This window comes from Mobula birostris, chromosome 13 (assembly GCF_030028105.1).
Source record: "Mobula birostris isolate sMobBir1 chromosome 13, sMobBir1.hap1, whole genome shotgun sequence".
In the NCBI taxonomy this organism is placed as follows: Eukaryota; Metazoa; Chordata; class Chondrichthyes; order Myliobatiformes; family Myliobatidae; genus Mobula; species Mobula birostris.
In genome coordinates this window covers 4,684,734-4,756,822 of record NC_092382.1, presented here as the reverse complement: position 1 = coordinate 4,756,822, position 72,089 = coordinate 4,684,734, and the positions used below count along the sequence as shown (strand labels likewise).

The 72,089-nt window shown below is 45.3% G+C and overlaps 1 protein-coding gene across 1 annotated transcript; it reads right to left on the bottom strand.

Annotated features, from left to right (window-relative positions):
• Positions 1-29,552: 29,552 nt before the first annotated feature.
• Positions 29,553-65,926, bottom strand: LOC140208258 (NACHT, LRR and PYD domains-containing protein 3-like). The gene is made up of 12 exons (XM_072276822.1): positions 65,663-65,926; positions 54,058-54,222; positions 46,254-46,345; positions 44,288-44,454; positions 38,835-39,006; positions 38,672-38,737; positions 32,754-34,509; positions 31,471-31,557; positions 31,148-31,318; positions 30,822-30,992; positions 30,499-30,666; positions 29,553-30,334 (listed from the first exon to the last, which is right to left on the bottom strand). The coding sequence occupies exons 3-12, from the start codon at positions 46,261-46,263 to the stop codon at positions 30,247-30,249; spliced, it is 2,856 nt and encodes a 951-aa protein (XP_072132923.1). The 5' UTR covers positions 46,264-46,345; positions 54,058-54,222; positions 65,663-65,926; the 3' UTR covers positions 29,553-30,246.
• Between the last annotated feature and the right edge of the window lie 6,163 nt (positions 65,927-72,089).

Here is a 72,089-nt window from a genome sequence, read left to right as displayed (position 1 = left end):
TCACACAAGCACACGGGGATGTTTAATTAATTTGTTAACGAAAAATCGTTGCACAAAAAAAAATAGAGAATGTATATGTTCAGTCCAGGAGGAACGTCAGATAGAAGGATACCCGACGGTTTTGATTTTGGATTTACAGTTTAAACTCTACCAACAAGCGTTGAGGACTGAGAAACTGTGAGGTGTTTTTAAATGAGAATGAATTACATAAATCCAGAAGAATAATTCGGTCATTCGGTCAATCGTGTCAACCGATTTATTATCTCTTTCAACGCCGTTTTTTCTGCCTCTCCCCATAACCTGTGACAACCTGATTAACCAAAATACTATAAAGCTCGGCCTTAAATATACCTAATGACTTGACCTGCACAGCAGACTGTGCCAATCGTGTACACAGATTTAACGTTCCCTGGCTTAAGATTTTTTTTTCCTCATCTGTGTTCCACATGGGCGTCCCTCAACTCTGAGACTGTTCTCTCTGGTTCTACACTCCTCACTACAGGAGACGTCCTCGCCATATCCTCTTTATGCAGACCTTTCAACGCTCGACAGGTTGCCTTGAGATCTCCACTCATTGTTCTAAACTGCCGCGAATACAGACTCAGAGCTATCATTTGTTACAGGCTCAAGGAGAACTGTTTTATTTTTGTGAGAATGATGTAACGGTCTTTTGGAGGTCACCTGATGTGATTTTCCCGCCGATATGAGGTCACGTGATGGCATGTGCCCCGTGACTATATAAGGGTCAACTCAGGTGACGTAGTAGGGTTTTTAACTTTGTAGATTTCCAGGTAGAATGTGTTGTGCCTCCGTTTCTGTTGCGTTTTGTTTTTGTAACGCAGTTTCGTTTTTAAAACGGTTGTGCGTTCTGTTGAAAGATTCCATATTATTTGGACTGGACGTTTCTGGCTGGATGTGCCAATTTACTCAATTCCAACAGTTAAAGGGAGAGTGGAGAATTTATCCCAGGATCGAGAGAAGTCGGCATCGTTTGGCAGTTTAATAAAGAATCGACCTTATTGAGCCTTCGTTGGAGGAGTACCTGCATCGAGATATCTCTTGCCAGAAACAACAAGGAGTTCATGCAAAAAGGTGCTTTCTCTCTCTCTCTAAAGGAATTTAGGGTCGGTTGACTTAAACTGTTTATTTTCGGCATCGTGAATCCTGTGGACAGAACCGGCAGTAAAGTTGCGTCTGTGAAGAAATTCTTCTCCAGAGAAGTCTCTCCCAATTGAACGTGTAAATTTGTTGGACTTTCGAAGTTACCGCTTTAAGAGCTATATCTGACTGTATCGCTTTAAGAACTGTTTTCACATTTAACAATTTAAGAACCAGTGGCGAGTTGGGGCACGGCTGCATATCTGTTAACTTCCGGTTAAAGTTTTCCTTTGTTTTTTTTTCCCCCTTATCGTTTATACGTGTTTGATAAATGCTTGGTTGTTTTTATATAACCTGTCTCGATTGATATTCATTGTTGCCGTTTACGGAACACATTTCACAGTCATTGTTCACAACCCACCTCCTTGCGACACATGACACGGCAGAGAGGCCGCAGTTCAATCCCATCACGCGCAACATCCTGGAAAAAAGAATGAAAACCGCGAATGTATAAAGCAGGAATATAGCTTCCGTGACCGGCATGATAATGGCTCGCACTTAATGCAGGAATTTAGAAAATATGTACTTTTAAATTGGCTGAATGTATAAAATGTTAAATCTTCAAAATTGCTTCTAGTGTTCCTCATGTTCGACATCATTACCGTGAAGGGGCCGTGCTGGAAGCGTGCTATTTCCATGGCAATTTATATTTACTATATGAAATTGGAAAGGTGTACTGATGTGATGTCAAAGCAGAGAGAAGTTGGGCCGAAACAAAATTATAACTCATTTATATTGTGGGCTTCCATTAGTGCTGAAACCAGAAAGCTTCCGCCAGACAGAACAAGGACAATAAATTTCCCGGTAACATGCTGGTACAGCGGGCAAACTGGAACATTAATTACAGGGAAAACACGGAACAAGGGGGAAAGGGAATGGGTGTCGGGATCGGCTGCCATTGCATTATCGCTCCAAAGGTGGAGGTAATGCACAATTAGAGAATGGATCGCTGTGTTCTCAGTATTGGATACCCGGGTGAGTTAATGTGCGAGGTAAAATACATTTTACAGAAGGAAAATTACCAAACAATGTAACAGGGAAGGAGATGATTTTACTGAAATAAAGGGAAAGCAGATCTGTTAGAAACACAGGTACTGCTTGAAAACAGAAACGCTTTCAGGGAGTTTAATTTATTAATTTGCTCGCCAAGCAGTTTTTGGTTTATTTCCATAACTGGAAATTTATTCGACGCTTTCATCTGAGCGGAATAGTTTTCTAAAACATTTCAAAACTAAATTAGCGGGGGAGAGCAGAAGAACTTTCAACTGCTCTCTGAATTTTGTCTGGGTCACTCTGTAAATAAATGTATTCGTGCAGCTGCTGAAATTCTGAATCACAGAACCCCAAAACTGTGCCTGAAAAAGCCGAATAGACATTTCCAGGTCCGTGTAGAGGCATCGCTTGAGAATGAAGACCAGAGTGGTTGTCGCCCAACAGAGAAGGAAACTCGCCGACAGGCTGAAGAGCAGAATGATGGATTGTCTCCGACTCTCCATCTCCGGATCTCGCTGTTTCCCGCAATTTCCCAGTCCCTTCAGTCCCCTGCGGACTCTGCTCGCCGCCAGAATCTGTCTGACGGTCAGAGCATTGAGGGTCAAAATGAGGAAGAAAGGAAGTAGCGGATTCAACAGACGGTTCACCTAATAAAACCCCGCAAACGATCCCGTGAGATCAAGTAGGGAGGGGGAGGGATGGAGCCAAGAGCTGGACAGGTGATTGGCAAAAGGGATATGAGAGGATCATGGGACAGGAGGCCCAGGGGGAAGAAAAGGGTGGAGGGTGGGAAAACCCCAGAGGATGGGCAAGGGGTACAGTCAGAGGGACAGAGGGAGAAAAAGGAGATACATGGTAAATGGTAGGGTATTGAAGAATGCAGTGGAACAGAGAGATCTAGGAATAATGGTGCATAGTTCCCTGAAGTTGGAATCTCATGTGGACAGGGTGGTGACGAAAGCTTTTGGTATGCTGGCCTTTATAAATCAGAACATTGAGTACAGGAGTTGGGATGTAATGATGAAATTGTACAGGGCATTGGTCAGGCCAAATTTGTAGTATTGTGTGCAGTTTTGGTCACCGAATTATAGGAAAGATGGCAACAAAATAGAGAGAGTACAGAGAAGGTTTTCTAGAATGTTTCCTAATGTTACATAATGTCAAGGTTTTCATCACCTAAGTTACAGAGAAAGGTTGAACAAGTTGGGCCCTTATTCTTTGGAACGTAAAAGGTTGAGCGGGGACTTGATAGAAGTTTTTAAAATTATGAGGGGGGCAGATAGAGTTGACGTGGATAGGCTTTTTCCATTGAGAGTGGGGGAGGTTCAAACAAGCGGACATGAGTTGAGAGTTAAAGGGCAAAAGTTTAGGGGTAACATGAGGGGGAACTTCTTTACTCAGAGAGTGGTAGCTGTGTGGAACGAGCTTCCAGCAGAAGTGGTTGAGGCAGGTTCAATGTTGTAGTTCAAAGTTAAATTGGATAGATATGTGGACAGGAAAGGATTGGAGGGTTGTGGGCTGAGTGCAGGTAGGTGGGAGCAGGTGAGAGTAGGAGTTCCGTATGGACTAGAAGGGCCGAGGTGGCCTGTTTCCGTGCTGTAATGGTTATATGTTATATATATGGTTACATGATATAAACCCATATTAAAAACCATTATTAGCAGACACACACACACACACTCACACACTCACACTCACACTCTCACACACACACTCACACACACACACACTCACACTCACACTCACACTCACACACACACACTCACACTCACACTCACACACACACACACACACACACACACACACACAGGCGCGTGCGCAGGCAAACGAACGTCGGTACATGTATTAAATTCTTTGTCGATCTCCCAGTTCATGCCCTTCTCTTCCCAGTCGGAACGCGTTGAACACGATGTTTCACGGAGGAGTCAGCATATCGATGAAGGGATTGATGAAACAAAAGCGACATTGAAAGCGCTGCCAGGCCATGTTGTAGAAACAAGAATTATTCACAGCAGAATAAATGAAGAAGAACAGTAAATTGGCAGGAGAGAGTATTAGTCCAGTCTGCCGGAGAGAGGAAAGGACTGAGCATGCAGTCGGTTTCAAGGTGACAATGAAGAAAGGGTTAATATGCAGTTCTACATAAAATGCAGAATTAGTGAGAGAGAACGACAGCAGGGCAGAGACAATCGACAAACCGGAGACATTCAGTCGGAAAATATAAGAGTGTGGGTTTCATTCTCCACCTGCCTGTCGCCGGTAGAGTGTGGAGAGATGGTTCATTCTGTACCCACCGGTCCCCGGTGCAATGTGAGAGTGTGGGGATCATTTTATAGATATCAGTCCCTGGTACAGACTGAGAGTGTGGGGTTCTTTAGTTCTCACTCTCTGGTTCATTGTGAGAGTGTGCATTTCATACTGTACATACCAGTCGCCGTTGCAGTGTGAGAGTGTGGGTTTCATTCTGTATCTGTCAGTCTCTGTTGCAGTGTGAGAGTGTGGGTTTCATTCTGTATCTGTCAGTCTCTGTTACAGTGTGAGAGTGTGGGTTTCATTCTGTATCTGTCAGTCTCTGTTACAGTGTGAGAGTGTGGGTTTCATTCCTTATCTGTCAGTCTCTGCTACAGTGTGAGAGCGTGGGTTTCATTCTGTATCTGTCAGTCTCTGTTACACTGTGAGAGTGTGGGTTTCATTCTGTATCCGTCAGTCTCTGTTACAGTGTGAGGGTGTGGGTTTCATTCTGTATCTGTCAGTCTCTGTTACAGTGTGAGAGTGTGGATTTCATTCTGTATCTGTCAGTCTCTGCTACAGTGTGAGAGTGTGGGTTTCATTCTGTATCTGTCAGTCTCTGCTACAGTGTGAGAGTGTGGGTTTCCTTTTGTATTTGTCTACCTCGGCTCCACCGTTAAGTGCGCCGTCTCTGTCTGTACCTCTGAGAACTGAGTCGGTGTGAGCGAGTGTATTTTTCTCCTTCTTTTCCACTGTTTCTCAAACCTAGTAAATAATCTTAAGCAACACACATCAAAGTTGCTGGCGAAGCAGCAGGCCAGGTATCATCTCTAGGAAGATGTACAGTCGACGTTTCAGGCCGAGACCCTTCGTCAGGACTAACTGAAGGAAGAGTGAGTAAGAGATTTGAAAGTGGGAGGGGGAGGGCGAGATCCAAAATGATAGGAGAAGACAGGAGGGGGAGGGATGGAGCCAAGATCTGGACAGGTGATTGGCAAAGGGGATATGAGAGGATCATGGGACAGGAGGTCCGGGAAGAAAGACAGGGGGAGGGATCCCACAGGATGGGCAAGGGGTATATTCAGAGGGACAGAGGGAGAAAAAGGAGAGTGAGGGAAAGAATGTGTGTATAAAAATAAGTAACAGATGGGGCACGAGAGGGAGGCGGGGCATTAGCGGAAGTTAGAGAAGTCGATGTTCACGCCATCAGGTTGGAGGCTACCCAGACGGAACATAAGGTATTGTTCCTCCAACCCGAGTGCGGCTTCATCTTTACAGTAGAGGAGGCCGTGGATAGACATATTAGAATGGGAATGGGATGCGGAACTAAAATGCGCGGCCACTGGGAGATCCCGCCTTCCCCGGCGGACGGAGCGTAGGTGTTCAGCAAAGCGGTCTCCCAGTCTGCGTCGGTTCTCGCCTATACATACGAGGCCACGTCGGGAGCACCGGACGCAGTATATCACCCCAGCCGACTCACAGGTGAAGTGTCGCCTCACCTGGAAGGACTGTTTGGGGCCCTGAATGGTGGTAAGGGAGGAAGTGTAAGGGCATGTGTAGCACTTGTTCCGCTTACACGGAACAATCTTAAAATAATCTTAAAATAGATTTTGTATTTTCTGTGCTATTTTTGGAGCAAGAGTCTCCTGCAGGTCGGTTTATGTTATAATTGTGAGACGGACAGTGCACCGATGGAATGACGACGGGTGGATCGAGCAGGACATTCAGCGTCTCAGAGTCATATGGCAAACAGGCCATTCGGCCCGACATCATTCTACACGCTATTCGTTACTCTACTACATGGAGCCAATTGAACAGCACGTGATCTGTAACTTCTTGTGGTTTGAAAAAACACCTCCTAAATGTTGAATGAAGATAATCAAATTAAATAAATTCATTAATTAATATAAATAAGTAATTAAATTTATAATTTGATCGAAATAAAACCAACCGAGGCAGAGCGTTTCCTGTTCCAGCATCATTGATATGAATACATTTCATCTCAGCCATTCTAAATTGCTACCTTGACCGTGTACCTGCTCTCTTATGTTTGCCGATTCTGTCATATATTTCTTAATGTGTACTACACTATGAATCTATTCGAGTTATGTCCCACTCATAAATAATATAGCATTCATGTCGAGTTTCTCATGATAACTTCAGTCTTGTGTCTATATTGCTCTGTGCAGCACTGAGAGAGTTTGTGAATGGGAATGCGAGGGAAGGTCAAGTTTCACATCTGGAATAATGCAAGTTCCACGTTGCAGCATCCGGGTGATTGATGACTTCCCGGGAATTTGGCGTCACTGGTTACGTCACAGCTCAGCCGGGAATGTTCCGCTCCTCAGGGACAGGGTGGACGGAAGAGTTTGCCTCTGTGTTGCAAGACACCGTGTACTATATTGCACTCGTCAGTGCTGAAGACCGAGATGAATGGAGGAGAATGGGCAGCTGATGATTAATAGATTGCTATTACACTCTGAGCACATCAGTTGGAGATGTGGGGATCCTGAGAACAGTAGAACACAGGAACAAGCCCTTTGGCTCACTACTTCTGCGTTGAACAAGATACCGAATGAGATTAAATTCTGATGACTGTACATGACCCATCTCCCTTCATTCACTGCATACGCGTGTGCTTTGATTGAATACTTACCGATATGGAAAGCTAGAGGTTATATCTCAAAAGATGGGAAACCAGTACCATCAGCTCCCATGTTGAAGTAAATATTTGAGAAGGGAAGTGGAAACACTTACGGATTAAACAAAAAGGTGAAGCTTCAGTTACAGATCCTCCCGGAAGGGAGCAGGAAGGCTAGCGATTTAGCCAAGCCAGAATCAGGCTGGGTGGTGAAAAAGAATCCAGGTGTAGAGGCAGGGGTGACAGAGAAACCATCAAACTGTAAACATATAGACTTAGTCATGACACAGCAAAAGGATCAGGATTTGACAAAGGTAAAAGGAAGAGAGGAATCTGAAGAGTTTTAGAAATATCGAGGGATACAGGTACGGAATCGGATTGTACTTAATAATGGTAAATTTGTGGTGCCAGAATGGGAAATAAACCAGGTGATGTATTGGCACCATCACATTGTTGGGCATCAAATCAGATAGAGCTATGGAACAGCTGTAGAACGTGTGTTGGTGGCCGAAATTGCGAGGAGATGTACCACATAATTGTAATAATTGTTTGATTTGTGCCCGGTAATAACCCAGGTAAATCGGCTGGAGAAGCAGTTTTAAGGCCCGCCCAGTAGAAGGACCATGTGTTAATTTGTAGGTTTATTTTGTTGGATCTTCACCTCCATCCCCTGGAGGACTGAAATATATCCTCGAGGTAGTGGTTGCGTTCACCAAGTGGATCGATGCTTTCTCAACTAGACAATGAAAACCGCTGGCGTTACAGCCAGGATTTTGTCCGAGAGAGTCGTTACCCCATGGGGATTGCCAAGGACTCTAGAATCAGATCATAGTCCCCGCTACACCGCACAGGTGACACAAAATCTAATGAAACTGTTTGGGGCAAAACAGAGGCTCTTTTTCCCCAATCGACCACAACAGTGCGATTGTTGAACGGATGAACTGGACTTTAAAGACAATGTTGTCTAAAATGACTAAACGGCTCATGGGTCACTGTCTTACCCTCTGTTCTTATGATAGTCCTCAGCACAGAAGCATCCTCTCCTGCATTTACACGTTTTAAATTGACGATCGGGAGAATAAATAAAAGGGTTAGTTTTCCTGCTTGGCTAGATTTATCACAGACCGAGTACAATAGCGTTGGAAAGGACAAATACAAGCAGCAATTAATTGACTCTATTACGGAGGCCCATTATGATGCTCCCCATAATACGTGAAGGAAGAAACAGCAGAGCGAAGCTTGTTTCCAGGTGCGAGCAAAACCGCGGGTGTTGGAAACAGGACAGAAGGTTGTGATGTTACTACATCAGCCGAGCCCCTTTACACCTTCGCGATTTGTCGGGACAGAGCCAGTCCATCAGTATATCGAATCCAGACTTCTCCATATAAGTTGGGTTGGTATCTTATTAAACAACTCAAACCTCTTGGAGATAGTCAATATCCTCCAGTAGCTAAGATCCTGAAAACATGTTGTCAATGAGATGCTCTGTTCCGAGATGAGATGATCCTCTTAGATTTATGTTTCAGGCAATCGATGCTGATGAGGAAGAAGGAGTAGTTGTCCCCACAGTGAGTTGTCCAACTCACTGTGGGGACAACTACTCCTTCTTCCTCATCAGCATCCACTTCCAGTTTGTACCCGGAGGATCAGGACAGTTCACATCTTTGTTCTCGCCCGAGCCAAAGCAGAGACAATGGAAGAGAGAAACAGATGGGAGAACGTGTTTATTTGGTGGTGTTCTGGAAATAAAGTGGCTGATAATTGATCTGACATGAATGGATTTTAACAAGGCGTTAAAGATATCCATGGTAGGACCAATTATAACATCAGAAGGTTTGGTATCCAGGGAAAGTTTGCTGGTGGATTCAGAACTGAAGCTCACAGAAGGCAGAGGATAGTTGTGGACGGAGCGTTTTCTCTCTGGGTGTCGGTGACCAGTGGTGTCCTGCAGAGATCTGCTCTGAGAGCACCAGCTTTTTGAGTTTTTATTTGGATGAGGAGGTGGAAGGGTGGTTTATTGTATTTTCAATGATGTGGAGGTTGGTGGAATTATGGAGAGTATTGAAGTTTGTCACAGATGACAACAGGACAGTGACAGGACGCAGGGCAGCGCTGAGAAGTTACAGATGGAGTTCAACCCGGAAAGGTACGAAATGATTCACTTTGGAAGGATGAATCTGAAGGCAGAGGTGATACTTTCTCGAGTCAACCGAGAGCCACACAACAATACGAGTTGCAGAAGGGAAACTGAGTGATGAGACTTCCTCCGATAAGACGAGGGCCGCTCATCGGTACGAGTATCCCAATAGACACGGAGCGGTGCACTGAAAGAGCAGGAAGAAGTGTGATTGACAGGTGAGCTTGAACCCATCCGCTGTTCTGCACATTCTTATAGTGACGCTCGAAAGGCAATATACCTGACAGTAAATCAGGAGAAAAAAAACTTAACGGCAAGTAACAGAACAGCCTGGGAACCTGCGGATATTTCACAGATTTCACTTGCTACTTTTATTCAAAGAGCGAATGGGTGGAGAAATAGTGGCAGAATTGTGGCAGGTTTGAGAATATGTTTAAAGTTAAATAGACTGCATCGCAGGTCACGGGTATGGGGTGGTCAGATCATTCACCGGTAGAGGTCAGGTTACTGCCGAACGGCCCATGTGCGCTGGAAAACATTGTTCTTCAAACTGCCCACAGCTCTCGCGAATCTCCTGAGGGCACGTTCCCTTTTTGATCACAGGTCTCTGGAATATCGCTGTGGATCTTTTAAACTGTTTGGAGAAATATGTGCAGTGTATTTGATTGTAACACATGTCAGCTGTCACTCTCATTTCCAACTCTCAAACCGCCCGGGATGACGGGACCGAACGAAAGAAAAGAATGAAAGAATGTTCTCCTGTAATAAAGAAGTTTGCTCCATTCCCCCGACGGAACAAACTCCTTAACTCAATTTCAGAAGCGAATGTGCACGGTCAAATATTACAAAAGAAGTCGGCTTCAAGAAGAATGTCTACTTTAAAAGCAGCACACGTATAAAAAATATCCTATTTAAATAGCTGAAGCCAGGTATCATGGAAAATAACATGGAAATCTCACATCATATTTTGTTTTAAAGTACATTGTTGCAATATCCATTCAGGAGTCAAATTCATGACACGGGAACAGTGGGTAAAAATAGTTTTGCATAAGTGTTTATGCAGTTGGTCGTCACTAATGTCCCTGACGTGATAGCCACGCTAATTGCCTCAGTGGAATTGCTCTCACCTCAATAAAAGTCTGCTAAACCGATCCCCAGTCCATCTGAGCAGCTGAAACGCTCCGTACAACTGAACGCTGCTTCTGACGGAATATGGGATATCCGGCGATTTACTACATCGCGGGCATTTTCTATCCCACACTTGTAGCGGTTGGTGTCCCCGGTAAGATGCCGGAGCTGGTTACTTTATGTACGGTGCCGTCGTCTTGCTGTTACTCTGCTGCGGGATCCGCACTGTTACTGAGCACAGATGCTACCGTCGGCTGAAACGTGTTTCCGGAATGGAGGGTTCAGGCATCTGATTGTTTTATTTTCATTTTCGTACTTTAATCGATGTGATTTTTTCTGTCAGTTACGTTGGTGCCGATATTGTCACTGTTTCACAATCTCACCTCGCTGGGCTTTCTGAAGTGATGCTGGTCTCTGCTTTTCTAGGTCCGAGTCTCTATCAGTGTAGACACTTCCTCCTTATAACAACGTGGCAGCTGATATAAATGACTGTCCAGTCCATTTTCGACACGTAGGGCTGCTCTTATATAAGTCAATAAATGATAAATTGTGCTTTGTATGTTTTGATTCCATTTTGTCACCGCTGCAAACAATCCCTTCAACTCAACATCCCTTCAAATGATAGGAGAAGACAGGAGGGGGAGGGATGGAGCCAAGAGCTGGACAGGTGATTGGCAAAGGGGATATGAGAGGATCATGGGGCAGGAGGTCAGGGAAGAAAGACAGGGGGAGGGATCCCACAGGATGGGCAAGGGGTATATTCAGAGGGACAGAGGGAGAAAAAGGAGAGTGAGAGAAAGAATGTGTGCATAAAAATAAGTAACAGATGGGGCACGAGGGGGAGGCGGGGCATTAGCAGAAGTTAGAGAAGTCGATGTTCATGCCATCAGGTTGGAGGCTACCCAGACAGAACATAAGGTGTTGTTCCTCCAACCCGAGTGTGGCTTCATCTTTACAGTAGAGGAGGCCGTGGATAGACATATTAGAATGGGAATGGGATGCAGAACAAAAATGCGCGGCTATTGGGAGATCCCGCCTTCCCCGGCGGACAGAGCGTAGGTGTTCAGCAAAGCGGTCTCCCAGTCTGCGTCGGGTCTCGCCGATACATACGAGGCCACGTCGGGAGCACCGGACGCAGTATATCACCCCAGCCGACTCACAGGTGAAGTGTCGCCTCACCTGGAAGGACTGTTTGGGGCCCTGAATGGTGGTAAGGGAGGAAGTGTAAGGACATGTGTAGCACTTGTTCCGCTTACACGGAACAATCTTAAAATAATCTTAAAATAGATTTTGTATTTTCTGTGCTATTTTTGGAGCAAGAGTCTCCTGCAGGTCGGTCTATGTTATAATTGTGAGGCGGACGGTGCACCGATGGAATGACGACGGGTGGATCGAACAGGACATTCAGCGTCTTAGAGTCATATGGCAAACAGGCCATTCGGCCCGACATCATTCTGCACGCTATTCCTTACTCTACTACATGGAGCCAATTGAACAGCACGTGATCTGTAACTTCTTGTGGTTTGAAAAAACACCTCCTAAATGTTGAATGAAGATAATCAAATTAAATAAATTCATTAATTAATATAAATAAGTAATTAAATTTATAATTTGATCGAAATAAAACCAACCGAGGCAGAGCGTTTCCTGTTCCAGCATCGTTGATATGAATACCTTTCATCTCAGCCATTCTAAATTGCTACCTTGACCGTGTACCTGCTCTCTTATGTTTGCCGATTCTGTCATATATTTCTTAATGTGTACTACACCATGAATCTATTCGAGTTATGTCCCACTCATAAATAATATAGCATTCATGTCGAGTTTCTCATGATAACTTCAGACTTGTGTCTATGTTGCTCTGTGCAGCACTGAGAGAGTTTGTGAATAGGAATGCGAGGGAAGGTCAAGTTTCACATTGGGAATAATGCAAGTTCCACGTTGCAGCATCCGGATGATTGATGACTTCCCGGGAATTTGGCGTCACTGGTTACGTCACAGCTCAGCCGGGAATGTTCCGCTCGTCAGGGACAGGGTGGACGGAAGAGTTTGACTCTGTGTTGCAAGATACCGTGTCCTATATTGCACTCGTCAGTGCTGAAGACCGAGATGAATGGAGGAGAATGGGCAGCTGATGATTAATAGCTTGATATTACACTCTGAACACATCAGTTGGAGATGTGGGGAATCCTGAGAACAGTAGAACCCAGGAACAAGCCCTTTGGCTCACTACTTCTGCGCTGAACAAGATACCGAATGAGATTAAACTCTGATGACGGTACATGACCTATCTCCCTTCATTCACTGCATACGCGTGTGCTTTGATTCAATATTAACCGTTATGGGAAACTAGAGGTTATATCTCAAAAGATGGGCAACCAGTACCATCAGCTCCCATGTTGAAGTAAATATTTGAGAAGGGAAGTGGAAACACTTACGGATTAAACAAAAAGGTGAAGCTTCAGTTACAGATTCTCCCGGAAGAGAGCAAGAAGGCTGGTGTGTTAGCCAAACTAGAATCAGGCTGGGTGGTGAAAAGGAATCCAGGTGTAGAGGCAGGGGTGACAGAGAAACCATCAAACTGTAAACGTATAGACTTAGTCATGACACAGCAAAAGGATCAGGATTTGACAAAGGTAAACGGAAGAGATAAATCTGAAGAGTTTTAGAAATATCGAGGGATACAGGTACGGAATCGGATTGTACTTAATAATGGTAAATTTGTGGTGCCAGAATGGGAAATAAACCAGGTGATGTATTGGCACCATCACATTGGTGGGCATCAAATCAGATAGAGCTGTGGAACAGCTGTAGAACGTGTGTTGGTGGCCGAAATTGCGAGGAGATGTACCACATAATTGTAATAATTGTTTGATTTGTGCCCGGTAATAACCCAGGTAAATCGGCTGGAGAAGCAGTTTTAAGGCCCGCCGAGTAGAAGGACCATGTGTTAATTTGTAGGTTTATTTTGTTGGATCTTCACCTCCATCCCCTGGAGGACTGAAATATATCCTCGAGGTAGTGGATGCGTTCACCAAGTGGATCGATGCTTTCTCAACTAGACAATGAAAACCGCTGGCGTTACAGCCAGGATTTTGTCCGAGAGAGTCGTTACCCCATGGGGATTGCCAAGGACTCTAGAATCAGATCATGGTCCCCGCTACACCGCACAGGTGACACAAAATCTAATGAAACTGTTTGGGGTAAAACAGAGGCTCTTTTTCCCCAATCGACCACAACACTGCGATTGTTGAACGGATGAACTGGACTTTAAAGACAATGTTGTCTAAAATGACTAAACGGCTCATGGGTCACTGTCTTACCCTCTGTTCTTATGATAGTCCTCAGCACAGAAGCATCCTCTCCTGCATTTACACGTTTTAAGTTGACGATCAGGAGAATAAGTAAAAGGGTTAGTTTTCCTGCTTGGCTAGATTTATCACAGACCGAGTACGATAGCATTGGAAAGGACAAATTCAAGCAGCAATTAATTGACTCTATTAAGGAGGCCCATTATAATGCCGCCCATAATACGTGACGGAAGAAACGGCAGAGCAAAGCTTGTTTCGAGGTGCGAACAACACCGCGGGCGTTTGAAATAGGACAGAAGGTTATGATATCACTGCATCAGCCGAGCCTCTTCACACCTTCGCGATTTGTCCGGACAGAGCCGGTCCATCAGTATATCCAATCCAGACTTCTCCGTATAATTTGGGTTGATATCATATTAACCAACTCAAACCCCTTGGAGATAGTCAATGTCCTCTCGTAGCTCAGTTCCAGAAAACATGTTGTCAATGGGATGTTGTGGACCGAGATGAGATGATCCTCTTAGATTTATGTTTCAGGGAATCGACGGTGATGGGGATGAAGGAGCAGTTGTCCCCTCAGTGAGTTGGACAACCACTTCCAGTTTGTACCCGGAGGACAATGATAGTTCACATCTTTGCACTCGCCCAAGACAAGGCGGAGACAATGAAAGAGAGAAACAGATGGGAGAACGTGTTTATTATGTGGTCTTCTGCAAATAAACTGGGGGATAATTGGTCTGTTATAAATGGATTTTAATAAGGCCTTATTTGGGCCTTATTTGGGCCTTATTAGGACCATTCATAACGTCAGAAGGTTTGGTATCCAGGGAAAGCTGGCTGGTTGATTCAGAACTGACGCTCACAGAATGCAGAGGATAGTTGTGGATGAAGCGTTTTCTCTCTGGATGTCGGTGACCAGTGGAGTCCTGCAGGGATCTGTTCTGAGACCCCCGGCTTTTTGTGTATCTATGAATGATTTGGATGAGGAGGTGGGCGGGTGGTTTATTGTATTTGCAATGATGTGGAGGGAGGTTGGTGGAATTATGAAGAGTATAGAAGTTTGTCACAGATTACAACAGGACAGTGACAGGACGCAGAGCAGCGCTGAGAAGTTACAGATGGAGTTCAACCCGGAACGTTGCGAAGTGATTCACTTTGGAAGGATGAATTTGAAGGCAGAGGTGATACTTTCTCGAGACGCCGAGGGCCACACATTAGTACGAGTTCCACAATGGAAACAGAGTGATGAGACTCTCTCCAATAAGGGGAGGGCCGCTCATCGGTACGCATTCGGTACAATAGGCACGGAGCGGCGCACTGCAAGAGCAGAAGGAAGGGTGATTGACAGGTGAGCTTGACCACATCCGCTGTTCTGCACTTTCTTATAGTGACGCTCGAAAGGTAATATACCTGACAGTAAATCAGGAGAAAAAAAAAGAAAACTTAATGGTAAATAGTAGAACAGCCTGGGAACCTGCGGATTGTTCAGAGATTGTACTTGCTATATTTGTTCAAACAGAGAATGGATAGAGAAACAGTGGTAGAATTGTGGCAGGTTTGAGAATATCTTTAAAGTTAAATAGACTGCATCGCACATCGCGGGTGTGGCAGGGTCAAGTCATTGACTGGCAGAGATCAGGTTCCTGCCGAACGGCCCATGTATGCGCTGGAAAACATTGCTCTTCAAACTGTCCACAGCCCTCGCTAACTTCCCGAAGACACGCTCCCTTTTTGATCGCAGGTCTCTGGAATATCGCTGCGGATCTTTTAAATTGTTTGGAGGAGTATAAGTGCAGTGTATTTTATTGTAACACATATCAGCTGTCACTGTGATTTCCATCATTCAAACCGCAGAAATGACTGGAACGAGCGAAAGAAAAGAATGAGCGAATGTTCCCCTGTAATAAATGTGCGTTCTCCATTTCACCTGCCAGAACAAACACCTTCCCTCAATTTCAGAAGCGAATGTGCTTTGTCAAATGTTACAAAATAAATGACTTCATGATAAATGCCTACCTTAAAAGCAACACAGATGTAGAAATACCCCATGTAATTAGCTGAAGCCAGGTCTCATGGAAAGTAACTTTGTAAACCTGCATCATATTTTGTTTTGAAGTAAAGAGTTTGCAATATCCCTTAAAGAATCAAATTCATGACACGGGGACAGGGAGTAAAAATACTTTAGCGTAAGTGTTTGTGCAGTTGGTTGTCACTAATGTCCCTGACGTGATAGCCACGCTAATTGCCTCAGTGGAATTGCTCTCACCTCAGTAAAAGTCTGCTAAACCGATGCCCAGTCCATCTGAGCAGCTGAAACGTTCCGTACAACTGAACGCTGCTTTTGACGGAATATGGGATATCCGGCGATTTACCACATCGCGGCCATTTTCTATCCCACACTTGTAGCGGTTGGTGTTCCCGGTAAGATGCCGGAGCTGGTTACTTTATGTACGGTGCCGTCGTCTTGCTGTTACTCTGCTGCGGGATCCGCACTGTTACTGAGCACAGATGCGACCGTCGGCTGAAACGTGCTTCCCGAATGGAGGATTCAGGCATTTGATTGTTTTATTTTCATTTTCCATACTTCGATCGCAGTGTTTTCTTCCTTTGTCAATTAAGTCGGTGTCGATATTGTCACTGTTTCACAATTTCACAATTTCACCTCGCTGGGTTTTCTGAAGTGATGCTGGTCTCTGGTTTTCTAGGTCCGAGTCTCTATCGGTGCAGACATTTCGACCTTATAACAACGAAGCAGCTTTTTTAAATGACGGTCCAGTCGATGTTCGACACGTAGGTCTGTTCTTCTGTAAGTCAGTAAATGAGAAGTCGTGCTTCATATCTCCTTGACTCCACTTTGACACCGCTCCAAACAATCCCTTCAGCTATTTCACCTCTAATAATGGAAATGGTGTTGTTTACAGGAGCGATCGACTGCTCACCGGTACGTGAGTCGCGGAACTCGGATGCCTCGCTGTAAACTTTAGGAAGGTCGCCAGTCCACCGACACTCACATCCGTCATTGTCCTCCAGCCGGAGTGCAGCGACGGAGACCGTACACACTGGATTCCCGCTTTCTACTTCCAAACAGACCATATCCTGCGTAGCATCGGTAGAATGGGGGCATTCAGGGAACTGACCATATTTCTATTTTGTTTCCAAATTTCTTGCAGTTAACTTAACAGCGATTGTGATCCTTTCTCGGGGAAAATGCGGACTCTCCAAATGCATCACCCGTTACCTGGTTGGAATGGCAACAGCGGATCTGATGGTGGTTATCGTTGTTGCTTTAGTGGAACAGACCAACAATATCTACATTTATTCCAGATCCCTGCTCATCACTCCTGTATGTGCTCTGACACTTGTATTTCGGGTCATAATGACGGACTGTTCTGTTTGGTTCACGGTCAGTTTTACCTTCGATCGCTTCATCGCAATATGTTGCCGAAAGCTGCGGGAGCGATACTGCACCGAGAGAACAGCAACGGTGGTTATCGTGACCGTGGTTATAGTGAGCTGCGGGAGATGTGTCCCGGCTTACTTTGTCATTGAACCTTACGTCATCATTGACAACACGCCGTGGCGGTGCACCGGCACATCTGAATACGCTACTTCACCCGTGTGGAGAGCATACGAATTACTGGACAGTATTTTAAAACCGTTGCTACCAATCGGCTTAATCCTGGTGTTTAACGGGTTAACCGTAAGATATATCGTTGTGGCAAATCGAGTCCGCAGAATGCTTCGGCACAGCAGCGACAATCAGAAAGATGCCGAGGTGGAAAACCGCAGAAAATCGATGATTTTGCTGTTTTCCATATCAGTTAATTTCATATCATTGTCGATGCCCTATGTAGCCCATTCTCTGAAATGGCAACTGCAAAACTATTTTTACCAGGACAGATATTTGAGTTCCCCGGTATACATCCTACAGCAATTTGGGTTAATGTTGGTAATACTCAGCATGTGCACCAATACTTGTATCTATACACTGACACAGAGGAAATTCAGAGAAGAGCTGAGGAATTGAATGACGTATGTGTTTACATTAAATGGCCATCTGTGTAGATAACACCCACCTCCAATGGCAATTCAGCGGAGTTTTCAAATAAAGCCGTTTCACAATGAACAGGGTTGGCAAGCATGTCATACATTTAAACAATCATATGCCTGGACATCAGCAAATTGCAGAAATGGCGGAAGACCGCTAACTTCAAACAAGTATGCTGCAATACAAGTGTTCAATACTGCTGGCGTGATTGTTACAATGTTTGAAATATGTTCCAAACTGTCACAGACACTCAACTGTCACAAAGGCAGGAATGGCTTCAGGACGTTCTCGGTTTTAGATGTTTCAAAATGGACACGGCCGGCTATTTCGTAGGTAAAATATGATGGCAGAATATAGTATTAATTTTAAGACGCTTGGCAGTGTGGAGGATCAGAGCAATCTTGGAGTCCGAGTCCATAGGACGCTCAAAGCAGCTGCGCAGGTTGACTCTGTGGTTAAGAAGGTATACGGTGTATTGGCCTTCATCAATCGTGGAATTGAATTTAGGAGCCGAGGGATAATGTTGCAGCTACGTAGGTCCCTGGTCAGACCCCACTTGGAGTACTGTGCTCAGTTCTGGTCGCATCACTACAGGAAGGATGAGGAAATCATAGAAAGGGTTCAGAGGAGATTTACAAGGATGTTGTCTGGATTAGGGAGCATGCCATTTGAAAAAGGGTTGATTGAACTCGTCCTTTTCTCCTTGGAGTGACGGAGGATGAGAGGTGACCTGATAGAGGTGTATAAGATGATGAGAGGCATTGATCGTTTGGATAGTCAGGGGCTTTTTCACAGAGCAAAAATCTCTGCCGCTAGAGGGCACAGGATTAAGGTGCTTGGGAGTAGGTACAGAGGAGGTAGGGATTTTTTTACGCCGAGAGTGGTGAGTGCGTGGAATGGTCTGCCAGCAGCGGTGGTGGAGGCTGATACGATGGGTCTGTAAAGAGACTTTTGGATAGGTACAGGCAGCTTAGAAAAACAGGGAGCTATGGGTAACCTTAGTAATTTTTAAGGTAGGGACATGTTCGGCACAACTTTGTGGGCCGAGGAGACTGTATTGTGCTGTAGGTTTTCTATGTTTCGAAAAGAGCGCAAAAGGAGTGCGATGGCAAACCGGGGTAGCTATCGCAGCTGCAGAAAGGGAGCGTTAGTAGACTGTGAGATGAACACAGAAACATGAAGGGCGCGATCACCCCATTTGGAGTATCCTGTACAGCCGTCCAACAGGCTAACAAAAGGAAACGCAACGGGAACAGTGAGGAACCGATCGGGAAGCGGAATGTGGACATGTGCCATGTTATTGGCACGGGTAACTGAAACTTCCGTACTACTCTTTGGCACCTGCCCAGAGTAAAATGTTTTAGGTATGACAGAATTCGGCAATTATGTGCAGGAAGGATTCACGTCACTATAAAAAGAAAAACAGACTAGCGAACAGTCCAAACCGGATCTAATATTAGAAAAGAAAACGGGTCAGGTGACAGATCTTTCCGTGGGTCAGCATTTCAGAGCGATAGGGCAGAACTTCCCGACATTTACCTTGCACGGGATGTATTGAATTGGGGGTCTGCGATGATGGTGCGACCTGGCAGGAACTTGGGAACGTACACTGGGAAATGATGCACTCAGGGAAATGAGCAACAAATAAGTGGAGACTGTTTGGGGTTCCGAAGAGGCTTGTCTCATTGACGCAGGGGAAGAATAATAGCGTAAAGTAACTCTGGAAGACAAGAAATTTGGAACACCTCATCAAGAGGGAGAAAGAAAGATACTTACGTTTTGGAAAAAAGGATCAGGTCGGGTCATGGCGAGTCACAATGTAGAGAGGAAAAGAATAACAATCGACTTAGAAGAGTTAGAACGGGACTCGAGAAGTCCTTGGCGAGTTGCACTGTGAAGAACAGGAGGAGACTGGAGAGAGTGTGGGCAGATCAGACGGAAAGGAGGAAGACTTGTGTCTGGAGTCCAAGGAAGCAGTGAAGCTCCTTACTGAACACATTGATGAATGTGAACACAGCGTCAAAAGACAGATACGCCAAACATGCCGAAGCTCAGAAAAATACTGCGCTGGGAACTTGGAATACGTTATGATAGTTGATTCCCCAGTGCCGGAGGGATATAGTCCAGGTAATTTGAGAAAGCGAGCAAAGATGTTGTTGAGCTTTGGAACGGAATGTTTGTATCTTCTCTGGCCACGGAAGGAGAACTAGAAGACTTGGGGGTGGGGGGCAGGGATGTTATTCCTTTGTTGACGAAAGATAATAGGGATACTCCTTGGAATTATAGACCAGCGAGTCTTACATCAGTAGTGGGTAAACTTTTGGAGCGGATTACTGAAGAGAGAATTTACGAGCATTTGCAGAAATGTAGTCTGATTACGGACAGACAACATGGCTTTTGAGGGGCAAATTGCCCTTTATGAGTCGGACTGGATTATTTGAAAAAGTGAAAATAAAACAAACAGAAGAATCTGAACAGTGGATGTGAGTGTATTAATTTTGGTCAGGCATTTGACCTGTTCCCCTAGTGGACTCGTTCAGAAACTCAGGAGGCATGGGATCCAGGGAAACCTGGCTGGTTGACTCACAGAAGGTAGATGATTAGTGTGAACTCTGGCTGGAAGACAGCGGGCAGCCGTGTGCCGCAAGGAGAGTAGAAATTTCGGTACACTTTACTGGAACTCGGTACACTCGGTACTGAAATTTCGGTACACTTTATTGGAACTCTGCAGTTACAGTGCTCCGAGAAATAGGACTGAGGGAAATAACTGATTTAATCTGACCACCCAGCAGCAGCTGGATAATTTACGGAATTAGGGCTGACGATGTAAGCAGATCGCTGAGCTATTGACTGCACTGCCACGTTATCTAAACTGACCTCCCACTTACATGTTATAGGGCCGATGCTGCAATGACTTCAAAGCATCTTTTCCATGGAGCCCTACAACTTAAAACCAGCATTTCAAAGTGTTCAGCAGCAGCTTCTGCTGCTCATTAAAATAACTAGCCTTCCAAAATGCCAATTCTAGTACACACCAATTTATCGTAATGCCAATTGACCTCTGAATCGCGGTTTTATCGTATCGGGTGTAGATACGGTCATATTTCGATCCATCTAACTCTCAATCCACATGGGCGGTGTGAAATACGTGTCTCCCTGTGAAATCAATAATAAATGAACCATACAAAACGATATAAACTGAAAACGCCGCGAGGGCAAAGCCAACATCCGGGCTCAAACTTGTCGCCCTTCCAAACCATCGCAGGCAATTGGAGAATACAGAATAAACAACTTCCAAAGCAACAGGCCTCAGCACGTCTTCTAAAGAGTTTAGGAGAGTGAAATGTGGAGAGCTGAGGCTCACATACACTTAAACTTCAGAGAATTTCGGAAAGATATGCAGCCCGCGAATTTCGCATCAGTTCCTGGAAATCACTTCTCAGAAAGTGACACAATTTTTTGTCACGTGTATGGTGAAAAGGAAAATTAATTTAATCATTCCGCCCCCAACACAAACTAAAGTAACACTCTTCACACATAAAGCTATTCATGGCCGTAATCTCTCTCTCTCTCTTTCAATTGAACTCACTTATGTCCAAACCTCGCGCTATATTTTAAATACGCAATGCATCCATATTTTCAAAATATCGCAGAAAATGACATGCTCTTATGTGTTCAATAGTTAATAAGCATCTGTAATTGCAATCATGCAACATTTAATAAAGCCTTTCGATTCCAAGACAAAGAGACGCAGAAAGTTATGCATCGTCCACTAGTTAATATTCAATACAATTAAAATATGATGTCTTCACAACTCCAATCCTCTAAAGATTGCCATGGTTTCTCACCTCCAGTCTCTGACTGAGGATAGGATTCGGATTAAATGACCCCTTTGTTGTATAGTATCGGAGTTAATGATCCCCATTACCACGGATGAAACAACAGATTTGTTCACTGAACAGGGACAACTGTCACACCTACCTCCAGCCCGGAACTACCGTCTTTACCGCCTTACTGAAGGAGTGAAGGTATATTCCTGTAGTGTGATAGTCCCTTTATCATCTCATACCTGCGCTTCCATCTTCTTATGCTGTAACCATCCATTTCACTCAGACTTCAAGCTTCAGTGTGTGAAGGACAGAGGTTTCGAACAGTATCAAGGACCCTCTAGACTGGTCGGTGCTGTGAGACACTAATGTTCTAACCCAGACATACAGTCAGACAATCACAGTGAACCACTGCACAGAAACAGGGTCTCCAGCCTGCCAGTTCCGTGAAGAATTATTTAAACTGCCTACTGCTATCGACCTGCACCTGGACCGTGGGCATCCATCTCCATCTCATCCGTGTACATATCCAATCATCTCTTAAAGGTTGAAACCGAAATCTCAATTAGCGTTTGCGTTGGCAGCACTGTCTACACTCTGACGACCCTCTGGGTGAAGACGTTTCCCCTCATGTTTCCCTTAAACATTTCACATTTCACCCTTCACCTCTAATCTCTCGCTGTATTCTCGCCCAACATCAGTGGGGAAAGCCTGCTTGCATTTACACTCTCCATACGCCTTGTCATTTGGTATATACAAAATGCCGATGGAACACAGCAGGCCAGGAAACACCTATAGGAAGAGGTACAGTCAACGTTCCGGGCCGAGACCCTTCGTCAGGACTAATTTTTTTTATGTTTGTCATTTGGTATACCTCTGTCAAATCTCCCCTCAGACATCTACTTGTATTTCATCTGCCACTTCATCGCCTGTTCTCCAAATCCCTCCGAGTACTTCTGCAGACACCTGCTTTGCTCTAACCTACCTTCATATCAACTGCAAAGTTGGTCACCAAGCTATCCATTCTTCCATCCAAATCGTTGATTTCAATCCCGACCCCAGCGGACCACCACTATTTACTGACGGCAAACAGATCTGGATCACATTGTTCCGAACGCTGCTTTCCTTTTGACATCCATCTCCCTGCTCCTGAACCTCCTGCACATCATGCTCACGATATTCCTGATGACCTGGACACTCATCCTGTACAAGTTGGCACAGAGATATGGCTACGGGTAAGGCGGAGACCCGTTGAGGATTAAACTGTGAACGGGCATTATATATAGAATAACAGACATCCATGTCTGCGTTTTAAAAAGAAATCTGTTCTCGGGGATCAAGCAGGATGTATCCCTAGAATATCAGACTCAGAAATGTCAGATCATTGGGAATGAGTTTCACCGTGGAGTTCGGACAGGGGAGACCATGTATCGATTCACAGATGCCATGAGAACGAACTACCCGTGAATAGTTTCATCGTGGGCTAGCTTACAGAAAGAATAACAGGTTATCGTCTGGAATCTGATCGAGGCGGCCCACGGGCTGTGGTGAATGGATAATATGCAGAATATCAGATAGCCGAAGTTGAACTGTCGTCCGGAATCCAACAGATATGTTCGAAAGATGACAACATAAATTAACAGGAACTAGGGATTGAGTTACAGGTTGACCTCCGATCGTGCGATTTGCATGACTCATTTATACAATAACAGCTACCATGCAGTGAATTGAAGGGCGAATTTTCGACACAATATAAAGGTTTATACATGTGAAAAGTTTACATTCAAGTTCAGTTTATTGTCATTCAGCGGTAGATATGTATACCACCGAAAGAAACAACTTTCCTCCTGACCAAAGCGCACAGCACAGTGCACGTAATTCACACATATTACACATCAAGTTACCACTAGAGAATTAACAAATAGTAAGGTGCATTTGCAACACAAGTTACAAGAAAAAACAATATAGTATGCGCTACAGGTGCTTCAAGCGTGATGATCTATTGTAACAGTCCTTGGATTGATGCTGCGGTACCTCCTGCCTGGTGGTGCGAGTTTAAAGGACGGTCGACAGGGATCATTTACAGGCCTTGCATACGCAGCTCTCCTCTCAGCTCTCTTGGCAATCCTTGGTACTGGCTTGCGGTCAGATGCTTTGCAATGCCTGTACCAGATGGTGATGCAGCTGGTATGGAGACACGTTATGGTGCTCGTACGAACATTGGTAAGAATGGGGGAAGGTGAGCCTCAGTAGTCTCAGACCCCCGAGGGAAATGGCGTTGCTGCGCTTTCGTGACCAAAGACGTGGTGTTGAGGGACCAGGTGAGATCGTCTGTACGTGTTCACCCAGAAACCCGGTACTCCGAACTCTCTCCACGGCCGAGTCGTGTATGTGCAGTGCGACGCGGTCAGCCTGCATTTTCTTAAAGGCCAGAATCACCTCCTTGGACGTCCACCTTGAGACTCAAGTCTTCCTGTCCATCAGCCGCTCTCCCTCCTCCCTGTACGCCGTGTCGTCGTCGTAGTTGAAGTGGCCAAGTACAGCGAACTAGGTAATTCGGATAGAACTCGATCTTGCAATGCAGTTATGCGCCAGCAACGTGAACATCAGCGAGCTGAGCGCGCAGTCCTGGGGGAGCTGGTACTCAGCGTAATGGTGCTGGAGATGTATCTGCCTACACGGACTGACTGTGGTTCTGATGTCAAGAAGTCAAGGATCCAGTTGCTCAGAGATGTGTCGAGCCACAACATTGACAGATTACCCACGAGCATCCGAGGGAAGATCGTATTGAAGTCCGAGCTGAAGGCGATAAACAGCATCCTGGATGGAATGGAGTGCGGAGACTACGGGAATATCAGTGGACTGTGTTCAGCGACAGGAAAAGTGGGAAGGACCCGTTGTGGTAGGAATTTCTCAGCTGTGCCCGACTTCTGCTGTCAGCCATGGCTTCCGTTTCGCCCTCAAATATTTGTGCTTAATAACCGTGATGTCCTCAATGCACGGCCCTGCGTATACAGTCACAGATCTAACACATCGATTGAAGTTAGTGTGATGCTCATAGATAGTTGCTTCCCAGAACACGTCGCAGCCCTTGTATTCAAGACTACAACAATGCCGAGGTTGCTCCTTCGCGTAGGGTCTCGATTTCCCTTTGAACTGGTTTAACTCGTTTAATCCGCAGTCGGTAGGCAGGAATTAGTATGACAGACACGTAGTCAGAAAATCCGAGGTAAAGCCGGATGGCAGATTTTTCTGGCACCAGGGTTGTTGGTGTAAGTCAGTGCTGATGTGTTCTCACCTCTCGTGGCAATTTCAACAAGCTGACAGAATTTAAACAGGAAAGCCCTTAACTTGGTAAGCACAAAATAATCTGCAGATGCTGGGGTCAAAGCAGCACTCAGAACACGCTGGAGGAACTCAGCAGGTCGGGCACCTGGTTAAAGTCGCTAGCAACATCGGACTGTGTGGTTTACAAATGACTGATGGCGCCTGCGGTCACACACAGGACATCCCCAGCATTAGCATAGGGAGGATGCATATCGCCAGAATCCCAATACCAATGGCATCTGAGGATAATTGGGAGGGAATTAGAGACCTGGGTTGAATTGAAGTGTTCAGGAAATTTACTTGCGGAATAACAGGTATCCGGGAGTTGATTTCCAGGGTGCAATGTACACACGAATGATTTGCGAATCAGTTGTCATCGGATGAGGTTATAAAAAATGTACCTTGTGCATTACAGCAAATTCTAGACGGGCATTCATTGGGTTTTGACTGACTTTTTTATTCGGCGCAGGTTACACTACTCTTCAGAAATAGTGTGCTTCTCAGTACACTGTCGTATACCACAGTAAACACCCTGGAGTTAGTTCTGCCATTCCGTATGTCTTAATGCCGTGGCCTAGGGCGATTTGTGAGATATTTTAATTGTTCGAGCTCTCCCGTGAACAGCGCCCAGCCCAGCGGAAGTGCTCCACCGGGTAACAGCCGGAACCGGAAGTCGGAGCATGATGGAGACGGAAGGAGATAGAAGGAAAACTGAGGGACGAAAGACGGGAGGAGACACCGGATATAAAGTTGAAGAGGTGGACGTAGGATAGAGGATGGAGTCCCAAAAGAGGCATGGAAAGAGCGGTGGAGTTGGTATTTGGAATACCCGGTCCATGAGGACACAAGGTAAGAAGCTGCTAAAACAGATTCCATTTCACTTCCACTCCCCTCTGACCAGCTTTATGCCGTTCTTCGTTCGATCCCTCTCTTTCTATTCTATGGTCTTTCTTACTTTCTCACCTTCTCCTCTGTGTCACGCTGAATCTTCGGACTCAATTGCAGGATCACACGGAGACACGGAAGGGTTAAACAAAACTAAGCATTTTGATAACAAGAGAGACGAAACCAAACAGTAGAACATACAAGGTCCGGGATAACTGGGAATAACTCGGCTTTAACTTCACTGGACAAAGATGAGGATTCCCGAGCCCGGGCAGGTTAGCACGGCTCCCTTAAATACGCTCCAGGTCACCAAGGAATCCGGCCCAGCTAATTAAAATCCCCGACTTCTGAAAAGCTTACAAATTATCATTCTGATAAGAAACACTCGTCCAAGGATACTAAATTGGATACCTGCAAGGTCTCGAGGAGGATTAATGGGAAGTACCCGATGACAATTCAACTTTAATATAAACTAGAGAAGAGCCAACTCTAACACATAAAACTCCGAAGTGTTACAATGCATTTTAGTGATAGTTAATAAAACGAAGGGAATACAAAAAGCAGCAAAAAAGCAGAGCCGGCTGAATACTCCATAGAAGTGCACATCGTCTGACAAAATTCCTTCCCTCCAGGACTAGCTGGTTGAACACGATGGTATTCCGAAATAACGCCACGATCCACAATATCCCTGGAATGAACACAACACTGTTCCTCCTGGCCGTAACCCTTCCAGTCTCAACTATGTTAGATATCCCCTTAATGTCCGTGAAGCAAGCAGTCTATGGAATCTCCGTCTACGATCCTTGGTCGGGCGTGGGAATTGGGCCAAGGGGATAAATGAAAGGTGGGATGAAGTCGCATAGAACGAGGAATTTGTAACCTGCATGTTACCAGGTTAATTTTCCGAAGACTTTGATGGGACCCATAAAGAGAGTAGCTATTTTGCACCATGCTAGTTGGAGTAGAGGATGTTTAGTTTGAAGGCCAGACCCGCTGACTCATATAGAAAGAGGGACCCAGACGTCTCTTCCGGTTGCCGCTGGCTTGTTTCCGGGCGGAACAGAAAACTCTGGAGCGTTTTAGGTCTTATTTGCACTTCTGAACAAATTGTTCTGCTGCCGGAACATTAACCACGACCTCCTGATCAGCGTGGGGTGAAACTCAAATTTGACATTTGAACGGAGTCATACCCAATGACGGAAGGTGAAGGAAATTATGGGAGAACGCGGCTCAGATTAAATGGTCACTACAAGAGGCAGCCAATGGTTCGCTCTGAATGGTTCATTCTCATAGTCTGTCCATAGTCGGAGTATGGGACCCCGATGAAAGGTCGCACCAATCAACTTGGAAACAGCTTGGGAGAACGTGGAGGTGAATGGGCGACCTCTGTTCGAAACAATATCAGTGGAAAACCACATATACGGATTTTGTGCACCCTCTCGTGCTGATGGTAGATTGTTGAGAGTAATGAATCGGTCTGCCATGGAAAACCTATCGAACACAGCTAAAATATTGGCCAAGGAATGTGATGGGGCGGACCACTAACAAAATCTAGAGAAAGATTCAAGATACAAGATTCAAGTACATTTATTGTGATTGCACATTGCACATTTAGATGGAGATGTAATGTAAAGATTTTTATTCCTTATGTATGTGAAGGATCTAAGACATAAAGTTAATTCAATTGAATTCATTTCAATGAATGTATACATTGTACAGCCTTGAGATTTGCTTGCTCACAGGTCGTCACAAAGTAAGAAACTCGAAAGAACCCAATTAAAGACAAATAAAGATCAAAGATAACAATCAAAGGAAAACGCTCAATGTGCAAGAGGAAAACATAAAAATCATACAAACAATTGAAACGAGCAACAGGGTTTCGAACCATTAAGAGCAAGAGGAACGCATGGCCAGTGTAAGACCCCGTTCCAGCTTATTCCTCTTTAAAGGAAGAGGATGGCAACAGTGATAGGAGACTCTACAGTTAGGGGGTCAGACCGGCAATTATGTGGACGCAGGAAAGAAACTCGGATCGTGGTTTGCCTCCCAGAGGCCAGGGTCCGGGATGTTTCTGATTGTGTCCACAATACTCTGAAGTGGGGAGGTGAACAGCCGGAGGCCGTGGTACATATTGGTACCAATGACATAGGTAGGAAAAAGGAGGAGGTCCTGAGCACTGATTACAGGGAGTTAGGAAGGAAGTTGAGAAGTAGGACCTCAAAGGTAGAATTCTCGGGATTACCGTCCGTGCCACACGACAGTGAGTATTAGAATAGAATGAGGTGGAGGATAAATGCGTGGCTGAGGGATTGGGGCAGGGGGCAGGGATTCAGATTTCTGGATCATTGGGACCTCTTCTGGGGCAGGAGTGACCTGTACAAAGGGACGGGTTGCACTTGAATCCCAGAGGGGACCAATATCCTAGCGGCGAGGTTTGCTAAGGGTATTCCGGAGAGCTTAAACTAGAATTTCTGGGGGTGGGAACCGAAATGAAGAGACAGAGGGAGAAGCGGTTGGCTCACAAGTAGAGTAAGATTGTATACAGTGCGAGAAGGAGCGTAGGCAGGTGATAGAGAAGGGACGCGCTCAGACCGATGGTTTTAAATGTGTCTATTTTAATGCAAGGACTATTATGAACAAAGTCATAACGACATCCTCATCTTTGGATCCTGTGCGCTATTACTCCAAGTGTCGTGGAGAGAAGAGGATACAGACACCAGGAAACTTGTGTGGTAATATTCCCGGTGTCGGTACAGAGACCCGACACCGTGCGCGGTAAAACTCTCAGTGTGGAGACAGAGATCGGGAACCGTGTCTGGCAAAATTCCCAGTTTGGGATATGGAGACCGGGAACCGTGTCCTGTATAACTTCCTGTGTGCTATGTGGACACCGGGAACCGGGAGCAATGAATCACCCGGCGTGGGGACAAGAAAACTATAAACCTCTCTCACAGCCCCCCCCCCCCGACCATGCCATGTTCAGGAAGGAGTGTCGAAGGTCCTTCAGTCTGATCGTATCCACTGTCTCCGACTAGAGATAAATCATCGTCAGTGTTACAAAGCCGCCAACATTCACACGACCCTGGACTTTCCGTGTAACAAATAAACCCATCGGCGTTCTCGTCAAATTTCGTAAACCCCGTGACGAGTTCAGTCAAATACAGAATTCCGGCGTTCCCGAGGATTTTCAAGACCCCATTCCGGCTGGAAATGAACTGGAAGGGTCCCATTGGGAGGCAGATGGTGGGAGTGAATGGGAAGGGCTGGGTCCCATTGGGAGTGAATGGGAAGGGGTGGCGTCTATTGCGAGTGCGAATGGTGGGAATGAATAGGAAAAGGTGGCGTTTGGTTGACAGCGAGGTCTGTGTGAGTGAACGGTAAGAGATGGGTCCCGTTAGGAGTGGCGACAGCGAGAGAGGACGGTAAGGGGTGTGGTCTCGTTTTTGCAAAATTATCCTCATCTTCAATTTCATCCTGGGCTACTGCTCCACCGCAGAGAGTGAGATTGGACAGTTCGGAGAGAGCTTCACTCCGTGCCTGACCCCGGGAGTGTGGGATGGACAGTGTGGAGGGATCTTCACTCCGTGTTTAACGTTGGTATCCATCCCTTATCCCTCTCGTACTCGCGACCTCTGTAGATTAACGTTGATATTATCGTCAATTTTAACTGTCTGCGGGGTGGCAAGAGGGGATCAGTTAGCCAGGATGGAGATTAGGTGGAGATGCGATCCTTGCCACCCAGACTCTGGCAGTCCGACCTCCCTCTGCCTGGAGCTGAGATGCTACTGTGTTAGTGTGAGGAGCTCCGACACACTGTTGCAGTGCACAGGGCAGAAACCTCAAATAAAACTCAAGTCCGACACCAAGACAGGAAGTGACAGCGGTTTATTGATTTCATCATGACAAATGTAAATTAAACAATGTGTGAGCTGCTGATGTGCGGGGATAAATAAACTGCTCCCGACTCACTCACAGTCACACACAATTAACTGACCGGCGACAACGAGTGACCGGTTGAATAACCAGTCCCGTTTCTCACTGTCACTCTGCATTGGGGAACCGATGATTATAAAATCACACTTCAGGGCTGTGTCCGGGATCGCTGCAGATCCAGGGTCACTGCCGAGGTATTTGTCAATTTAACATCATTACATCGGCCAGACTGCCGAATGCACCGTCCTCAGCAAAGGGAGCAAAAGGATTCTCTCCCAGGATAATTCCACCTCGGGACACTGGTGTCCCAGTCTGCGCCCCGTCCCCCGGGCTGTTCCTATTTGTGCAATTCTCCGGCGTCTCACGTGGCTGGGGGGGGGGGGAGGTGGGCTTGAACCAGCACATCCGGCGGAAGCTGTGCCGCTGTACAACAGGCAGAAATACATCACTGCGGGAGTGCTTCTGATGTCACAGAGCGTGAGACTGGAGCCAGTTCCGTTAGAACTGTTGGGAATTAAACCTGGCAGTGGACATTAAAGGTAAGGGGAGGGCGGGAGTTAAAGGGGAGGGCGGACAATCGGCCAAAATGATCCCATTCCGCGGGCGGGGATGTTCACACATTCAGATGTTCACACGGTCACTGTCAGTCCGGGTCTGGTTTCCTGCAGAGATCTCAGTTCCTTCCTCCCGGTCTCACTGAACAGATTGTTCACCAGCCTGAAATAGATGGAAGAATAAAATTGAAATAAACAGATTACACAACAGTGTCAGTCGCAGGGGACTGGGGTTAATGTTTCAACAACATTCACAGACAAATACCACCAGAAAACCCGCAGATCCGCTGATATTTTATCACATTGAACATTGACACAAACACTCACTCGATTTGCTCCAGATTCGGGACGGTCAGTATGAGGTGGCGGAGAGCGGGGACAGATCGATCTGTGAGTGAGTTTGGTCCCAGGTCCAGTACTGTCAGTGATGGGTTTGTACTGAGAGCGCAGACGAGATCCTCGACACCAGAATCTGTCAGACCGACGTTGAACAGCCTGGAGATGAGAGAGAGTGAGGGTGAAGGACACAGAGAGACTGGAGACGGTACAAATCCCCAGTGTTTATCAGTAACACAATTACTGATCACATTAATGTTCAGTGTCAGACACCCAGTGACTGTAAACACAATCTCCCACAGTCTGGTACTTACCACAGTTTCTGTATTTTACACTCCGGGTTCCTTAAAGCCGCAGACACCAATTTCACTCCTGAATCTCCCAGTTTATTACCACTCATGTTCAGCTCCGTCAGTGATGGGTTTGTACTGAGAGCGGAGACGAGATCCTCGGCACCAGAATCTGTGAGACCGACATCCCTCAGCCTGGAGATGAGAGAGAGTGAGGGTGAAGGACACAGAGAGACAGGAGACGGTACAAATCCCCAGTGTTTATCAGTAACACAATTACTGATCACATTAATATTCAGTGTCAGACACCCAGTGACTGTAAACACAATCTCCCACAGTCTGGTACTTACACCAGTTTCTGTATTTTACACTCCGGGTTCCTCAGAGCCGCAGACACCAGTTTCACTCCTGAATCTCCCAGTTTATTACCACTCAGGTCCAGCTCCGTCAGTGATGGGTTTGTACTGAGAGCGGAGGCGAGATCCTCGGCACCAGAATCTGTGAGACCGACCTTGAACAGCCTGGAGATGAGAGAGAGTGAGGGTGAAGGACACAGAGACAGGAGACGGTACAAATCCCCAGTGTTCATCATAACACAATTGCTGATCACATTAATGTTCAGTGTCAGACACCCGGTGACTGTAAACACAATCTCCCACAGTCTGGTACTTACCCGAGTTTCTGTATTTTACACTCCGGGTTCCTCAGAGCCGCAGACACCAGTTTCACTCCTGAATTTCCCAGTTTATTCCTCCCAAGTCTAAACACAAACAGACAAATTGATGAACAAAGTGATTCAAACCGCGGGTCTGAGGGAATTTCTCTCTCTCGGATATTTCAGGAAAGACTAAACCCTTCAGTAAATCTCTGATCGGAGTTCCCATCACTGTCAATGTCCCTCATTGCCCAGCTCCAGTGTATTGACCGAATGTCAGTAATTTAGTCTGTCGGTGTGACCCTGTAAACTCCACATATTCTGTCTCATTCCCCGATGGTTAGAAAAGTGTTACTGATGTGAGAGGGTCGGGAGGGGCAGGGATGAAGGATGGGAGAAAGTCCCACAGTGAGGAAGATTTGTAAATGGAAGTCCCACCTGAGGGAAAGGGATAGGAAAACCGAACCTGCAGGAAGAAGTGGGATGAGAGAGGGAGATCCCACATGAGGAAGGGGGAAGGGGAAGAGAGATCGGACAGGAGAAAAGGGGATGGGGAACAGGGATCCACAAGGCGGAAGGGTGATGAAGAGAGAAACCGAAGAAAGGAAGGGTTATAGGGATGAGAGAGCCCGCAGGAGGAATGGGTATGGGGAAGAGATCCCCAAGAAAGGAAGGGGAATGTGGATGAGAGGTCCCACAGGAGGGCCCGAGGGGGAAACGATGATCCTACAAGAGGAGAGGATGCAGCAATAGATTGTACAGGAGGGATGGGTCTGAACCTAGGATCATAATTAGGAGAGGAGATGTGCCCATGCAGTCTGGGTATCTGGGAGTAAACAAAGTCATTCAGGTGGGCTGATGGTGATAGTCACACATGGGGAAGGGCAGGGTAGGACAATCTCACAATGGTATTTCTTTCATTCTCACTGGACAGTCTGCTGACGGTCTCTTATCCCTCACTGGGAAGGGGGTGTGAATCTCTGACCCACCTTTTGCTGTCAATGTTGGTCTGGGTGTCAGTAACAGTGATCAGGAACATTGTCAATGGATGTGTCAGAGGCAGGGAGAAACACAGCCATTCCTGTGATTTACTACCATTAAACCAATGGCCGTTGTTCACTGATCTGATGAAGTTTCCAACATCCCTTCACAAGGAACCGCAGAACCCTCCTGTCCTTGGGGAATTACTGACGATTCCCTGGCATTTATCACAATTCTTCACAGTCTAATTTATCGCAGTTTAACCCAAAACACTTTGCATTGAAACAACACAATGGAACAATTTCACAGTTCAGAGTTACCTCAAATCCTGGCACTTGTGCAGCCCGGGTCCCAGCCGCTGGATTCCTTCACACTGAATGTGGCAGTTCCCCAGGTTGAGGTGTTTTATTGTATCACAGGGTACGATGACATGAGACAGGACCGTGCAGTCAATCGGAGTCAGTGTCATTCCACTGAATGAAAGTGTTTCCACTGATCCCAGTGCGGCCTGAGCCAGTCCACGATTCTGAGACTCAAACAGGTAGTGCAATGTGTTCAGGAGGCTCCTTCTACCAACTCCACTCCATGTGTTTCCACTCTGGCGTGTAACCTCCTCCTTCACCCAGTCAATCACCTGGCAGGTTGTTTGATGAGGAAATGGGCCCAGAAACTCCTCCAGGCCCCTAGCTGTCATTGGGGAGGAGAGACCAGCAATAAAACGGAGAAATATATCAAATCGACCGTCTGTCGTATTGTGGGCTTCAGTGAGGAATTTCAGGATATTCCCGGGATGTAGAGTCAGGAATTGTGCGACTGCAGCTACAAACTCTTGGATGGTGAGGTGTGGGAATGTGTACACCACGCTCCGGGCAGAATCCTCTCTCTCCAAAAGCTCCATCAGGAACCCGGACAGGAACTGGGAAGGCTGCAGATTGTTCTTGATCAAATCTCCATCTGTAAACACAATCTTCCTCTGGGACACTCCTCTGAAGGCCATCTGACCAACCCTGAGTAACACATCACGGGGGTTCTCAATCTCACGGCCGTGGTTTTTCAGGATGTTGTAAATATAGTAGCAATATAGTTGGGTGATGGTCTTGGGAAGTCGCTGCGGGTCCCTGACTCTTTGTGTGAAGAAGGGGCCGAGCGCCAGAGCAAGGATCCAGCAGTAGGAGGGGTTGTAGCTCATGGTGTACAGGATCTCGTTCTCCTCCACGTGTTTGAAAACAGCTGCTGCCACTGTCTGATCTTCAAAATGTCTGATGAAATATTCCTTCCGTTCCTCACCAACAAATCCCAGGATTTCAGCCCGGACATTGATATCCGCCTTTTCCAGTAAATGTAACGCTGTGGGACGTGTGGTCACCAGCACTGAACACCCTGGGAGCAGCTTGCCCTGGATTAAACTGCACACAATGTCAGACACTTCACACCACCACTCAGGATCTGGGCAGTGGTGTTTGGGTTCTGTATCTCTGCGACTGTCAGCAAAATCGATTCTGTGTTTGAATTCATCCAAACCATCGAATATAAACAGCAATCCCTCTGGGTTCTTCCAGACCTCTCTCAGTAAATTCCCAAAGTATGGATACTGATCCAGAATCAGTTCTCTCAGGTTTATCTTACAGTTAATGGAGTTTAAATCCCGGAATTTGAAACTGAAGACAAACTGGAATTGTTGGTAGATTTTCCCTGTGGCCCAGTCATAAACAATCTTTTGTACCATTGTTGTTTTCCCGATTCCCGGGACTCCGGCCACTGCTGCGAACATACCTGTTTTGTTTCCAAAGACAGATTTTTTAAAGTTTTGAACAAAACTCCTCTGGAACAACTGGTCAGTCCGGATGTTCTCCAGCTGTCCGCGGAGATGTTCCTCTCTCCACTCCTCGTGGTCTCTGCCTCTTGCCAGCAGCTCATGTTCCACCAGTCTCCGATCTCGAACAGTAGAAATGACCGTGAGCTCAGCGTATCGATCAACCAGCTGGAAAACCTTCACCTTCTCCCTCATCAGGATCGTGTTCACTCTCAGTGTTTCAGTTTGTGCCCGCAGAGTCTCCTTGTGTTTCTGCTGAACATCTTAGGAGAGATAGAAATAGGTTATCAATGCCTGGTCTGATGAACATGGAGAGTACTACATATATTCTTTAATAAAAAAAAACTTGTTAAAGACATTGTTTGGGTGAAATCCGGAGATCAGAGACAGAGTGTCTGAAAATGAACGATGGCCCAGAAACATTTCTGATCTGATTCGCTGTTAAGGCTCCACTCTGCACTGCAGAGGGTAACACTGGCGGGGGGGGGGGGGGGGGGGTGCAATTTACTTGCTCTACTGACATTTACTTTTCTCACAATGGACCCCATGTTCTTGACACTCCTTTAGGATTAAACTGTCAGCACTAAGCCACAGAAAAGTAACATAATTTCTGTTTCCCTTTCCAGGCTGAGCCAGTAATGATGTAACACGCCCCACACTAGTCTACAGTCTCTTCATCTCTGAGGAGCTGGTACATGAACTCAGGCAATTCCTCAGTGATGCGCGGAACAGCCGGAAGCTGAAGAGAATGGCAGCGGTAATAAGGGAGTCTATAGGTAGGCGATTCTGTGGACACAAAAAAAGGAAACACCGATGGTCTTCGCCTCGCAGGTGCCTTTGTCCGAAATGTTTCTGGACACATCCACAATATCCCGAGAAAGGATGTTGAGCAGCCAGAGGTCGGGGCAAACGTTCGTACCGACGACATAGGAAGAGAAAAGGGAGGAGGTCTGGAAAACAGAACATATGGAGCTAGAAAAAAAAAGCTGAGAAGCAGGACCTCAAAAGTAGTCATCTCAGGACAGCTGCCTGTGCCACCCGACAGTGGCAATAGCAATAGAATGAGGTGGCAGAGAAATTGTGGTTGAGGTTTTGGAGCAGGGGGCAGTGATTCAGATTTCTGGATAATTGGGACCACTTCTGGGGCAGGTAAGACCTGTACAAAAGGGACGTGTTGCACGTGAATCCGATAGGGACCAATATTCTTACGGGCAGATTTACTGGAGCTGTTGGGAGTGTTTTAAGCTAAAATGTCAGGGGGATTGGAACTCGGACAATAGAGCTGTGTGGATGAACCAGCAGGTTTACAAGTAGACGATGGGTGTAACATGAATGTAAGGAAGAACAAGCCAATGACTGGGTTCAGATACAGACAGAGCAAAGTGTTAAATTGTACCACATAGACAAAATTCAAAAGGGCGCAGATGCAGGACTGAACGCATTGTATTTAAATGCGCACAGCGTTCGGAATAAGGTGGACGAACGCTTGGCGCAATTAGAGATTGGTTGGAATGATGTTGCGGGCATCACTGAGTCGTGGCTGAAAGAAGACCACAGTTGGGAGCTTAACGGTACAGGATGTACGTCTTGTCGAAAGGACAGGCAGGAAGGCATAGGCAGTGGTATTGTAGCTGTGTTGGTTCGAGATAGAATCACATCTTTAAAAAAGTGATGGCATAGGGTCAGAGAATGTTGAATCTTTGTGGGTGGACATAAGAATCCGCAACGGTTAAAAAAAAAAGATTTATGGGAATCCTTTATTGCCCTGCAAATAGTAGCGAAGGTGTGGGGTTGAGATTGCAAAGGGAGCTGGAAAAGGCATGTAATAAATGTGATGACGCAATTGTAATGGGGGACTTCAATATGCACGCGGAATAAGAAAATCAAACAAACTTCAGGAGTTGGATCGCAAGAGAGGGATTTTACTGAATACCGATGAGTTAGCGTTTTAGAGCAGTTTGTGCTTAGGAATACTCAGGGAAGGGCTATCTTTGATTGGGTGTTGTGCAATAACCCTGATCCTATGAGGGAGCTTAATGTAAAAGAACCCTTAAGAGGTAGTGATCATCATTTGAATGAATTGATTCTGCAGTTTGAGAGGGAGAAGCATAACTTACAGTATCAGTATCGCAATGGAATAAAGGGAATTACAGAGGCACGAGAGAGAAGCTTACCCAGGTAGATTGGAGAAGGATACCAGTGGAGATGACGGCAGAGCTGAGCTGGCTGATGCTTCCGGGAACAGGTCACAAGTTGCAGGATAGATATGGGCTACAGAGGCAGAGGTTCTCAAGTGGCACGTATAGGCCACCATAGTTGACAAAGGAATTTAAAGACTACATTAAAGCCAAGGAAAGGGCATACAAAACAACAAACGTGAGGGAAAGTTGGATGAATAGAAAACTTTTAAAATCCAACAAAAGGCAACTAAAAAAGCTATAAGAAGGGGAAAGATGAAATATGAGGGCAGAAAAGCCAATAATATAAAGCAGGATAATAAACACTAAACACTTTTTTCAGTTATATAAACAGTAAGAAGGAAGTGAGAGTTGATACTGGAACACTGGAAAATGATGTTGGTGACATAGTAATGGTGGACAAACAAATGGCAGAATAACTTAATGTGTACTTTACATATATCTTCACTGTGCAAGACGCTAGCAGCGTGAAGTGGTCTGCGAGTGACAGGCAGTAGGAGTGAGTGCCATTCTATTACAAATTAAAAAGTTCTCGCATACTGAAAGCTTTTAAGGTGCAAAGTCACCTGTGCCAGATGGACTACATCCCACAGTCATGAGAGAGGATGCTGAAGAGTTGACGGATGCATTGGTCATGAACTTTGAAGAATCACTTGATTCGGGCATGGTCCTGGAGGACTGGAAGATTGCAATTGTACCTCTACTCTTTAAGAAGGGAAGAGGGCAAAAGAAAGAAAATTATAGGCCAGTTAGCCAAACCTCAGTGATTGGGAAAGAGTTGGAGTCTCCTATTAAGGTTGAGATTTCAAGGTACTTGGAGACTAATGACAAAGTAAGTTAGCGTGGGTTTTGTTAGAATTCATTATGGAAGTAACAAGCAGGGTGGACAAAGGAGTCAGTGGATGGCATTTACTTGGATTTTCAGAAGGCATTTGATAGGGTGCCGCACATGAGTCTGCTTAACCAGATAAAAATCTATGGTGTCACAGGAAAGATACTGGCATGTGTCGCGGAATTACTGACAGGCAGCGAGTGGGAATAAAAGGGGCCTTTTCTGGTCGGCTGCCAGTGACTGGTGCTGTTCCACAGGGATCAGTATTGGGACCACTGGCTTTCAGATTGTTTGTCAATGATGTAGACGATGGAATGAAAGTTTGAGGATGATACAGAGATAGGTGCAGGGGTAGGTAGTGCGATTGCAACAGGACTTAGACAAATTGGAAGAATGGGCAAAAAGTGGCAGATGGAATAGAGTGTTGTAAATGTTCGATGATGCATCTAATATAAATGCTGAGCCTTTACAAGACGGTATTCAGGCCGCAGTTGGAGTATTGTCAACAGTTTTGTGCCTCATACCTCTGAAAAGATGTGTTGTCATTAGAGAGGGTCCAGAGGAGATTCAAGAGGATGATTCTGGGAATGAAGGGGTTAACATATGAGGTGTGTTTTGGCAACTTTGGGCCTATACTCACTGGAATTTTGAGGAATACGAGGGAATGTATTTGAAACCTACCAAATGTTGAAAGGACCAGACAGGGTGGATATCCAGAACCAGAGGGCACAGCCTCAAAATTGAGGGGCGATGCTTTAAAACAGGTAAGGAGGATTTCGTTTTAGCTAGAGAGTACTGAATCTGTGGAATGCTCTGTCACAGACTGCAGTGGAGGCCGAGTCCATGGGTATATTTAAGGCAGAAGTTCCAAATCGGTCAGGGCATCAAAGGATATGGCGAGAGGGCAGGTGTATGGGGCTGACTGGGATCTGGGATTAGCCATGATGCAATGGCGGAGCAGACTGATGGGCTGAATGGCCTAATTCTGCTGCTACGTCTTGTGGGCTTTGGAGGAATAACAACAACTCTCGGCTCCGCTTTGGATCGGAGGTATGAGATTTCCCTTGCTGAAGTTGGATGTTCCAATGGGAATGGTTTGCCTTCAGTTTTGTCAGATCCCAGGATATTCGGCCCTACAGAAAGGGGAACGCCGTGGTTTCATCTCTGACTGACTGGAATGTCTGTTTATCAAACTCGTAGAGGCCTCTGGGTGCACAGCCTGAGACCCGGAAGGTGTCGGGTGTTGTGACAAATGAAAATCGCTTTCTGTCCTTCAGCCACAGCAACAAAAACCTGTCTTCCCGACTCTGGCAGTCTCTAAACCGGCCTCTAAATACAGGTATTCAGACTGTCAGAGTGAAATAAAGACTTTGAGATTTCCGTTCCATCTCTTACCCTTCAGATGCACCGGCATTTCAGATAAACCCCGCTCAGTGTCCATGTAGGCGAACTGGCTGTCACCTGTTCAACAGATTAACCTGCATGAAGTCTGTTCTGTGTAATACTGTAAATTCATCAGCATTTACATCTGTGACACACAGTGTATTGTTCACCGTACCACGTTCCCGTATTTCATTCAATATTCTGCTCAGCTTCGGTAAATGGTGGTGTAGTTTCACAAAGGATTCCCACATCACCCTCCGGGCCCCGGAGCCCTTCTCCATCACCAGATCCAGGAGGAGTTTGGAAGCGCCCGCTCGGTTTCCCTTCTCCGCCAGCTCAGTCACGCTCTGTAATGAACAATGGGGAATATATTGAGGAGCGGAGGGATGGGTGCAAATCTACCCTGAACATGGACTGACCCAGTGCATTCTGCTCGCCGCAAATCACTAACAGCCATTGAAGTGTTCATAGTGGGGGAAAGAATTTAAAAGAAGTGAGCGGGGTCAGTCATGTCCTTCTCAACGCCACAGATTGTCGGGAAACATCCGCTTGGCAAGTTTTAAGTGGAGTAGACACAGTGTGAGTGAGCCAGGGATAGAGTGGGGAGTTGAGGCTTTGTGTCAGAGAAGGTTCAGTGAGGCAAGGTGGAGGCTTTAGGTAGATTTTGGATAGTATTTTCCCTTCCTTTTCACGGTTAGAACAGTGAGAATACCAGGCAGGATAGTGGAATGCTCTTCATACTGCGTGTAGCAAGGCAGGGAGACCGCCAGTGTCCCAGATAACTACACCTTCAGGAATTGCATCCAGCTGCAGCTTCTTACAGACTGTGATCAGGAATTGGAACTGGAGCTGGTTGAACCCAGGATCATTCAAGAGGATGAGAGGTTGACTGACAGGCTATACAGGGATGGAGCTATACCTAAGGCGCAGGACACAGGTAACTGAGAGGCAGCCACTGCAGGAAACTCCTCTGTAACAGGTATACAGATTTCTGTTTCGGGGTATGACCTAGCAGAGGAAAGCCACGGTCATTAAGCCTCTGATACCGAGTTTGGTTTTGTGACTCAGAACGAGTGAGAAGCGTGAGCTGAACTAACAGGGGGAATTCCGCGGTTAGGAAAACAGACTGGAGATTCTGTTGACGAGAACAATATTTCTGGATGGTGTGTCAGGGATATCTCGGTTCGAGTCTGAAACTTTCTTAAGGGCAGTGTGAGCAGCCAGAGGTCATGGTCCACGTTGGTACCAATGACAAGAGTAGTAAGTGTGATGAGGTCCTGCAAAGTGAGTTCATGGAGTTAGATGCTAAACTGAAGTGCAGGAACTCCAGGGTTGTGTTCTTAAGATTGCTACCCGTGCCCCATGCTGGGGAGGACTGAAATAGGACGATAATACAGTTTAACGTCTGGCTGATGAGATGGTGCATGACCGAGGGCTTCAGATGTTTGGATGTTTGGGCTCTCTTCCAAGGAAGTTGTGGCCTGGACACCCGTGATCGTTTTACACCCGAACTGGAGGCAGACTGATACCCCTGTGGGAAGGGTTGTTAGCGCTGCATGGAGAGAGGGGAGGTGTCAAACTTGAGTTGCAGGGGGTGAGGAACTAGCATGGATGGTGGAGTGGTTGTGTGGGAAAGATGTTGTTAAGCCAACATACAAAGTCAGGAAACTAAAGGATGAGAATCGTTTTTCCCAAAATACGTATTATTTCAATGCAAGGAGTACTGTATGAAAGACAGATCGGCCTAGCATGTGGATCAGCACATTGAATTACAGCATTGTAACCATTGTTGTGATTTGGTTGGAGGAGGTGCAGGATTAACAGCTCAGCATTCCAGTGTTCCGTTGCATTAGACACGATTCGATAGAGTGGGAGGGATTACAGAGGGACAGGTGGCATAACTAGTCAGAGAAAATGTCACTGCATTGCTCAGACAGGACAAACTGGATAGCTGGTCCAATGAGACTACATAGGTGAAACTACGGATTAAGAAAGGGATGACCATGTTAGTTGGATTATATTATAGAGCACCCAATAATCAATGGGATTTAGAAGAACAAACGTGCAGGGAGTTCACAGAAACAAGAAACATAAGATTCTGATGGTAGACAATTGACTTTCCATTTATTGACTGACTCACTGGGTTAAAGGGCTGGATGGGATAGTGTAGGTCAAATGTGTCCAGGGAAGTTTCTGTAATCGATATATTCAGGTCACAACTGGAGAGAGTGCATTCTGGAATCCCTATTAGGGAACAAAACAGGGCAAGCAATGGAGGAGTGTGCAGGAGAACACTTTGGATCTGGTGATCATAATAACATCAGTTTAACAATCATTATGGAAAAGGATGGGTCTGGTCTTTGGGTTAAGACTTTAAATTGGAGAAAAGCCAATTTTAAAGGTACCAGAAAGGATCTGATGAAAGTGGATTGGGACTGGTTGATTTCTGGTACAGATGTGCTTGGTAAGTGTAGGGCCTCCAAAACCTATATTTTGAGAGTACCGAGTTCAAATACAGAAATGACCACAAATGAAGAGTTTGAATGTTCCCGACAGAATAAAAGACAAGGGTACCTTCGTTTAGGGAATGTTGTTTTCTTCTTTTTTTTTTAAAAAAAGAGATATCAAGGCCCTGAGCATATCACAAGTATAGGCTCAAAGGATCAAATGAGGCATTTGATGAGTACAGGAAATGCAAGAGTTACTACAGGAGGAAATCAAGAGGGCGAAAGTACAGCCTGAGTTTGCTACAGCAGACAAGGGAAAAGAGAACCCCAAATCCTTCATCAAATGTATTTAGAACAAAAATATTCCAACGGTCTAAATTGGTCCTCTTGAAGCTCAGAGTGGGCATTTGTGCTTGAAGCTCAGAGTGGGCATTTGTGCTTGAAGCTCAGAGTGGGCATTTGTGCTTGAAGCTCAGAGAGGGCATTTGTGCTTGAAGCTGAAGTAGATGGGGGAGACTTAAAATGGATTTTTTACAGTTATATTTACTCAGGAGACATACAGCATCTTTAGAGTGAGGCGGAACTGCAGTGAGATCATGGACTCTATACAGAGGAGGAGGTGGTTGCTGTCTTGAGGCAGATTAGGGAGGGTAAATCCCCAGGGTTTTCCTTCATAATTTGTCTGAGGCGAGTGCAGAGCTTGCAGGTGTTCCAGTAAAGATATTTAAAATGTTAGATGCAGAAGTATTGGAGGGTAGATAATGTTGTTCTGCTGTTTGAAAAGGCTGTAGAAATAAGCTGGGGAATTATAGGGTCGTGAGCCTGACAACAGTGGTGGTAAAGTTATTGGTGGGTATTCTAAGGGACTGGGTATGAGTATTTGGATGGACAAGGATTCATCAGGTATAGTCATCACTGATTTGTACCTGGTATATCTTGTCTTACCAATCTTATGGTTTCTCGAGGATGTTACCAGGGGAGCAGTGAAGGCAAGTGAGGGATGTTGTCTACATGGACTTCAGCAGGGCCTTTGACAAGGTCCCTCATGGGAGCCTGGTTAATAAGGTTAAGTCGCTTGGCATTCATGACATGGTAGTAAGTTAGTTTAGATATTGGATTCGTGAGAGAATCTAAAAGAGGCAGTAGAGATTCTCTGACTGGAGGTCTATGACTAGTGGTGTGCTTCATGGATCTGGATGATAATGTGGTAAACTGAGTCAGTAAATCTGTGGATAACATCTAGGTAGTAACGGCGAGGAAGTTTATCAGAGTTTGCAGCGGGACCTGAAACAGCTGGAAGAAGGTGGAGTGGAGATCGGCAGATAGAATTTAATGAAGACAAGTGTGAGGTGTTGCACTATTTGAGGACAAACTAGGATAGCATTAAGACATTGAGTGGTTTGGCAATGAGCGGTGCGGTAAAACCAAGATATCAGGGAATACAGATCCAAAATTGCTTAAAAGTGTTGTCAAAGGTAGATGTCCTGATAAAACGTTTAGGATATGGGCCTTCTTAAATCAAAATATCGAATACAGAAGTTGGGATATTATGTTGAAATTCATGTTGCAGAGGCTAATTGGGAGCAATGTAACCATATAACCAGATGACAATTACAGCACGGAAACAGGCCTTCTCAGCCCTTCTAGTCCGTGACGAAAGCTTAATCTCACCTAGTCCCACCGACCTGCACGCAGCCCACCTACCTCTCGGAAGGATATCAATAAGATTGAACGAGTGCAGAAAAAATTACAAGGTGTTGTCAGGACTTGAGGGCCTGAGGTAGAGGGAAAGTTTGAATAGGTTAGGACTGCCATAGGGTGTAGGAGGACGAGGAGAGATGTGATAGAGGTATAAAAGTTTATAAAAGGTATAGATAGAGTAGATGCAAATAGGCATCTGTTACTGAGGTTGGGTGAGACTGGAATTAGAGGCCATAGATTAAGGATGAAAGATGAAAGGAAATTTGAGGGAGAACTTCTTCACTCAGAGGCTGGTGAGAGTATGGAACGAGCGGCCATCGGAAGTGGTACATGTGCATTCGATTTGATCATTTAAAAACAATTTACTTTAAGTACATGAATGAAAGTGGCATGGATGTCTCTTGTCGGTGTGCAGATCAATGCAACTAGGCATATAATAGGTCAGTGTGGACCTGATGGGCCGAAGAGCCTGTTGCTGTACTGTAGAGTTCGATGACTATGGCTAAGTCAAACTATGACAGAGTCACTGTTGATTTTCCCAGGGGGAATCTCTGGTGACCGCAGCAGGTTCACAATTAACTGCCCGGCTCCATGATGAGTCCAGTGTCAGCCTACAGCTGGGAACGAGCAGTGAGGAGCAGACAGTAATTACAGGACTTTTGTGCGTGTCAGAGAGACCAAAGTCAAATGGTAGTAATACAGAGAGGGAAGGTTGGATTGAAATTGTCAGCTGTCGCATGTGGAATGTTAGCGTTGGGGATAATATGTGGCTCTTCACTAAAATTCAGTCTGGTGAGCAATAGGTGAATGTGTCCCAGTAACAGGAGGACCATTGGAAAGACATTTCTTGGTAATTCTGTGTTATCTGCAGATGCTTGGACGATTTTCAGTGATATTATTTTGCAGTTCCTAGTGCTAACAGGAACTGTGGTAATTACAAACTCAACATGGAACAGTGACAAGGAACAGAAGGTAACTGAACCATGAGGATTGTTGGAATATTTGATCAAATGAAAGAGGGTCAGTAGTTGAAAAGAGAGACGATATTCAGTCCTGCCTGTTCAATTGATGATGGAGTTGAAGGTAGACTCGAGAAATGAGCTGAGAAATAAGTTAATATATATTTGATTTGTGGGAAACCCGGGAGTAATCAAGAGAGTCTGCTGAATGGCCATTAAGGTCGAGCATTGGGAACATGATGTGATGTCAGTGGTTCTCTGTCCACTTGCAATGTCCATCAAGTGTCACGTCACCAAATTCACCTGTCAATCATTGTCTGTATCCTAACCTGTCTAAAAATGAATGTGTTCAGTAATATTAACAGAGGCCTGGGTTGGTTTCTGCAAACAAAAACTCTGTTCTTGATGCTCACCACAAGCATTGCAGGACTTTCATAGCCCAGAGGTAACATTACACTGGTTCTGTCAGTCTGTGATAGATTCAGTAGAATCTAAACTCAGTCTATGTTCCTACCACTTACGTGATACTCTGGCCCGGTGAAGTGATCCTCGCCCATTAACATGAAGCTGACTCCCTCCACACCCTCCTCAATCGCCTGCTCCAGTCGCTCCATGTAGAATCTCGTCAACAGGAACAGTTGGTGATCCTCACAATTTGACAGGAAGGCGGAGATTGCGGAGTTCAGATCTGTAGTCAGTCACAGAGCATAAAATAGTAGAGTGTACCATGTGTATGCGGACACGATGCCAATTTAAACCAATCCCATCTTCAGGAACATGGTCAATATCCCTCCGTTCCCGGCCTACTCATGAGTTCAAACCCTCTCAGATGCTGCTGAGTATCTGTTTCCAGTCCCTCCCTCGGCAGCTCATTCCAGACACCGATTACTCTCTGTGGAAAACATGCATCCTAAATCCCCTTTAAACTTTACCCTCTAACCTTGAACCTATTCACTCCAGTGCTTGATATTTGCACCAAGTCATGGACTATCGAACTTTGCTTTGCCCCTCATAAATTTATGAATTCTCTGAGATAGCGGTCTCAGACTCCGACGCTCCAGAGAAAGGAATCCAAGCTTGATCGACCTCTCCCAGAAGCCAATATTCTGTAATCAGGGTGAAACTCACCTGCACCCTCGCCAGAGCCTCTACATCATTCTCATGATATGGCTACCAGATTTGTGCACAATACTGAGATTGTCTCTTAACCACAGTTCATCCAGTTACAGCACAACTTTAAAAATTACGTACTCACACATCAACTCATCGTTAGCACGCTGCCAATTGTGTTCCCACTTTCAGGGAGCTATGCCCATCCATCACAAGACCCATCCACTCATCAGCCTTCCTAACGGTCCCAGCATTCACTGTGCACATCGCTAGCAAACTTGATCTCCCAAGGTGCAACTCCTCACATTTGCCCGAATTAACTGTACTCGGTGACTTTCTGTTCATATTTCTCATTGGATGCTGAACATTTTGACAACAGTCCCAAATTTACACAACTCCGCCGAGTTGGTTAATCGACGAACCAATCCACCTACGTGATTCTTTCTATTTAATCATTTTGAGTAATACATAGTTTATTATTAAGTTATTTACATCACACATGACACATAGCGAGCCAGTAGCCTTGCGGAGATTACTGGTCACAGACCTTCACCCAGAAGAATGCTCCTCCATTCCTGCTCTATTTGATGTGGCCAAGACAACACTGAAATCAATGTACAAAGTCTCCGCTGAAGATTCCTCAAACCGAAACGTCGATTGTTCCTTTCCCTCGATAGGTGCTGCCTGACCTGTGAGCTCCTCCACCATTTTGTGTGTTGCCCTCACTACTTACCCTCTTGTTTTACTTTAATCCTATTCACCAAGGACATTCAATGCCTCTGTAGCCCACTCAGATTCCCTGTTTAAAATTTCTCTGTCACTGTCTCCCGCACCCAGCCCGTTCTCCCACAATATAACGCTCCTTAACTCGGCCACAGAAAACACACCGAGAACTCCCCTCAGCTCCATTGAGCAACAACCCGGAAATCCGGGGAGAATTCACCACTGGCCTTCCAAACAGAAAACAGCATCTGTTTCTCTCACTGGCTGTTGAAGGCATTTCCCACATCAGGATGTACCAAATACTGATGGAAATTCTGTCTGTTCCCTGGTCAGATACATTGCCCGGTGCTGTATTCCTGTCTGAGTTTCAACCACACCCACCTTATTCAGGAGCTCCTTCCCTTTTCACTCAGGTGAAGATCTGCACGGTGAGCGGAGTGATTCGACCATTCCCGTTGTAGGTCCCTGCGCTGGACCTGCTGCATTGTTCCAGTGCTCAAGGTCGCTTTACCGGTAGGGTCAATGACCCCGTTTAATGGCACGTTTTGCTGTGCCCCTTTAGCGCCCAAGTTTATTCCTCTGAACTATTGATGATTTGACTACACGTGTACAATGATGACAGAGTTTTAATGACAGAGAGCCCAGTGAACATACCTGTGTACATTCTGACTCTGAACGACGTTGGTTGATTGTCGGCTGCTTGTCCGCCGTCTGGGTGGAAGAAAGCACCACCTGCTGGCGATGATCTGAATTACACAAATAAAAGAGTGAGTCAGTTAAGCCTGGTTTATACTCTGCGTCAACGCGTCGCCGTAAGCTCTGCGTCACCGCAAACCCTACGCAAATTTGATAAGGACCCCCACGCGACAGCTTGCATTGCTGCGACGCGCACCTCTCACAAAATTCAATCGCGCGTCGCGGCAACGCAGAACGCAACAACTGTGATCGGTCCGCTTCATTGTATCGCATGTCATTCTACGCTGCAATAGCTTCCCATTGGGCGACTGAAGGGCAGGGAAGGAACTCTGGTTGTAATGCTTTCCATAAAGCCTTACAGACCTCCGAAATTGGACAGGTTGCTCTCTGGGAAGGATGTGATCGGTCGGTGGGAAGCCTTCAAAGAAGAAATTTTGAGAGTGCAGAGTTTGTATGTTCCTGTCAGGATTAAAGGCAAATTGAATAGGAATAAGGAACCTTGGTTCTCAAGGGATATTACAACTCTGATAAAGAAGAAGAGGGAGTTGTATGAAATGTATAGGAAGCAGGGAGTAAATAAGGTGCTTGAGGAGTATAAGAAGTGCAAGAAAATACTTAAGAAGGAAACCAGGAGGGCTAAAAGAAGGCATGAGGTTGCCTTGGCAGTCAAAGTGAAGGATAATCCAAAGAGCTTTTACAGGGTATATTAAGAGCAAAAGGATTGTAAGGTATAAAATTGGTCTTCTTGAAGATCAGAGTGGTCGGCTATGTGCGGAACCAAAGGAAATGGGAAAGATCTTAAATAGATTTTTCTGCATCTGTATTTACTAAGGAAACTGGCATGAAGTCTATGGAATTAAGGGAAACAAGTAGTGAGATCATGGAAACTGTACAGATCGAAAAGGAGGAGGTCCTTGCTGTCTTGAGGAAAATTAAAGTAGATAAATCTCTGGGACCTGACAGGGTGTTCCCTCGGACCTTGAAGGAGACTAGTGTTGAAATTGCAGGGGCCCTGGCAGAAATATTTAAAATGTCAGTGTCTACAGTTGAGATGCCGGAGGATTGGAGAGTGGCTCAGGTTGTTCCGTTGTTTGAAAAAGGATCGAAAAGTAATCCGGGAAATTATAGTCCGGTAAATTTAACGTTGGTAGTAGATAAGTTATTGGAGGGAGTATTAAGAGACAGAATCTACAAGCTTTTGGATAGACAGGGGCTTATTAGGGAGAGTCAACATGGCTTTGTGCATGTTAGGTCATGTTCGACCAATCTATTGGAGTTTTTCGAGGAGGTTACCAGGAAAGTGGATGAAGGGAAGACAGTGGATCTTGTCTACATGGACTTCAGTAAGGCCTTTGACAAGGTCTCGCATGGGAGGTTAGTTAGGAAAATTCAGTTGCTAGGTATACATGGAGAGTTGGTAAATTGGATTAGACATTGGCTCGATGGAAGAAGACAGAGAGTGGTGGTAGAGAATTGCTTCTCAGAGTGGAGGCCTGTGACTAGTGGTGTGCCACAGGGATCAGTGCTGGGTCCATTGTTATTTGTCATCTATATCAATGATCTTGGATGATAATGTGGTAAATTGGATCAGCAAGTTTGCTGATGATACAAAGATTGGAGGTGTAGTAGACAGTGAGGAAGGTTTTCAGAGCCTGCAGAGGGACTTGGACCAGCTGAAAAAATGGGCTGAAAAATGGCAGATGGAGTTTAATACAGACAAGTGTGAGGTATTGCACGTTGGAAGGACAAACCAAGGTAGAACATACAGGGTTAATGGTAAGGCACTGAGGAGTGCAGTGGAACAGAGGGATCTGGGAATACAGATACAAAATTCCCTAAACGTGACATCACAGGTTGATAGGGTCATAAAGAGAGCTTTTGGTACATTGGCCTTTATTAATCATTATTAATCAAAGTACTGAGTATAAGAGCTGGAATGTTATGATGAGGTTGTATAAGGCATTGGTGAGGCCGAATCTGAAGTATTGTGTTCCATTTTGGTCACCTAATTACAGGAAGGATAGTAATAAGGTTGAAAGAGTGCAGAGAAGGTTTACAAGGATGTTGCCGTGACTTGAGAAACTCAGTTACAGAGAAAGGTTGAATAGGTTAGGACTTTATTCCCTGGAGCGTAGAAGAATGAGGGGAGATTTGATAGAGGTACATAAAATTATGATGGGTATAGATAGAGTGAATGCAAGCAGGCTTTTTCCACTGAGGCAAGGGGAGAAAGAAACCAGAGGACATGGGTTAAGGGTGGGGGGTGATAGTTTAAAGGGAACATTAGAGGGGGCTTCTTCACACAGAGAGTGGTGGGAGTATGGAATGAGCTGCCAGACGAGGTGGTAAATGTGGGTTCTTTTTTTAACATTTAAGAATAAATTGGACAGATACATGGATGGGAGGTGTATGGAGGGATATGGTCCGTGTGCGGGTCAGTGGGACTAGGCAGAAAATGGTTTGGCACAGCCAAGAAGGGCCAAAAGGCCTGTTTCTGTGCTGTAGTTTCTATGGTTTCTATGGTTCTAAATTATGGAGGACACATTTCGCACGAAAAAAGACGCTCGCGTCTTGTTTACCCTGACACTACCATGACCATGAAGCCTTGTGTGGGCGGATGAGTGCACATGCGTGACGTGCGGGAATTGCCGAGCTGCACAGATACACCAACGCACAAGTATAAATGCTCAAAATGCGCGTAGACCACTTGCGTAGGTTACAGCGTCCAGTTAATGCAGAAGTATAAACCATGCTTTACTCTGCCCTTCAAATTTAAAACACTTCTGTAAGATTGCTGCTCAGTCTCCTACTTTCCAGGGAGTAAAAACAGAGTGGTCATCCTCTCCCCAGAACTGAGGCCTTCTGGCCCTGACAACAGACTCGCAAATCGTCTCTGCACTCTTTCCACTTTACCCAAGCCTTTTGAAACATATAGCGGCAAGAACTATACTTTGTACCACAAACACAGTCTCACCAACGACTGATACAACGGTCCCATAGTGGTTAACACATGTCTTTACAGTTTGAATGACCCAGTTGCAATTCCCACCGCTGCCTGTAAGAGTTTGCAGGTTCTCACTGTGATCACATGGGTTTCCTCCAGATGATCTCGGGGGACCTAATGGGCAGCGCGGCTCACTGTATCTCAATAAAAAAATAAATAAAATAATTTCCCAAATCCAGCACTCAGTACCCTGACTGTTGAAGGACGACGTGGTAAACACATCTTCACTACCCCATGTTGCCGTATTGAGCGAACAGTGCACCCATACTCCACAATGCCCCCGTTCTGCGACAATCTCAGACCAATATTCAATGCAATATTCAAAATGAAACTGCAGAGCACCAGGAAAACCAAGGTAAAGTAAGGTTTGATGTTGATAGCATCCCTCAAGAATATGCAGTGAAGCTGGTAGAGAGAAGCCAGAAGAGCATTGCAAACAAAAAGAAGACCAGGAAAGCTAAATGGATTTCTGCGAAAGCTGAGCAGCGAAGAGAAGTGAAGGACATTGGAACAAATACCTCCAAATGAACACAACGTTCAAGAAGACAAAGGAGAGATAAGAAAACTTACTTAACAGACTGATGCAAAGAAGATGAAGAAACCAAAGAACTGGAAAAACAAGAGATCTATTCAAGAAGATTAGAGAAATCAAAGGAACATTTCATGCAAAAATAAGTATAGTAAAAGGCAAAGAAGGGGAGGCCCTTACAGAACCAGAAAATGTCAAAAAGAAATGGCAGGAATACACAGAAGAATTGTACAGAAAATATCCCAACAGCGAAGACACCAGCAATGACTCCCTCGACAATCTAGAGCCAGACATTCTGGAAAGTGAAGTCAAATGGGTGATAGAAAACATTGCCAATAAAAAGGCAACAAACATCACAGTTGCTGGTGAACGCAGCAGGCCAGTCAGCATCTCTAGGAAGAGGTACAGCCGAGACCCTTCGTCAGGACCAGCAACTTTGATGTCTGTTGCTTGAATTTCCAGCATCTGCAGAATTCCTCGTATTTACGCCAATAAAAAGGCTGCAGGATGTGACAGGGGTCCAGTTGAATTGTTTAAAACTTTAAAAGATGTTGCTGTAAAAGTGTTGTATGCAATTTGCCAGCAGATCTGATAATCCTAACAATGGCCTTTAGACTGGAAAATAAAAGTTTATATCCCAATTCCCAAGAAGGTCAATGTAAAGGATTGTTCAAATTACCGAGCAATTTCACACGGTGGCAAGGTGACACTAAAGATCACGCAAGCAAGACTACAGCAACGTATGGAACGAGAACAACCAGATGTACAAGTTGGTTTTCGAAAAGGCAGAGGGACCAGAGACAAAATTGCTAACACATGCTGGATAATAGAGAAATCAGGAGAATTCCAGAAAAGTATTTATCTATGTTTTAATGATGAATCTAAAACCTTCAACAGTGTGGACCATAATAAACTATGGCAAATCCTTAAAGAAATGAGGATACCTGGGCATCTGATCTGCCTTATGAGAAACTTGTACGGAGATCAAGAAGCAACAGAACTGACCACGGAACAACAAACTGGTTCAAGATTGGGAAAGGAGTATGACAAGGCTGCATTCTGTCACCCTACTTATTTGATCTATATGCTGAACACATCATGAGGAATGTTGGTCCAGAGGACTCAAAATGTTGGAATCAAAATTACCAGACAAAAGATAAACAACTTCAGATATGCAGGTGATACTGTTCTAATGGCTGAAAGTGAGGAGGATCTGAGGAAGCTTCGAATGAAAGTGAAAGAAGAAAGCTGGCTCCTTGCTCAATATTAAGAAAACCAGGCAGTCCTATTAACTCCGTCGTATTAAGTGGAAAGGAAGTGGAAGCAGTGATGGATTTTGTCTTCCTCAGCTCAACAGTTTCTATACATGGAAAATGCAGCTAGAAAATTAATCGGTGCTTACTCCTGGGGAGGGCAGCGATGGGAATTTAGAAAAAATACTGAAACGCAGACACATAACATTGTCTCCGAAGTCCGTAGAGTCAAGTCTATGGTATTTCTAGTTGTGATGTGTGGCTGTGAGAGCTGGACTGAACACAAAAGAATCGACGCTTTCAACTTGGATGCTGGAGAAAAGTGTGAAGAGTTCGTTGGACAGCCAGAAGATCCAACAAGTCAATACTTGAAGAAACACTGCCAGACTGCTCACTAGGAGGCTTGAGAAGATGAAATATTTTGGCCACATCATGAGAAGACAGGATTCCTTGGAGAAGACTCTCATGTTAGGCAAAACAAGAAGGAGAGGATGACAGACACTACGATGGATAGATAATATTACTCAGACAATGGCTATGCCCTCGAGGGATCTTACCGAGGCAGTTTCCAACAAGAAGACTCGGTGTGCAGTAACGCTGCTGTATTTGGCTGTATTCATGGGTTTTCATGTATGTTTTGAATGACGATTAACGGAACATAAGTTGGACAATGATTGTATCATAAGCAAAATACGGAATAAATACAAATGTTTTCAGTCAATAACAGACTTGTAAATGTTGCATTTTGTCCCTCAGATAAATTGCTGATGCAGACAGGGAGAAACCATACTCCAAACATCTGTCCCCACAGCGCCCACTGGGACAGTCGTGTTGTGAGTGTTACTGGGACAGGCTGCTGGCCCAAGGTGGGTCTGTTTACTCCGCTGTTTAAACCCAGCCAGCTCAAACAAAAGGCAGCCACTGAGTCCCTGCAGCCCGTTGTGTCATAGAGAAAGATCGTGACTTGCTCTCAATATCCCCCCCCCCCACCCCCTGCACACTGCACTTGCTGGTCAACACTTTACCGGTGTCCGCTACAAATGTATTGAAGCCTTCGTCCTCGCCACTTCAGAGGAGATAAACCCCCTGTTCTCCCTCTTCAATCCGTCACCCTTGCAGCTCCTCTAACTCCATGGCGAGGAAGAGCGGCATTGAAGCAACAAGCTTGTTGGATCTTTCCCAAGAGTCAGTTTAGGAAACAAGTGGCGGGGTCTAGAGAGGGAACTCCTTAATGACAAACCCCATATTCCCATTGGTTGGTATGCTAAATTGGCATTTGCTGTCACCAATGAGAGACAAGTAAATCTCACGTCACTTCACGGGAGATACCGGGCACGCGCAGCGTCAGCACGGGAGCGCGAGGGTGACGGCGCTCCGCCAGAGGGCGCGCGTGGGCAGTGGGAGGGGTGGTGAGCTGGAGCACGCGGTAGATGGGGAGACTGTCGAGTCAGTAACAGAGACCGCGGGAGCCTGGCCCTCGGTCCCGTACCGTGCTGGCCAGCTCACCGAATGAGTCATGGTCGATCCGCAACCCGCTGCGGTACAACACTAACTCATAAATATCCATGTATATACCTAATCAATGTAGTGTTTCTATTCAGTTCCACAATATAATTAATATGCAGAAGTTATATTGGCTTACACTAATTAAACTGTCAGAACTTTTCTAATCAACGCACCAAATGCATAAGTGGACCACTCAGCTTTCCGAAGCTGCTGCTGATCTGATTCAAACTTCCGTTACACATTCCCCCATGTTCATCTGGAAAACACTTCAACACCACTCTTTATAAAGAAACTGGGCTCTGAATGGAATCAAAGGCTTTACTTTCACTGGTCTGTGAGCAGAAAGAGTTCCTGACTCCCGTGATTAATACTGGTAAAAAAAACAGGAGAGTGAGAAGGGGAGTCGGGGGAGGGGGGAGGGGAAACTGATGCTGCTTTTCATTACATGATGCCCTATCCACAGCTAATCCTTCCGCAGTCTCTCTGAACATTGCATCTTCCTTAATATCAACGGCTTCATCATCTGACTCAACAGGCTGCTTCCCATCCCTCAACGACTGAGTTTAAACCGACTCCGGCAGCTGTAGCAGTCCTGGCTGCGTGGACATTCGTTCATCTCAAGTCAGATGGAACCTGTGTCTTTGCTACAGGGTCAGATGGGAACATTGCAAAACCTACGTCTGCTTGAGCACAGATTCTGACAATTTATTGGTAAAAAAAAATAGTTTATGACGCCAGGGTATGTAAGTATTATTTATTGGTTGGCTGTTGCTAGTTAGGACTGAATGAAATGTGGTGCTGGGACATTTGGCTTCAAGAGGGTTTGCTCTTAGCAGAGGCTTGCACGACGATATACTCGAGGGCAAGTATATCATTGCAGCTTGCAATAGACGGGGGAATTAATGACATGTTGCTGCAGTTCATGGTACGACACCCCGAGCTACCTGCCAGCCTAGTCATCATATGGGAGCTGAAACATGGGAGGATGAACCCTGGGCGCCCTCTCAAGACTATGGTCAACACGGTCCTAGAAGACAGCGGCACGGCTAATGTAGGTGAACTGAACACACTGATGAGGCAGACGGAGCAGTGGGGAGTCTGTCATCGTGCCTGACGCCGGCCCCCTGGGCCTGAGTCGATGTAGTAGTAGTCATGGTAATTCCACATTTCTGTTATCACTACAGCAGGAAACAACTGCGGCGTCTAATAGAGGGAAGAAATTCTAAACGCATTTCACAGACAAAGCAAGGAAAAATCGGAAGTGACAAGTTTGAAATGAGCAAACAATATGAGGGAATGTGCGTGGCTTCACAGAGCTGATGCCGACGGCATATTAGCAGATCTGGAATGATTGCAACTGACATAACTGGCACATCTAGGTTTATTTAGTCTCATTCCAGCTATTTCCTATTTTCCTTGGTACAGAAGTGCAATGTCTAAAGGACCAATGTTAGAGTAAATGAGACTCACCAAACTTTCTCCTGGCTGAATTAATGGAAACTTCGAGTCAGAAGGGTTCTCTCCAGTTGATGCTCTCAGTCCTCGGGCTGGTTCAATTCTTGCTGTTCCCTCATCTTCAGTTGTGGTTCGCTTCCAGTCGTGGGCTTTTCTTCCAATAAACCTCTCACCGCAGGTCTAAATTTAACCAGACAGATAATGAAATATGTTACTAACACAAACGAGAACAAAGCATTAACCTGAAATTTAAATCTTGTATACAGATATCATGATCTGAGTGAAGAAATCTGGAACTGTCCCTTACACTTTACATAGCCTGTCTTGGATACAAAAGAACAGACAGAAAATTCTACAGGAACCCATCAGACCAGGCAACATGTGCACGTTGACTCTACTCTCTTCCATAAATGCTGCCTGGTCTGCTGTGTGTGTTGCTTGAATTTCCAGCATCTGAAGATCTTCTCTTGTTTGTGATGGGATACAAAGAAGTCATCGTTCAGTCATGTTATAAGATACAAGTTATAATACATAGGAGTAGAATTAGGTGATTCGGTCATTCCAGTCTGCTCCATAATCAATCATGGAGGATTCTTTTTCCAAAACCATATTCTTGCTTCCCTGCAATAATATTTAACCTATTTAGCAATCCAGAACATGAATATACCGAACGATAGCCTCCACCACCCTCTGTGGCATCAAATTCTACAGATGAACCAACCTTTGGCTGAAGTAATTTCTCTCGTCTCAGTTTTAAAGTGAAGTCTGTTTATTCTGAGGCAGCACTCTCAGATCCCAGACTCTCCGTCTAATCAAGACACCCTCTCCATTCCCACTGCATCCAGACTTGCTGTTATTCAGTTGGTGTAAATAATCACCCCTGGCCCTAACTTCCACCCCCCCACCACCACCACCAAACCCCAACCACCATCCCTCTGAACTCCACTGAACAGCAGGCCCGGGGTCATCAAAAGCTCCGCCTACATAAAGCCTATCATTGCTCAGATTATTCTTGTGAACCTTGGTAGCAACAACGTTACTGAATACATTTCCAGGAAAACAGGAGGATTGGCCCCAGGACAATGTACTGGGAAAAGCTCTGGTTTCTTTACTCTCCTATCAACTCTCACGAAACGAGTGCTGGGACACTGGTCCATTCGCAGGAGATTTAAAATGTTCCAGGGTGAATGTAACACACAGAAACTGGAATCACGAGAAACACTCAGCAGGTAAGGAACAGCTGTGGGGAGAGGAAAAAAGTTAGCAATTTGGTTTCCAAACCTTTCATCAGAATGGATTCAAACATCATCCAGTTTTTAGTGGAAAATCTTGGGTTGTTCTCCATGGAGTGGTAGGGACTGAGGGAAGATCGGATGGAGGTTTATAAGATTATGAAAGACATAGATAGAGTAGACGGGGAGTATTGTTTCACTGTTTAGAAATGTCTAATACCAGAGGACATGCAATGAAGGTGTGAGGGAGTAGTTGCAAAGGAAATGTTAGGGTAAGTTGTTCTACTCAGAGAGGTGTGGATGCCTGGAATCCGCTGTCTGTTATGGTGGTGGAAGCCAACACATTGGAAGCTATTAAGAGATGTTTAGGTAGGCACATGGGTGTGAGGAAGATTGAGAGGATATTGACATTGTGTAGGTAGGTGTCATTATTTTTTTTGGGGGGGGGTTGATTTACTTTTTATCTGGTTTGGCACACCATTGTGGCGGATGCACCTGTTCCTGTGATGTACTGTTCCATTTTCTGTTCTATCTTCAGCATCTTGAGTTTCTCTTTGACACCCACCAGCAGATAGACAGGTGACAGTGAGGGGTAATTTGCAAATGTGAATTGAATTCTGAAACCACGGTCTATTTTTACTGGTGCAAACACAAAACAGTGCATTTAATCACAGCCACTCCCTTTGAGGGATGGAATGTGAACTCATTCTCTGCTTTGTGTCCAAAGGAACTTCAGAACCAAACATCTGAGCACAGAACAGAAATACTCGCTCAACATCTCATAAACCCGGACAACTTGATCCCCTGATTCTTTTTATCTGGGTGAACACATGTGTGATATCCCAGGATCCAACCTCAGTGGGTCAAAGCCCACACCGAGAGCCTCGCACATCTTTTCCACATCTCACACAGAGTGTTTCCACATCTCACACTCAGAAACTCACGCTACAATATCCAATCCCCGGAGACGTCTGCTTCACCGCGGAAGGAGGGACATCCAGCCGCATCTGTAAAAGCACCAACGTAGACCGAAGCCCAAACACTGCCAGTTCCATATTCCTGGAGCCCCCATCGCAGGATTATATCTCAAGCACCAACCCTCCCAGGGCTCTTTGCTGGCGGTAATATGTGGCAGTGTCTCAGCTAATCCCAGTTCTAAAATTTACCCTCCGACATCAACCCATGACAGAACTGGAGCCTGATGATCCTTTGTCTGGACGGGGATCAGACGGGAAACATAGGCCTTGGGTTACAAAGAGGGTTTTGTTACATTTCAACTCAGTTACATTGAGCACATTTGCTCATTATTTTATTCTTGAGTGCAGTATAGCCCAGCTCAATTAGCTGGCACTTTCCCCGTAGTGTAACAGGAACAAAGTGTTTTAAATATAAAATTGAAAATATAGCACTGGAAACTGAGCACTGGAGATTTTTTTGTTCTTTCGATGCCCAAAACACTGACTGACTATAAGATGTTTGACACACTGAACAGAATTGCACAAATGCAATCCCTACAATCATTAGTTGTTTCTTCATTCCAACACAGACATCATCCATCCGGCACAGTTAATGCTCAAAGCATCCTCGTATCAGCACCGGCTGCTGAGGCCACTCTCTCTCTGCCGAGAGTCAGTAACCAGAGAGCAATAAAGATGTTCAACTCTCCTTGCAGCTCTGGTGAGCTGTTGCCCTGGCGACGGAGGAAGTGGCTCGCAAAGGTAACCGAGAAAGGAAATAACACACGCAATGTGACATGATCTGAGTTTCATTCTAGCAAAGATGAACTGAACATTCAGCCATTTTGTAACGATGAAACTAAAATTCCAGCGGTTGTATTGACCCTGTCGAGGTGCATTCAGCTAATCTCCTGCTAGTTCCAACTCTGCAGAACTTCCAGCTGCGCAGACGCTGGTCCAAAATAAAAGCACGTTGTTGGATACGATCCGTCTGCAACAGGTGTCGATTATGTGTAGATGTTTCAACTGAGATTCAGAGAGCCCTTACAGCACAGGCAGGACTATTAACCCATCCACTCTGTGCCATGTTCGGTGTGGTCCAATCCTCCTGCACCCAGACCATAGCCCTCTATATCTTCCTCATCCATGCACCTACCCAAACATCTCTCAAATACTACAATTCAACCTTCATTGCTCATTCGGCTGGGAGCTGTTTCCACATTCGCACCACCCTCTGAATGAAGTAGTTCCCCCTCAGATTCCCCTTAAATGTGTCACTTTTTGCCCTAAATCCATGACCTCAACCGACCTGATGGGCAAACGCCTACCTGCATTCATGCTATTTATACTACAATACTTTTGTATATCTCCAGCAGGGACTTCCAACCTGGGATCTCTTTAAGACACTGTCTAACTCTTCTGCTACCTTAAAGTAATTATGGATCTGTGTTCCAATGTCAATTTGTTTTGTCCCACATCCCAGACCTCCTACCACTCAATCAGTAAATCATAGCCTCGTTTTCCCTGCCAAAATGTAACACCCCTCACTTATCTGTATTAAATTCCATCTGATAGTTTTCAATCCAATTTCCCAGTTCCACACAACTCTGTTTCCCAAGAGACTTCAATCATTCCAAAGCAATGTGCTAAAAAGCTAGAAATGAAATAAAACCTCAACAGGTAATCAGTCGAAAGATAATTTTTCCGGTCTACCACCCTGTGTTGGAATGGCTTTGAACAATTTCTGATTTGATTTCAGGTCTCCAGCATCTTGAGTGTTTTTTTAATTTCCAGCTGCTCACAGGCAGGTGAGAATAAGTAGGAATTTCCAAACACGGAGAGAATACTGAACCCGATGTAGATAACCAACGATGAAAACACTGGATAACTCATTCCAGGTTCTCATTCGCTCTGTGTATTGAGATTAACTCTCAGGTCCCTTCGATCAAACTCCCAACCCTGGGCAACGAACCCTGGTGTATGTGGCTAGGCATCAAGGGCTTTACAGAATAAATAAGGGGAAAATATCCTTAACCGTACTAGTAACGTTCCCTCCCTGGTGCTCTAAACATTCTTCGAGGCACAACACAAACCAGACACGAAAATTACTCCCTGTGAGCTGAGCAGTCAATGTCTGTAATAGCAGACGTAATACGGACTCTGCAGGGGTGCCGGGCCAGAAGACATCCAGGCTGAGCTCGCATACAGTCTGCACATCAGCGCATTGATGTCTTCACAGCCATCGCCAACACTTCACTCATCCAGGCTGCTGTTCCCTCATGCTTCAAATCAGCCACCATCATCCCTGTACCAAAGAGCTCTCCACACTCAGAACAAAACGACTACTGCCCAGTGGACTTGACGCCCATCAGCATTAAGTGCTTTGAACGCCTGATAACGGCACATATCAAAAACTCCGATCCTTGCTCACTGGGCACTCACCAATAAACTTACCGACAGAATCTCTCCAGGGCAGATGCCATAACGTTTGTCATTCCTCTTGGCCTGACACACATAGAAAACAGGGACACTTGTGTCAGAATGCTGTTTCTGAATTTCAGTTCGGCATGTGACACCATTGTCCCACAGACTTTGGTGAACAAATTACTTCTCAGCCATCTAATTACACCACTGCGCAACTGGATGCTAGGCTTCCCAGCCACCAGACCGCAGACAGTCAGATTGCACAACCGCTCGTCCCTTCCCATTATCCTGAACTCGGCTGTGAGCTGAGCCCATTGTGTACACTCTGCTCACACGTGTCTGTTTAGCCAAACACCCAATAGCCACATTGAAAAATAAAATCACCGATGGCACTGTGCAATGAGGCTCATCAGTAACAATAACGATATGTCAGACAGAGAAAACAGTCACATAACCTCTTTCCCAATGTCAGCAAGACAAAGGAGATGGTTATCGACTTCATTCTCCCTCTTGATTTTATAAACATACAATGTCACCCAAATTCTCCTGTGCTCCGTGGAATGAAGATCCAGCTCGGCCAGCCTCTCCCTATAACTAGGCCCTCTAGTCCAGGTAGCATCCTCAATAATCTCTTCTGCACCCTCTCCAGATTGATAATATCTGTCCTACAATAGGGTGAACACAACTGTACAGATTGCTTGGTGTATCCTCACTAGCTATTTATATAACTGCAATATAATGTCTGTAATCCAAAACTCAATGCCTGACTGATGAAGGCCAGCATGATTAAAGCCTTCTTTTCCACCCTCTATACTTGCACATCCGCTTTCAGAGAACTTTACCCTTGTAATCCCAGCTCGCTCTGTTCCACATCACTCGGTGACCCTCCATTCAGCATAACAGGACCACGATGGTTTCATTGTCCAAAATGCACCATCTTTTACTTGTCCAAGTTGAAAACCATTTGCAATTTCTCAGTCTATCTCCATAACTGACTAACATCTCTTTGAAATGCATTATAACATGTTGCAATATCAACAAGACTCCCTAACTTAGTAGCAGACTTGCTAACCGTGCCATGTACATTCATAAACAAGTCAATGTCATGAGTAATGTATCTCAATACCGACACACGCTTCATCGTCGTCACAAGCCTTCATTCACTAAATCCATCATCAGTTATCATCCTGTGTTCTCTGACATCGAGCCGGGTCAAAATTGTTATCTCTTTCTAAAACATCAAAATACTTGGCAGGCTAGGTTCCACTGGTTGGTATAATTGGTGATTTCCCCACAACCAAAGTCCAAACTCTCCGATCACCCTTTTCGCTTCAATCTGAGGAAATTCCAACCCAGCTGACCAACCTAGAGTAGAGCCCGTATACCGCCAGTTCTATAATCTCAGAGACTCCATTCCAATGTTGTAACCCGCACAGACTACCCTGGGACGCTTTGCTGCCGGCGATGTGCCGTGATTTCCCTGATGCACAAATTAAGATGGAACGGGTACCTAACGACGCTCTTCCTGGGCCGGGGCTCAGGCTGGTTCACCGGTCTGTAGATTGTGAGAGGATGCGGATGCACCCACTTATCCCCAGCAGCTAACTGGAGCTCATTTGTTCTCTATCTTATTCCTGAGTGGGATCCTGCTCAGCACGGTGGCTGCTATGTCTTCCTCAGGGTAGCTGGAACGAAATGCTTTCAATGTAACATTGTAAAATATAAGATATTGGGAAGTCAGGCTACATCTGTGAATGGAGAAATGGCGGAAGACCCAGTTTGAGATCTGGGGCCGTCCAAGATGCTGAAGATCTGCTGAGCGACTCCAGTATTTTCTCTTCTTTCTTTACATTTCCTGCAACAATAGTATTTTCTCTCTATTTTAACGCACGGATATTAAAATTGCAAAATGCTTGGGACACCCCAAAACTGTTCAACAGGTTTGTGGAAATTCAATCACCACCCCCACCAATTGGTTGGATATCAGTTCATTCCGACCCTGCTGTAATACATTCCATACAGTCAATGCTCACAGCATCCTTTCCTCCCACTATCATTACTGACACACCCATCACACTTCTCACAAGCCTCTATTTGCTCAATCCATCTTCAATCATCGCCCTCCGCTTACTGTCATCGAGCTCGGTCAAAATAGTTATGTATTTGTAAAACTAAAAAATGTTTGACAGACCTGACATCTCACTGGCTGGGGTAGTCAGTGATTTCCCCACAACCAACGTCCAATTGCCCCGATCTTCAGCGTCACTGCAGACTGCAGGCATTTCAATTCCAGCTGTAGAATTACCAATATACTGTCCGTTCCACATTCTCAGAGACTCCATCCCAATATTATAACCTGCACAAGCACTGCCCACTGACGCTTTGGCATCAGCGATTTGCCGTGGTGTTGCTGGCAGTTCCGATTCACAAACTAAGGAGAAATGAACCTGATGGTCCATCTTACTTTAAGACTCTTGCAAAAGTACATTGTCTTTTTTCCTTTCTCTCTGTTTTACTGCACAGATATTGTCTGACTGCAAAACGTTTGGGGATCCCAAAACTGTTCAACGGAATAGTGTAATGCCAGACCCACCCCCACCGATTTGTTAGTTCTCAGTTCATTCCTACTCTTGTGTAATACATCCCATACAGTCAATGCTCACAGCATCGTTTCCTCCCACTATCATTCTGTTGCAGTTGCTCCTGAGGGCACTGTCTCTACGCTAAGAAGCGGTGACCACAGAGTGATAAAAATGTGCAGCACTTCTTGCAGCTCCGCAGGGCTGTTACCCTGGAAACGGAGGAAGTGGCTCGCCAAAAATAATCGAGAAAGGAAACAACAAACTCAATATAATATGCTCTGAGTTTCAATTGTGACAAAAGTTAGCACTGCAGCCATTTTGTAACAGTGAAACTAGAATTTATTGACTTAATGGTTGTGTTTACCCTGCCTCGTGCTGTGTTCAATTAAACATGTCGAGGAACCAACTAGAGAGCAGGCTATTCTGGACTGGGTTTTGAGCAATGAGGAAGGGTTAATTAGCAATCTTGTCGTGAGAGGCCCCTTGGGTAAGAGTGACCATAATATGGTGGAATTCTTCATTAAGATGGAGAGTGACATAGTTAATTCAGAAACAAAGGTTCTGAACTTAAAGAGGGGTAACTTTGAAGGTATGAGACATGAATTAGCTAAGATAGACTGGCAAATGACACTTAAAGGATTGACAGTGGATATGCAATGGCAAGCATTTAAAGGTTGCATGGATGAACTACAACAATTGTTCATCCCAGTTTGGCAAAAGAATAAATCAAGGAAGGTAGTGCACCCGTGGCTGACAAGAGAAATTAGGGTTAGTATCAATTCCAAAGAAGAAGCATACAAATTAGCCAGAGAAAGTGGCTCACCTGAGGACTGGGAGAAATTTAGAGTTCAGCAGAGGAGGACAAAGGGCTTAATTAGGAAAGGGAAAAAAGATTATGAGAGAAAACTGGCAGGGAACATAAAAACGGACTGTAAAAGCTTTTATAGATATGTAAAAAGGAAAAGACTGGTAAAGACAAATGTAGGTCCCCTGCAGACAGAAACAGGTGAATTGATTATGGGGAGCAAGGACATGGCAGACCAATTGAGTAATTACTTTGGTTCTGTCTTCACTAAGGAGGACATAAATAATCTTCCAGAAATAGTAGGGGACAGAGGGTCCAGTGAGATGGAGGAACTGAGCGAAATACGTGTTAGTCGGGATGTGGTGTTAGGTAAATTGAAGGGATTGAAGGCAAATAAATCCCCAGGGCCAGATGGTCTGCATCCTAGAGTGCTTAAGGAAGTAGCCCAAGAAATAGTGGATGCATTAGTGATAATTTTTCAAAACTCATTAGATTCTGGACTAGTTCCTGAGGATTGGAGGGTGGCTAATGTAACTCCACTTTTTGAAAAAGGAGGGAGAGAGAAACCGGGGAATTATAGACCGGTTAGCCTAACGTCGGTGGTGGGGAAACTGCTGGAGTCAGTTATCAAGGATGTGATAACAGCACATTTGGAAAGCGGTGAAATGATCGGACAAAGTCAGCATGGATTTGTGAAGGGAAAATCATGTCTGACGAATCTCATAGAATTTTTTGAGGATGTAACTAGTAGAGTGGATAGGGGAGAACCAGTGGATGTGGTATATTTGGATTTTCAGAAGGCTTTTGACAAGGTCCCACACAGGAGATTTGTGTGCAAACTTAAAGCACACAGTATTCGGGGTAAGGTATTGGTGTGGGTGGAGAATTGGTTAGCAGACAGGAAGCAAAGAGTGGGAATAAACGGGACCTTTTCAGAATGGCAGGCGGTGACTAGTGGGGTACCGCAAGGCTCAGTGCTGGGACCCCAGTTGTTTACAATATATATTAATGACTTGGATGAGGGAATTAAATGCAGCATCTCCAAGTTTGCGAATGACATGAAGCTGGGTGGCAGTGTTAGCTGTGAGGAGGATGCTAAGAGGATGCAGGGTGACTTGGATAGGTTGGGTGAGTTCATGGCAGATGCAATTTAATGTGGATAAATGTGAAGTTATCCACTTTGGTGGCAAAAATAGGAAAACAGATTATTATCTGAATGGTGGCCAATTAGGAAAAAGGGAGGTGCAAGGAGACCTGGGTGTCGTTATACACCAGTCATTGAAAGTGGGCATGCAGGTACAGCAGGCGGTGAAAAAGGCGAATGGTATGCTGGCATTTATAGCGAGAGGATTCGAGTACAGGAGCAGGGAGATACTACTGCAGTTGTACAAGGCCTTGGTGAGACCACACCTGGAGTATTGTGTGCAGTTTTGGTCCCCTAATCTGAGGAAAGACATCCTTGCCGTAGAGGGAGTGCAAAGAAGGTTCACCAGATTGATTCCTGGGATGGCAGGAATTTCATATGAAGAAAGACTGGATGAACTGGGCTTGTACTCGTTGGAATTTAGAAGATTGAGGGGGGATCTGATTGAAACGTATAAGATCCTAAAGGGATTGGACAGGCTAGATGCAGGAAGATTGTTCCCGACGTTGGGGAAGTCCAGAACGAGGGGCCACAGTTTGAGGGTAGAGGGGAAGCCTTTTAGGACCGAGATTAGGAAAAACTTCTTCACACAGAGAGTGGTGAATCTGTGGAATTCTCTGCCACAGGAAACAGTTGAGGCCAGTTCATTGGCTATATTTAAGAGGGAGTTAGATATGGCTCTTGTGGCTACGGGGGTCAGGGGGTATGGAGGGAAGGCTGGGGCAGGGTTCTGAGTTGGATGATCAGCCATGATCATAATAAATGGTGGTGCAGGCTCGAAGGGCCGAATGGCCTACTCCTGCACCTATTTTCTATGTTTCTATGTTAAACATCAATTAACCGAACAAAACACAGCTCCTTGTAAGCTCAGTGAGGTAAAAATGCAGTACAATACTTCAGAATGAGACAAGGCTTAGAAGAAAGATGGTTGACATATATCAGTGACGTGGTGAGATACAGGCTGGACAGATTTTGAATAAAATGGCACGGAATGGTCAAATAGAACTAGCTGGGAGAAGGGATCAATGACAATCACTGATGGTCCTCCAGCTTTACACAGATACTGAATTAATAGTACATACTATATATATATAATCCTAAAATGTCAAAGCTATAGCAAACAACAAGAACGTTTGCATGCACCCTTTGCCCCTGAACGCACCACAGAAAGTATCCCATCCGGATACTTCACAACTTCCTACGGCTACTGCTCTGCGTTTGACTGCAGGAAGGAGCAGATAACTGTGGTCACAGCTGAGCGCGCCACAGAAACTAGCCTCCTTTCCATGGACTCTCTATATACTTCCCGCTGCCTCAGTGAATCAGGAAACATAATCGAAGATTCCCAGAACCCTAGACATTCTCAATTTCAACCACCCATTGGATTGAAGATTGAAAGGAAACAGAAAGCACACCACCAGGCTGAAGGACGGCTTCCATTCTATTGTAATGAGTCAACTGAATATTTCTCAGCACGGTACGATGTAACTCCATGTGAATCTGCATCATATGTTTACCTGCAGTACACTTTCTCTGTACCCATAAAGCTCTGTTAAACTCTGTTAATGTTTTACCTAATATACTAGGGGTGACTGATAAGTTCGTGTGGTCTAAGGTAGAAGGAAATGAATTATTAACTTCAAACTTTCTGCATGATCACTCAAAGAGTTGACCTGCACATGCCTGTAACGAGAGCTGTATAACTCATCCCCGTCTACCCTAGGCCACGAACTTATCAATCAAACATGCTGTCGGCACTTTCTGGAGGTCCAAGATCCGTATGCTCCACGACCAACAGTCTAAGTGTGTAAAATAGGAGGGGGCTATGTTGAAAAATTAAAGTGCTAAGTTTTCTAAAATTGTCTCCTCCTATCTTAGGCCACGAACTTATCAATCACGCCTGGTGCTCTTGTATTGATCAGTGTGGGTGGTATGCAAGACAAGATTTTCACTGTACGGCGGTATATGACAATAATAAACCATTCCCCATTTAATTGTGTGGAAATATTACACAGACTAAGCTTCAGCTCTGGAACTTCGGGAGGGCGATTTCACCGAAGTGTACAAATTTTTGAGGAAGAGACAAATGGAAAAGGCCTAATTATCGCATGAAAACGGTTATATACTCGGAAATGTTCGCTGCGCTTCGGCGGGTCGTAACTGTGGAATGGAGTCAAGAAAAAAATTGCCCACACAAAAAGAGGGAACGTCACAAATTCGATCTCACTGCCCTGTCTGAACTGACGAAAGATAAAACTACTCATAGACACGGAGCAGTGTCCCGCAAATGCGATTACTCCGTTTAACCTCCGGCTGCAGGCACACAACAGGCCGAATGGCCGCTTCCCGTGCCCTGAATTATCTAAAACAGTTATTGACCCCAGGCATCGTACCAGGCGAAGTTTGGATCTGATACCGCGCGGGGTGATGGAGGTACAACTCAACGGATGAGTGCAGTCCCGGCATCAGCACCTTACCCTTTCTTCGGGCTAAAGCAGCAGGGACTGAGCGACGGCTCATCTCAGACGGTTCGGTGTGAAGGCCACACAGCCCGGATCGACCCCGGCAGGTTCTCTCCGGGAACCCAGACCGATCCCCAGTTCGGGTGAGTTAACGGGATTCGAACATGCCCGCTCGGAACGGCCTCAAATCCTCACCGATGGGAACTTGATGTACTAACCTCGCAGACAACAATCCTTCCCCCGTCTCCCCGCGACGTTCCGCTTCAACACAGAACGGAAAGGCAGCCACCCAACATCCGAAACTGAGCATGCGCAATGTGAGCTCCGCGTCTTCAGAGCCGGGGCGGGGGTTTTGTAGGCAGAGTAAAGAGATTAGAAGGGACAGCACAGAGCATAGACCACAGAGCATAGGGTCGTTCAAAAATTTAAAAAAAAATAATAATAGCAGTAAACCGATCCCCCATTTTAATTTTGTGGAAATATTAGACAACCTTGTTTGTAGCTTTGAAAAGTGTACACATTTTTGAGACACACAGATCAATGGAAAAGGCTTAATTATCCCATACATACTGTCGTACATTGGAGAACATTAGATGCACCGCAGCTCGTAACATTGAAATGAGTCAAGAAAAAAAAAATGCCCACCCACAGCGAAAGGACGTGAGAGATCTGGATCTCATAGCCTTGTCTGAACGGAAGAAAGATTGAAATGCACAACCACGAGAAACGAACCCGCAGATGCCGCAGATCTGCGGTAAAATGAGAAAATGGAGCGGGATCGAGTGACGTGCTGAAGGTCTCCCTCCTAAACCGGTGAGTCTGCTCCTCACCCCTCATACGCTGCATGACCCACCTGCCGCATTTTCCACATTATTTCATATTTACACCAGTTACATTTTTAAATTATTCCTCCGTACCTTTTCCCTTTCTCCTTCCTTAGGGCATTGATTTATGGGTTCAGTCCCCATACCAGTCCACCATACAGTTTACACCCAGACAGGAAATGTGCAGGTTCCAATCAAATCAGTCCAATGTTTACAAACACTAACTTCTAATCGCATTCCCCCGGGCTCACTGGACAGTGAAAGTTTACCTTCACCAAGTGAGACACAGCAGGAGGTGGCCATTCAGCCCATCGAGCGATCAACAAGATGGCGACTGCGCTCCCATCTCAGCCACATGTTTCTGTCCAATCCTCATTTCCTCGATCCCTTCGGTCTCCACACATCTGCCGGCCTCTGTTTTATGTGAGGATGATCATGAACCTTTACTGCCTTCTGTGGTGGGGATTTACACTCACTCACCATCCTCGAAGTGGAGACATTTCCCTTCATCTCAGTCCCGGACAGCCCCTTTTTCCATTGGTTCAACCGCTAATGATGCTGTGCATTTCAATGTGTTCACTCCTTCATCCTCGGTTCTCTAAATTAAAGGCTTATCGCGCTTGATCTTTCTTCACATGATGACCCGACCACTCCAGGGATCAGTCTGGCGAATCTTCATTGCATTCCCTATCACAAATACTCTCTAACCTCTTTGTTAATCCTCTATAAAATGAAAACTTACAAAATTCTTGAGAAACTCGGCAGGTCAGGTAGTACCTACGGAAAAGAGTAAACAGATACATTTCGGACCGAGCCCCTTCTTTAGGACTCAGACTGAAGAGGGGAGATGCCTAAATTAAAAGGTAGTGGGTGCGCAAAGAGGCCTTCTGGAAGGGGATAAGGAAAATCAGGTGGGTGGGAAAGTGCTGGAGAAGAAAGAATCTGAAAGGAGAAGAGAATGGACAATAGGAGAAAGTGATGGAGAAGGGGGCCCAGGGCTTACAAACAATCAAGTTTAGGAACAATTCTTAAAGTCTTAAGATTCAGATGGCAAAGTAAAACAGATGATGGGAGAGAGATTTGTAATCCACATAGAGGTACGCAGAGAGAAGGCGATACGAAGAATCACAGGTTCCACGCTGGTAAGTGAAATAACAATCGTTGAAGATCTTGTCCGTTGAATCGTTCCGAAATCTACTTAGAGAAATCACCAGGTGACAGTCACAAGAGTATCGTCTTCACTTAACACCCTGATTCCAGGTAAAGAGCCAACAAAAGTGATACCACAGGTTACTCCAGGAAATCCACACAAATGGATTATACGAAGAGACAGTCACACATCAATTGTGCACTGCGTGCCGATAATCAATCCAATCTTTTGGGCATCAGAGAGTTCCAAACCATAGCAGTGACAAGCTGAAGTTCCAACAGTCAGTCAGTGTCTGTCTCTGTCTCTGTCTCTGTCTCTCTGTCTCTCTCTCTCTCTCTCTCTCTCTCTCTCTGTCTCTCTGTCTCTGTCTCTCTGTCTCTCTGTCTCTCTCTCTCTCTCTCTCTCTCTCTCTCTCTCTCGTCCGCAGCCGGCTGCTGCAGCCTGTGACTGACGTCATAGTCCCGCCTTACTCAGGCGCTCTTAAAGTAACACTCACAGTACTCTGGTAACAGGAGAATGTGACGGGGGGAGGAGTGCAGAGGGTATTAGTAGGAGGTGAGAAGAAGTAAAAGGTCAGAGTGTAGAATAGGGAAAGGGGAGAGGTTAAAATTTTGATCATCGGAAGGAGAAATCAGTATTTCTCCCGTTGGGGTCATCTACTGTATCCGTTGCTCCTGGTGTGGCCTCCTGTGTATCAGTGAAACCCGACGTAGACTGGAGACTGCTTCGTCAAAAAAAGAGGGATCTCCCTGTGGCCACCCATTTTAATTCCACTTCCCATTCCCATTCCGACATGTCAGTCCATGACCTCCTCTGCTGCCGCGATGGGGGCGGACTCAGGTTGAAGGAACAACACTTCATACTGTATTCCGTTTGGGCAGTCTTCAAGCTGTCGCCATGAACTTCGATTTTTCGAATTTCCGGTAACTGCCCACCCCCTCCCTCACCATTCCCCATTATCTGTTTACCTGCCCATAACCTCCCTCTGGTGCTCCTCCCCCTTCATTTCTATCCATGGTTTCTACCCCTCTCATATCAGATTACCCCTTCCCCAGCCCTTTATCTCTTTCACCAATCAACTTTCTAGATCTTTGCTTCACCAATCGCCTGCGACCTTGTACTACTTCCTCCACTCCCCCACCATTATTTATTCTGACTTCTCTCCTTCCATTTCAGTCCTGAAGAACGGCCTCAGCCTGAATCGTCAACAGTTGACTATTGCCCAGAGATGCCGCCTGACCTGCTCAGTTTCTCCAACACGCTGTGTCTGTTGCTTTCGGAAAAAAAATACTAATAAACATCCAACTAAACTAATCTTTTTTGCCTACACAGTGTCTATATTCTTCCATTTCCTTCACTTCAATCTGCCTGTGTAACTGGTTCTTCAAGGCCTCTAATGTATCTGCATCTACCATTACCCAAACAGCACATTCCAGCTACTCACAGTTCTCTGCGTGGAAGAGCTTCTCCCTCACATCGCTTTTAAAATCACCCGTTTTCACCTCAAATGCATGGTCTCTTGTTTAAGACATCTCAAACCTGGGAAAAAGATACTGTCTGTCTCCTCTATCTATAAGTATCCTACTCCTACATTCCTTCTGCGAGTATAGCAACAGCCTGCAGGGCTCCAGAGGAAAAAAAAATGGGTTTGTCCAAACTCTCGTTATAGCTCAAGTCCTCTAATCCGGAGAATATCCTGGCAAAACTCTTCTGCACCCTCTCCTAAGCCCCTACATCCTTCCTAGAATGGGGTGACCAGAAGTGTATGAAATACTCCAGCTGAGGCCGAATACTGCTTTATAAAGCTGCAACATAACTTCCTGACTTTGGAACTCAATGCTTTGACTAATAAAGGTAAGCATACCATTTGCCTTCTTAGCCACTCTATCAATCTGTGTGGCCACTTTCAGGGAGCGATGAACTTAGACTCCAAGATGCTTCTGATCATCGACATTATCCAGGATCTTTCATTTAACAGTGTACTGTCCCTTTAATTTCGACCTGCTGAGTTGCCAACATGATCATTATTAATCAAATTTCTCTGAGTTGTCTCATGTCATGTTGAATTTATTGCCAAGTGCACAAGTACGGGAAGGTACAGGGACAGAGAAACACTGACTTGCAGCAGCAGCACAGGAAACTACATGCAGATAACACACAGAACATCAATTATACAATTTTCTGTCATTAATAATATAGAAATATAGGCTTTATGTCATTAACAATCCACAAATATGAATTTTTATTTCATTAGCTGAGTACAAATACACATTTTATGTCATGATTAATATATAAATATGCATTTTGTGTCAACAACAGACTTGGAAATGCTGAATTTTGTCCCTCAGCCAAATTGTTGACACAGTTTGGGAACAACTGGTCTCCAAGCACCGGTCCTTAAGTTACAACACACACACTGGGACATCCTGCAGGCCCAAGAACTGTCTGGTTATACCTTCTCCTTAAACACACAGACAGCAGGAACAGGACCAGGCCACTCGGCCACTCCAGTCCGTCCTGTCATTCAATAAAATGTGGGGCCGATCTACCCGTGTTCTCCAAAACCACTCCAATCCACTTTGCCCGGATTTTTGGCCCCACTTGCAGGTCAGTAGTTTGCCAGTATTTGCCCCCAGTGTGGTAAATCCCTCTGCTCGCCACCACCATGGACTCAGACATTTCCACAGATGAGCCCCTCCTGTCCCCGCCGGGACAAACATCCTGTCCGCCCCCTCTCACACCACCTTCATCCCCGCTCTCCCTCCTTCTGTCGGGATCCCTCCGTCCCCAGGGAGTGATGTTGGAATCCTTTGTGGAAATGAGGAATGGGCTGGCAAATTTGGACAAAGTGCTGACGGTTCTGGAGCTCGGTATGTTAAAACAGCACAGTGAACTGAAAATCGCATTGAAGCATTGTAGCTGTAACAATATTATATAACATAGACACAGAAGATAGAATAGTATAGCACAGGGACAGACCCTTCGGGCAACAATGTACACAACTCTCTGGAAGGCAGGTAAAGTAGTAATCAAATGGCCATCTATAGTAATCCATTATGCATTCAATATATCCATATTCTTCTATTTTCCTCACATTCATGTGCTGATCTAAGAGTCTCTTAAAAATTCTTATTGTATCCGCTTCTACCATCACAAAAGCGTTCATTCTTGGCGCCCCCAGATTGTGTAAACGTACTTGTCTTTTACACAGACGTTGCCTTTCTTCTCTGGACTCGCTCCCTCTCACATTAACTACATATTCTATGGTATTATATATTTCAGCCACTCAACAAAGATCCTGTCTACCTACTCTATTTATGCCTCTCATGGTCTTATAACCCTCTATCAAATTTCACCTCACACTCTCCCGCTCCAGAGAAAACCACTCAAGTTTGTACAACCACATGCCCTACAATCTGGGCAATATCCTTGTAAACCTCTTCTGCATTCTCTCCAAAGCCTCAACATCCTTCCTAGAGTCAGATAACCAGAACAGTTTGCGATACTCCAGGTGTGGCCTGACTAGAGATTTATCAGTTGCAACATAACTCCCTGACTTTTGAACTCAATACCTCGAGTAATAAGATCAGGCATTCCATATGCGTTCGTAATCACCTAATGAACCTGCATAGCCAATTTCAGTGAGCTTTGATCTGAATCACAACATCGTTCTGCTTATCAGCCCCTGTTAAGTGTCTTGCATTTAACAGTCTACTGTCTCTTTTTATTTGACCTACCGAGGTGCGACACTTCACGTTTGCCTGGAATAACTCCATCTGCCATTTCTCTGCCCATATTGCAGTTAATCTACAGTACGTCCCGCTGTATTGTACGCCAGTCATCTGTGCTATCCACACCGGTGTACATTTTCAGCCAGATCGGTTAAATATATCTGAATCTGCGGAACAGCTGGAATAGTTCCCTTCGACCACCACCCTCTGTCTTCAATGGGCAAGCCAGTTCTAAATCCAATTCACCACTGATCCCATGTACCTTACCTTCCGGGTGAGCCTCCCATGTGTGACCTTGCGAAATGCCTTTCTGAGATGTGTTGAAATAACAATCATAGCTCTACCTTCATCAATCATCGTCATCACCTTATCAATAAAATCAATCAATGTTGTAAGACACAATTTTCCCCACAGAAGGCCATGCTGGCTCTCCCTAATTAGACAAATACTCTTCGTTACCTTCCCTGCCGACGACGTGCGACTTACCGGTCTGTAGTGTCCAGGATTATCCCTGATTTCCTTCCTGAACAAAGGAGCAACATTAGCTTCTCACCAGTCCTCCAGGACCTCGCCTGTGGCTATGGAGGATACAAAGATATTGCTCAAGGCCCTAGCAGTCTCTTCACTTTCCTATCAATTACCTGGGGGTATATTCTATCAGGTACGAGGGAGTTATCCAACTTATTGCTATTTAAGTTACCCAGCACTGCCTCCTTCTATACTTCCAAATGTCTCAG

Coding starts and splice junctions, on each gene's coding strand:
- LOC140208258 (XM_072276822.1), bottom strand. Junction 31,558..32,753: donor CACAAGTGCCAGGATTTGAG/GTAACTCTGAAC, acceptor GTTTGTGTTTAG/ACTTGGGAGGAATAAACTGG. Junction 31,319..31,470: donor TGTAAAATACAGAAACTCGG/GTAAGTACCAGA, acceptor TCTCATCTCCAG/GCTGTTCAAGGTCGGTCTCA.